General features: G+C 46.7%; 5 protein-coding genes across 5 annotated transcripts; 2 read left to right on the forward strand and 3 right to left on the reverse strand.

Moving 5' to 3' along the window:
- The first annotated feature begins 9,156 nt into the window (after positions 1 to 9,156).
- LOC119287763 (anthocyanidin 5,3-O-glucosyltransferase-like) lies at positions 9,157 to 10,696 on the forward strand. Its single transcript, XM_037567375.1, has one exon. The coding sequence runs from the start codon at positions 9,182 to 9,184 to the stop codon at positions 10,610 to 10,612; it is 1,431 nt and encodes a 476-aa protein (XP_037423272.1). The 5' UTR covers positions 9,157 to 9,181; the 3' UTR covers positions 10,613 to 10,696.
- Positions 10,697 to 10,882: 186 nt separating this feature from the next.
- On the reverse strand, positions 10,883 to 19,507 carry LOC119287753 (respiratory burst oxidase homolog protein A-like). The gene is made up of 14 exons (XM_037567363.1): positions 18,598 to 19,507; positions 18,353 to 18,512; positions 18,212 to 18,260; positions 17,397 to 17,510; positions 15,073 to 15,495; positions 13,614 to 13,997; positions 13,444 to 13,539; positions 13,253 to 13,368; positions 12,940 to 13,107; positions 12,703 to 12,862; positions 12,296 to 12,493; positions 12,085 to 12,213; positions 11,834 to 11,912; positions 10,883 to 11,635 (listed from the first exon to the last, which is right to left on the reverse strand). The coding sequence occupies exons 1-14, from the start codon at positions 19,295 to 19,297 to the stop codon at positions 11,526 to 11,528; spliced, it is 2,886 nt and encodes a 961-aa protein (XP_037423260.1). The 5' UTR covers positions 19,298 to 19,507; the 3' UTR covers positions 10,883 to 11,525.
- A 5,759-nt stretch (positions 19,508 to 25,266) lies between these two features.
- LOC119287777 (serine-aspartate repeat-containing protein I-like) lies at positions 25,267 to 26,017 on the reverse strand. Its single transcript, XM_037567394.1, has one exon. The coding sequence runs from the start codon at positions 25,982 to 25,984 to the stop codon at positions 25,520 to 25,522; it is 465 nt and encodes a 154-aa protein (XP_037423291.1). The 5' UTR covers positions 25,985 to 26,017; the 3' UTR covers positions 25,267 to 25,519.
- A 127-nt stretch (positions 26,018 to 26,144) lies between these two features.
- LOC119287770 (probable DNA replication complex GINS protein PSF3) lies at positions 26,145 to 31,220 on the forward strand. The gene is made up of 7 exons (XM_037567384.1): positions 26,145 to 26,251; positions 26,949 to 27,034; positions 27,109 to 27,180; positions 27,540 to 27,643; positions 27,772 to 27,864; positions 30,580 to 30,719; positions 30,826 to 31,220. Exons 2-7 carry the CDS (start codon positions 26,990 to 26,992, stop codon positions 30,957 to 30,959), a joined length of 588 nt encoding a protein of 195 aa, XP_037423281.1. The 5' UTR covers positions 26,145 to 26,251; positions 26,949 to 26,989; the 3' UTR covers positions 30,960 to 31,220.
- A 698-nt stretch (positions 31,221 to 31,918) lies between these two features.
- On the reverse strand, positions 31,919 to 32,946 carry LOC119323994 (early nodulin-like protein 1). The gene is made up of 2 exons (XM_037597742.1): positions 32,655 to 32,946; positions 31,919 to 32,533 (listed from the first exon to the last, which is right to left on the reverse strand). Exons 1-2 carry the CDS (start codon positions 32,836 to 32,838, stop codon positions 32,127 to 32,129), a joined length of 591 nt encoding a protein of 196 aa, XP_037453639.1. The 5' UTR covers positions 32,839 to 32,946; the 3' UTR covers positions 31,919 to 32,126.
- Between the last annotated feature and the right edge of the window lie 38,377 nt (positions 32,947 to 71,323).

Below are 71,323 nucleotides of genomic sequence, written 5' to 3' on the forward strand. Positions count from 1 at the left end.
TCCAAATACCATCGTCCTATATATCAATCTTTACCTATCGACCATTTCGAGACTCCTCGTCATGTCTGTGATCTAATTCGGGACTCCAAACAACATTCGGTCACCAAAACATATAACTCATATAACACTATATCGTCAACGAACGTTAAGCATGCGGACCCTATGGGTTCGAGAACTATGTAGACATGACCGAGACACCTCTCCGGTTAATAACCAATAGCGGAACCTGGATTCCCATATTGGCTCCTACATATTCTACGAAGATCTTTATTGGTCGAACCGTTATGACAACATACGCAATTCCCTTTGTCCATTGGTATGTTACTTGCCCGAGATTCGATCGTCGGTATCTTCATACCTAGTTCAATCTCGTTCAGGCAAGTCTCTTGACTCGTTCCGTGATACATCATCCTGTAACTAACTCATTAGTCACTTTGCTTGCAAGGCTTCTTATGATGTGTATTACCTAGAGGGCCTAGAGATACCTCTCCGATACTCGGAGTGAAAAATCCTAATCTCAATCTATGCCAACTCAACAAACACCTTCGGATATACCTGTAGAGCATATTTATAATCATCCAGTTATGTTGTAACGTTTGATGGCACACAAGGTATTCCTCCGGTATCCGGGAGTTGCATAATCTCATAGTCGAAGGAATATGTATTTGGCATTAAGAAACCAATAGCAATAAACTGAACGGTCAATATGCTAAGCTAACGGATGGGTCTTGTCCATCACATCATTCTCCTAATGATGTGATCCCATTATCAAATGACAACACATGTCTATGGTTAGGAAACCTTAATCATCTTTGATCAACGAGCTAGTCTAGTAGAGGCTTACTAGGGACACGGTATTTGTTTATGTATTTCACACATGTATTTTATTTTCCGATCAATACAATTATAGCATGAATAATAAACCTTTATCATGAAAGGGGAATACAAAATAACAACTTTATTATTTCCTCTAGAGCATATTTCCTTCAGTCTCCCACTTGCACTAGAGTCAATTAGTTCACATCGCCATGTGATTAACACCCATAGTTCCATCGCCATGTGACTAACACCCAAAGAGTTTACTAGAGTCAATAATCTAGTTCACACCGCCATGTGATTAACACCCAAAGAGTACTAAGGTATGATCATGTTTTGCTTGTGAGAGAGGTTTAGTCAACGGGTCTGCCACATTCAGATCCATATGTATTTTGCAAGTTTCTACGTCTACAATGCTCTACATGGAGCTTCTCTAGCTAATTGCTCACACTTTTAATACGTATCCAGATTGAGACTCAGAGTCATCTGGATCGGTGTCAAAACTTGCATCGACGTAACCCTTTACGACGAACTCTTTATCACCTCCATAACCGAGAAATATTTTCTTACTCCTCTTAGGAAACTAAGGATAATTTTGTCCGCGTCTAGTGATCTACTCCTGGATCACCATTGTATCCCCTTGCCAAACTCATGGAAAGGTACACAATAGGTCTGGTACACAACATAGCATACTTTATATAACCTATGGCTGAGGCATAGGGAATGACTTTCATTCTCTCTCTATCTTCTACCTTGGTCGGGTTTTCTGTCTTACTCAACTTCACACCTTACAATACAGGCTAGAAGTCCTTCTTTGACTGATCCATTTTGAACTCCTTCAAAATGTTGTCAATGTATGTACTCATTGAAAATCTTATCAAGCGTCTTGATCTATCTCTATAGATCTTGATGCCTAATATGTAAGCAGCATCACGGAGGTCTTTCATTGAAAAATTCTTATTCAAGTATCTTTTATGCTATCCAGAAATTCTATATCATTTCCAATCAACAATATGTCATCCACATATTATATCAGAAATGCTACAGAGCTCCCACTCACTTTCTTGTAAATACAGACTTCACTGTAAGTCTGTATAAAACCATATGCTTTGATCACCTCATCAAATTGTATATTCCAATTCCGAGATGCTTGCACCAGTCCATAGATGGATCATTGGAGCTTGCACACTTTGTTAGCACCTTTAGGATCAACAAAATCTTTTGGTTGCATCATATACAACTCTTCTTTGAGAAATCCATTAAGGAATGCAGTTTTGACGTCCATTTGCCAGATTTCTTTATTACTCGGGTTTTTTGTGGGGGTATTTTTTGGACGTTGGATAAATGTAAAATATATACAAACAAATACTGAAAAATATATGTGAAAATTATACTATTATATGATTACTTTTTGCATACTACAAAAAAGTGCAATTTTTGTGCAAACTTATGTGCAAGTTCTCCTTTCTTTCTTTTTCAAGTGTAATACCAATGCCACTAATTAATTGTTTCATATAAGAATTATACTATTATTTTTTCTTATTAGGTGAAAGAAATTGAAAGGTTCAATTGAATATTCAATACACTATCTCATCTCCAAATAGTAGTAGCTACTTTGCATACAAATTAATAGTGTTGAGAATGTCTCAAAATCAAAGTCATATATCTGTAACCATTAAAGTATACTCTAACTCAGTGTTCTTATCAAGCTAATGACTGCCCCAAAATGCAAGCCTTGAAGTCAAGAACTAAACCAACGATAATAAACCCAAGATATAACATTAAACACACGTGCAACCAAGTCCATCACTTTTCAACAAGATAAAAGTGGAGCACAAAAGATTATAACAATTACACCCCACTTCTAATACTCTAACAGATTTACATGAAGCACAACAAAGAGTAATCAACCAAGCCAACCAATCTCTCTCCAAAATGGTTCTAATGACCAGAGGTGATGGTTATATTTATTCAAAAGCCAAAAACTACGGATTGGAATTTTGAAAGGAGAACTAAGGATTGGAATGTTGCCCCTCGGCACCACCAAGCCCCACCACGTTGGCGACCGGAAGTCAAGGACGAGGCGACGAGGGGAAGGGTGTGCATTTAGGGCCTTTTTGATTCGTAGGATTTTGAAAACATAGGAATAGGAAAAAAATATAGGATTGGAGTGGCATGCCCACTTGAATCTTATAGGATTAGCAATGAGTGTTTGATGCCACAGAAAAATGCAAAGAGAATGTAAAAGAAGGTTGGAGTGGATGTTAGATTTCCTATAAAATGTAGACCAACATAGGAAAAAATCCCAAGTACTTCAATCCTGCAGAAATCCTATCAAATTCCTTTGAATCAAAGGAGCCCTTAACAATCATGCTATGGAATCGCAGCAACTCCTCGCGTCACGCCAGGATGTGGTAACGAGAGGCAGACGAGAATTGCGTGGGGAGGAAGAAGGAGCACAGAGGAAGGATTGTATTCCAGAGAATAATGTTTACAATTGCCAGTTGTCTTTCCTCCCTCCACACGCTAGCTATATAACAGATCTATTACAGGCCACATCGGGCCGGCCCAACGGCCACTCACACACTTAGGGTACGGCAAGGCCCAGGTCGTTGCATACCCCTCCCCTTAAGCAATAGGACGCCCTCGGACTATTCACTATCACACTTGTGTCGTCCTTGCCACATCCGACGCCCATTCCCAAGTTGCCATGGACAAAGGAAGACCTCTCCATGTAATCTTCAGTTGCTGTCGTGTGTGTCCACTGACCTGCACCAAACGGGATTGTAATACCTGCATCGGCGTCAGAGATGTTAACAGGAGCAGTGTATCAAGTGTCTATGTCTGTACTGCAGTTTGGTTTGGAGGCTTGGCCGGCTTCAGCAGTGACACGTGAACTACAGGATGGATTTTGCTTGATGCTGGAAGATCCAGTCGGTAGGCCACAACTCCAATCTTTTCCACGATCCGGTAGGGTCCAAAGTATTTGAACCCGAGCTTTTGGTTGGAGTGTCTCACCACTGATTGCTGGACATAGGGTTGCAGTTTCAGATAAACCCAATATCCCGCTGCAAACTGTCGGTCAGACCTGTGTTTATCCTCTTGCGCTTTCATCCGATGTTGTGCTCGAAGGAGGTGTTCCCGAATCAACCCTTGCATCATTGTACGTTCAGCCAACCAGCTGGAGAGATCTGAAGATAGGGAGCTCTGCAGATTGGAAATGCCCAAATGTCGGGGTTATATCCATATAACACCTGGAATGGTGTATGTCCCAGAGCTGAGTGGTAGTTTGTGTTATACCAGTACTCGGCTTGAGGCAGCCAGTACACCCATTTCTTGGGGGCCGAGTGTACCATACACCTCAGGAATGTTTCCAGGCACTGATTGAGCTTCTTCGATTGGCCATCAGTTTCTGGGTGACTAGCAGAACTCATGTTCATCTTCGTATCAGAAAGCTTGCATAACTCTTGCCACAGCGTGCTAGTAAAGATAGGATCTCTGTCCGTTACCACTACTTGAGGAAGGCCGTGTAGTTTATACACATGATCCATATATAGTTGAGCTACTTGGAGAGCAGTGAATGGATGGGACAATGGAATGAAGTGAGCATACTTGCTGAATTTATCAATGACAACTAGTACAGTGTCAAAGTTTTTGCTCTTGGGAAGACCACCAATGAAGTCCATGGTGACCATGTTCCAAGCTTCTTTGGGGACTGGCAAAGGGCTGAGCAGTCCAGGTTTTTTTACATGCTCAGCTTTGGCTTGTTGACATACAGTGCAGTCCTTAACATACTTCTGAATATCTCGTTTCATAGCTGGCCAAGCAAACAGTGCCTTAATTCTCCGATATGTTCCTTGAAATCCAGAATGACCCCCCACTCCACTAGAGTGGAGAGACAACAGAATAGCCTGATGAGCTTCAGTATTGTGACCAAGCCATACTCTGTCTTTGTATATGATGATCCCTTGGTATAGCACATAGCCTTTCTCATTGGAGCCAGTCAGGGCCAATTCTTGTAACAATTTCTTATCTTCTTGATGTTGATGATACCCTTCAGCTACCACACTCAACCATTTAGGTGTGCAGAATGATATGGTGTGTAGTTCAACAGGAGCAGGTGATCTGGACAATGCATCCGCAGCTGTATTATCCTGACCTTTTTTGTATGTGATGGTGTATCTTAGTCCAAGCAGTTTTAAAAGAGCCTTTTGCTGCATGGGACTAGTGATTTTCTGATCTTGTAAGTGTGTCAGACTCCTGTGATCGGTTGACAGTGTAAAGGGGGCATGTTGTAAGTAGCTTCTCCACTTGTCCACTGCAAGGATGACAGCCAAGCATTCCTTCTCATATGTGGAAAGAGCCTGATCTTTAGGGCCCAATGCCTTGCTCAAGTAGGAGATAGGGTGTCCTTCCTGCATGAGGACTGCTCCAATGCCATTGTTACTAGCGTCTGTCTCAATCACGAATGTTTTCTTGAAATCAGGTAGAGCTAGAACAGGGGCTTGAGCTAGAGCAGTTTTAAGGCTTTGAAATGCAGCTTCTGCAGTAGGTGTCCACTGGAATATCACATCCTTTTTCAATAAGTCAGAGAGAGTTCTACTGATAATTCCATAGTTTTTTATGAACTTCCTATAATAACCTGTGAGTCCAAAAAATCCTCGCACTTGCTTGACATTGGTTGGTACAGGCCAGTTCTGGACTGCTGCAATTTTAGCCGGGTCAGTCTGAACTCCAGCTCCACTTATGATATGTCCCAAGTACTCTAGTTCTTGTTGGAAAAAAGAACACTTGCTGAGCTTCACATACAGTTGATTTTCTTGCAGAATTGTAAAGACTTGCTCCAGATGTTGGAGGTGCTCCTCTAGGGTTTTGTTGTAAATGAGTATGTCATCCATAAAGACTAATACACACCTCCTTAGTAACCCTGCAAACAGGATGTTCATTGCAGCTTGGAATGTTGCAGGTGCATTAGTTAGCCCAAAGGGCATAACCTTGAACTCATATAGGCCATGGTGAGTTTTAAATGTTGTCTTGTGCTCCTCACTTGCTACTAGTCTGATCTGGTGGTATCCTGATCTCAAATCCAGCTTTGTAAAGTATTTAGCTCATGTTAATTCATCCAATAGTTCTTCTACTATAGGCATGGGATATTTGTGCTGGACTGTGGCAGAATTTAACATCCTATAGTCCACACAGAACCTCCATGTTCCATCCTTCTTTCTGACCAACAGAACAAGGGAGGCAAAAGAGCTGCAGCTATGCTGAACAACTCCTTGTTGAAGCATAGTAGCTACTTGCTCTTCAATCTCTTGTTTCTGCATGGGATTGTATCTGTAAGGTTTTACATTCACAGCTTTTGTTCCAGGTATGAGAGGTATCTGGTGGTCAAATTCTCTGTGAGGAGGCAGGGTAGTAGGGTATTGAACAGTTGTTTGTGTTGGTTGGTCAGAGGTTGCACTGTCGGTGGTATGTCAGTTTCTGACATAGGTCTTTCTGCCATGTGGCAGAGATGAATAACTTGCTCAACTGCTCCAGTGTTCAGCAGTCCTTGCAAGTGTTTCCCAGAGATGGCCTTACACACATTGAGTTGATCTTTAACACCTCGAAGTGTAATTCTTGTTCCTTGATATTTGAACCTCGTGATTTTTTCCTCCAATCCACCCACATGGGGCTCATAGTTTCAAGCCACTGTATTCCTAGTATGATGTCATAAGTGCCTAGTGGTAAAACCTTAAGCTGAGTGTTGAATGTTTGACCCTGACAGAACCACTGTAAATTGGGCACTTGGGTAGTGCAGGGCAGAGTGCCCCCATTGGCAACAGTAACAGTTGCTGCAGGAATATCTTCTGTTGAACATTTTAGTTCCTTGGTCAAATCTGCTCTAATAAAATTAGTGGAACTCCCAGAATCTACCTTGATCAGCAGTTGGCGTTTCCCCACCATGCCCTGCAATTTGATACTTTCCTTAGAAGATGTTCCAGTAGCTGCTTGCACAGATAGTTTCATACAATCATCACTCTCCTTGTCAGTTGGTTCAGTTGGTTGATGTTCACTGTCAGAGTCACTAACAGCAGAATCTTGTGACTGCAGGGCATCCCATAGCTCTTCCATTACATGTAGCTGCACTTTACTGGGACATTTGTGACCTGGTCCATATTTTTCTCCACACTTGAAGCATTCTCCTCTTGCTCTGCGCTGCGCCCTGAGATTGTCCACTTTATCTGATACCCTTGGTTGCTCTTGAGGTCTGTTGTCAGCTGGTGACGACCCCATTAAACCCTGATGTATATATGGCTTGGAACTGAACCGTGGTTCCCATTTCTTGCTGTACTTTGAGGTGTCCTCTGCAAGTAGTGCCTCTTGTGTTTGTGCTAATGAGTAAGCTATATCGACTGAAGTTGGTTGCTGTAACTTGACACGTGCTCGAATGGATGGTTTTAGCCCTTGTACAAAGCGATGGATGAAAAATGTTTCATCGTAGGCGTGATTGTACACCGGCAGCTTGTGCATCTGTTCCTCAAACACATGGGCATATTCATCCACAGTTTTTGTCTGCTTCAAGGCGAAGAACACATCAATGGCCCTCGTGTATTTGTTTCTGTTAAACTTTGCAAACAGTGCTACACATAACGCTGCCCAACTATCGATCGTGTGCATGGCTTCGTATGTCTGAAGCCAGAGAGCTGCATTGCCTACGAAGTGCATTGTGGCAAAGTCGACCCATAGTTCCTGTTGGACCTTATACATGCGAAAATACTTTTCACACTGCTGCTTCCACCATTTGTGGTCCTCCCCATCAAACTTGGGAAAATCAGAGTGAGGAATCCGTGGTTTGTACTGACTGTGATGTGCGCGGTGAGTATGAACTGGTGACAATTCTGAATCCTCATTAGAGAAAACTTCAGCAGTATGGAACATGGACTGATTTTGCTCACCCCGTATTGCTGACTGTCGATTCTAACGAAGCCCTCTGTGCTCTGCAGTCGGAGGTACCTGGAGACTGCTCTGCCCTTCCGCACGAAGTGGAGGGGGGCGCTGCTGCGGCTGTGGCTGCTCTGGTCCTGATGGAGGTGCGTGCTCGAGTTGATCCACACGGCGCACGACACCGTCCAGTGCCTGCTTCATCTCGGCCATCGCTGTATCCAGCGAGGTGTTGGCGATGAGAACACGGCCGAGAGTCGCCTCCGTGCGCCCCAGCGAAGCGGTGGTCGTCTGCGCCAGCGCATCGAAGGCTTTGGCGGACGAGGCGACGTACTTGTCAAGCGAGTCCTGGAGCTCGCGTTCCGCCGTGGCCTTCCCGGCATCGGAGACCGCCTTGCTCTGCTGGATCGTGGCCTGCACCAGCTGATGCAGATCCGCCAGGGAGAGCTCTGTTGCCGCCATGCGAGCGGAGATCGTCGGTTTGTTGGATCGCGCCGTGGGATCCGATCGAGTTACTCAACCAAACGCAGGTACACTGAGGTGTTTTGCGCGGAATCACCCGAGGGGATCCGCACCCTTGCCTGGAATTAGGAGCTGATCGATGGATTGATCGCGAGATCTGGATGAAAATTTTGGGGAAGAACAGGGGAAGCGGATCGATACAAGGCTCTGAATACCAGATGCTACAGAATCACAGCAACTCCTCGCGTCACGACAGGATGTGGTAACGAGAGGCAGACGAGAATTGTGTGGGGAGGAAGAAGGAGCACAGAGAAAGGATTGTATTCCAGAGAATAATGTTTACAATTGCCAGTTGTCTTTCCTCCCTCCACACGCTAGCTATATAACGGATCTATTACAGACCACATCGGGCCGGCCCAACGGCCACTCACACACTTAGGGTACGGCAAGGCCCAGCTCGTTGCAAATCAACACCACTTGTATTGACTTTTAGTGCCACATCAACGCTTACAAGCGGGTCCAACCACTCAGGATCGCGTTTAAAATGAACCGACCGTCCGTCCCACTAGTGTTTTTTGATAAAATTTACGCCCACCTCGGTGATGATCTGTAACCATCACTCAATGTGACGGTATTTGAAAGCCTTTGTTTTTAGGATCGATATTTGAATTTTGAAAGCCCTAACCCTAAATGTTGTGGGGTCCAACTAAAAAAAAAAGTTGTGGTTTTACTCTGCTCACTCCAAAATATCCCGTCTCGTCTCTTGGAAATTTGCAGCCACCGGAATACAAGTTTCAGACCGCGTGCCGCCCGCCGCAACACTCTGTTAGTTAGTTTAGTACAATCGGCGAACCTATTCTCGGTTCAAAAACACAATCTTGGATGGTGAAGATTTAAAGAGGGTTTACTGTTAGTATCTCACCGCGAATACCGATCGTGTCATCTGGCATACATGGAATCTGCACGGCGGCGTCCGGCCATGGGGGACACGGTGGTGCTCAACCCCGGGCTCGGCGTGGGCCACCTGGTGCCCATGGTGGAGCTGGCCAGGCCCTTCCTGCGCGGCGGCCTCGCCGTCACCGTCATCGTCAACGTCCCGCCGGGCAAGGCCACGGACACCTCGGCCGCCGTCGCGCGCGCCGCGGCGGCCAACCCGTCCGTCCGCTTCCACGTGCTGCCCACGCCGCCGGACGCCGACGCCGACGCGGTGGCCCCGGACGCCGCCGAGGCGCCCAACCCCTTCGTCCTCCTGCGCCGCATGAACGCGCCGCTCCGTGACTACCTCCGCTCGGTGCTGCCCTCCGTGCGCGCCCTCGTCCTCGACATGTTCTGCTTCTGCGCGGACGCCGTCGACGTCGCCGCCGACCTCGGCGTGCCGGTCTACGTCTTCTACACCGGCAGCGCCAGCAGCCTCGCGGTCAACCTCTACCTCCCGCGCATGCAGGCCCAGATCGGCGACGCCAGCCTCGGCGAGATCGGCGACGCGCCGCTCTCCTTCCCCGGGAACCGCCCCTTCAAGCCCACCGACCTCCCCGGGCTCGCGCTCGACCGCCACAACGAGGTGTACAAGAGCTTCCTGCACGCGTTCCAGCGGATCCCGGAGTCCCGGGGCATCGTCATCAACACGTTCGAGTGGCTGGAGGGCAGGGCGCTGCGCGCGCTCCGGGACGGCGCGTGCGTCCCCGGCCGCGCCACGCCGCCGGTGTACTGCGTCGGGCCCATGATCTCAGCCGGCGGCGGTGGCGGTGGCGGTGAAGAGAAGAAGCACGAGTGCCTGGCGTGGCTGGACGCGCAGCCGGAGAAGAGCGTCGTGTTCCTCTGCTTCGGGAGCATGGGCACCTTCCCCAAGACGCAGCTGGAGGAGATCGCCGTCGGGATGGAGCTGTCCGGGCAGAGATTCCTGTGGGTGGTGCAGAGCCCGCGCAGCGCGGACGGCGGGCCGGACCTGCTCGCGGACGCGCTCGCCGAGCCGGACCTCGCCGCGCTGCTGCCGGAGGGGTTCCTGGAGCGGACCGGCGGCCGCGGCCTGGTCGTCAAGTCGTGGGCGCCGCAGGCGGACGTGCTGCGCCACCGCGCGACGGGCGCCTTCGTGACGCACTGCGGGTGGAACTCGACGCTGGAGGCGATCGTGGCGGGCCAGCCGCTCATCTGCTGGCCGCTGTACGCGGAGCAGAGGGAGAACAAGGTGTTCGTGGTGGAGGAGATGGGCGCCGGCGTGGAGATGGCCGGGTACGACGGGGAGGTGGTGGCGGCGGCGGAGGTGGAGGCCAAGGTGCGGTGGGTGATGGAGTCCAAGGGCGGGGAGGCGCTGCGGGAGCGAGCCATGGCGGCCAAGGAGAAGGCGCTCGAGGCGCTGCAGGAAGGTGGAGCATCCCGGACGGCGTTTGCTGAGTTTCTTAGAGATCTTTAGAGCCTGTTTAGAACATAGATTATCGTCGTGTTACAGTTTTGTCGAATCATGTCACGTGAAATGAAAAAACCAGAACTTAGATTATCATCGTCGATGAATTCTGACGGCGAGGTGATCGCCGTCGAACTGCGACGACGGCGATGCCATTGTCGTGGCGGAGGAAGAACTTGACCCCTTCTCAATTATGATCATATTCCACACATCAACAGCAACATATACACACAAAGTCCAAACAAAAACGAGCAACGGTCTCAACATCACACAGCCCCATGAAAAAGAATGCATGTTATCCTATGGTGGCACAAGAAACAACACAAGCTCGAATGTAGTCCATTCATGTCCTCAATCCGGACCCAATCACTACCAGCCTAAACTTTACATACAAAGAGAAGAAAAGAATCAAACTGTACTGTACTCTCCCTGCCTGTGTTTCCGTCTGTGTATAATTACAATGTGAGAACAAACAAACTTGTGGCCTGACAACTCAGCTACAAGCAAATATACACAGTTACTTAGCCTTGTGCCTCTGGTGGCCTTCCCTATTGTCCTACATCACATCACCCAGCATGTAGTCAAAACCATAAACCATATTCAGGAGATCAGCGTCTTTGTGTCGACTCCGCATCCGCATATAGGAGATTTTACAGAGGGGCTGCCCTGGCCGGCGCGACCGTAATATATACTTCTGAATCCATGATTGATGTGTAATGTATGTACTACCAGCTGATCCCCAGCTTCCTTTCTCGAGTATCTTAAGCAAAGCAGTGTGCATTGCCTAACTGGCGACCGGTGCACCGAGAAAGCACTAGGTGATTCTTTCCCTTGCTCTCCAAAGTCAGGCGCGCAACAAGCAAAGACGACATACATACAACACAATCCTGTGCTAATTTCCTATTGTGCGGTTTACCTGGTTTCAGAAATGTTCCTTGTGGAATTCGAATTTTGTCGTGCATTTGCCATTGAACTCATGGCAAAGGTTGCTTAGTTCCTGCGCCAGAACTGGAGCTCCGCAATAGAACACTCCTGCAAGCAACAGTAGCAGTTACCTTCTTTGCAATGATCGGATTATATAAGTTCATACCCAAATTACTTGGACAGCCAGAACTGTGCTATTTATGTTGTTGTATTGCATCTTGCCTGAAGTATAACTAAAACGTGGTGATGGGTAGGAGTATTTCGCAGCTAAAAGCATGAAAAGGCAAGCTTTAATTAGTATCTTACCTATCTTGGCATAAGGATGTTTGGAGGCTACCTTAGACAGCACCCTCTTAAAATTTGGTCTTGCAAAATGTGTCCGCACCTGCGAAATCAGTATATCAGTAAATAGCGAGCACATAAAATTAACTCAACAGGCATGCTAACATGTTTCTTTTCCACATCTCACTCTAATAATATAGCAAAATTCAAACATTAATACTGCTAATACTAAGACTGGCATGAGGCCAATTGGTATGTCATAACTTGCAACTTACTCGAGTTCCAGACACTACATCGACGCCGTTTTTGGCATGGTTGAGAGCTTGCAGCATTGTGATGAGTGCTGACCGGGCATCCCCTTCCTCATAAACACTTGTGAGATAGTTGTGCATCTCAATGATATTCTAGTATTGAAGAAAGACAGTTGTAAGAACTAAATTGCGAGCAAACAGTGTGTCACTTGAAAAAAGTGTAGCTGATAGTTACCCTTTGATCTAGTTCAGCAATCTCATTCATGATTCCTTTAAACCAATCAAAAGAGCCTTGTTCGCGTGTAACCCAATAAAAGTAAGCATTTGTTGTCTTAAAAACCCTCTTTGGTTTTGACGTAATCCTCATAAGGGTGTCAAGGTCAACAGATGCCTTACTGGGTCCAATTGGTGGGTAAAGATCAGTTGAGGCTTCCTGCAAATATAGGTTGATGAGTTAATTAATTAGACTAGTTTTTCATAGTTTTGGCAAAATGTAGCACAAATAGATGGATAAATAAATCACTGAATATTGTAGTTCTTCATGCGGTTAGGGCATAAGGAATATGATATAGATTGCAGTCTAGTCTGTCAAGAATCAATAGTAGTTCTAATTGTAGTAGGGTACATGGAAAATTCGCTTACATCCTCTTCCTCCATTTTGATGATGTTGTTAATCAGATCTTTCAATATGCTGATGAAAGGAGTTGCACCAATTCCTAACCCAACAAGTAGTAAAACATCATACTTGCTATAGTCTTGCGCAGGAGAACCATACGGTCCATCAATCAAAAGTTTTGGGAAACTGCATTTTGAAAATAATTATCAAGATCCCGATTGCACAAACATATTATTGCCTCTGAATAAGAAGGATAGCCATACGTTTTTTTGGTGTTCTCGTCTGCTCTAAGGAGGCCACTTTTCCCATTCATAGGTGGCTCACAGGCTGCGGAGAATACACGCTTGAGCTCTCGTGTCCAGTCACCAAGTTGTCGGACATGGATACTGAGAAACTCATCCCCGGGTGCTGAAGTTATCGAGAAGGGATGCCTGAAAAGGGTAAGAGTATTTGAGATTGAATGAAGTGCAATGCATACTTATTCTACAAATAAACTGTACATAAACATACTAAATAGTGTAAAAGCGGGTTTTTTTTGCTCCAATTGTAGTTTATTTACAATTAAGAGGCATGTACCATTCAAATGGTGAAACATCTGGACATTGAACAAACATATACTGCCCACTCTTGTAACGGAATGTCGGTGGCTTAGACATTTGCAATGTCAAAACATTACCAGGATATATGGCCACCTGCAAAGCAAGTGTATGTGTCAGCGTACCAGACATGGAAATAGAACTCAAATTTCAAATTTTATGTGGGTTGACCTTCAATATCCGGACAGAGTAACTGCCAGACCTGAAGAACCTCAGAGTCCTCTCCCCTACATATAACCCAACAGGGACTGCAAGATACATCCATGTCTGCAAAAGAGATTAGGCGCTTACAAAATTATTCAGGTAAAGAGAGTAAAGGAGAAGGAAAGATATAAACTAACCGTTCTTTTGTACCAATCCAGGATAAGGTATAGACGCTCTCCATGAATAACAAGTGATATGTATACAATGATGAACAGATGATGAGAGTACCAGAAGGCATTGAAGCCAGTTAGCTTGTCAAATGGCTTGGGAAGCTTCACCAGGCTACGACGGAACCACCTGGTTGCTAGAGTAAAAGCAATGAGCATGCAGACAACCATAATAACTCCTGTTACACCCTCCACTCCTCTGACTAACGCCAAATATGTTGGCTTGGTCTCCCCGAAGTACTTGCGCAGTGGACCATACGTCTCATCTGAGGAATCTATAAGCCGTGGAAAATCACATGCAAGATGGTTTCCTGCATGAAGGATAACACCAACCACAATTGCCGCCGCAATAGTCTGCCATGGCAACACAAAATGTTCAGTGTTAGCTGTAACCATTATAACATTATGTGTAAAATTAGCCTAGAGTGCGAATTGTAAGTTGATAACAGACACATTAGGCACAACTAATGATCACATTATATACCTGGATTGTTTCTGTTTATTAAATTATTTTCATTTTGTGCGTTCAAATGAAAATGAGTTGGACCACAGCTTGTCCTTGTATTAGTTAGCTGATGAGAAGAGCTTCGGATGAGCCGGCTTTACAGACCAACTATTACTGTCAGCTGACAGCTGCATTCTAATCATGGCCCATCCGACTTCTGTATGGTACCAGGTTTCAGCTTCTCTCATCCTCTTAATTTAGGTGGGTACATAGCTTATATACTACTCCTTCCGTTCCAAAATAAGTGTCATGGTATTGCTTCAATTTTGAACTAAAACCACAACAATTATTTTGGAACGGAGGGAGTATATGTGACCAAAGGTTGTTTCTTTAACACTCATATAAAAGCATGCCTTCAGGATCTGAGCTTGCATGACTAGCTTGTGTAAGTCAAATACTGCTGATGGAAAACAATGACTATCACATAGCTTAATTTAAAAACAAAACATAAGATAACAGGAGCCAATAAAAAGATTTTAAACAGCAACCAGGCAAAATATGATTGTTACTTCAAGTTCACAACCCATTTTCTAACTGCGCCAATTATCGGGACGTCAGAGAAAGCTTTCAGACAGAAAGTATGGGGGAGTCGTCTATTAACTGAGCTCTATTATGTCCCCTCCATAGTGTTGGGCACATGTGATGTCAGACCCACATGTAGGAACCATCAACCATGCGAAGGACCATGTATTTAACCAAATTTTGTTGCATCACATGTATTCAGATCAATCACTGCGGTCTACAGAAACTAGGTACAGATAACGAAAGTGTGGAGAGATATCTTTTCCAACACATACAAAAATATATCCTGGGCCTGTTCAGAACACAGGAATTCTGCAGGAAATTTATTGGACGGTTGGACATGGATTAATTTCGCAGAAATCAACAAACAATAACAAAAGCAATGAGGGTCTAATGTCTAACCTTATGGAAGTTGATGTTGTCATCGAACGGTAATGCCCGTGCAGCTCTTGTATTACGCAGCCAAGTAATGGTGTTGCGGCATACAGGTAGGAGGATGAGTGCCATGTTCAGCTTAAGGGTCTCAGCAGCCCCCTTTGCAATTGTTACACAGTAGCCCATCACACTAAATACGTACCGGTTGCGGTACTGGATAAATTTCCAAATGAACAATCCAACCATTATCCCAATCCACAGTGCAAGTACCCAGAGGCGTTTCCAATTGTCCTCCAGATAATAGCTTAATTTGCTGCTCATTTTTCGGATTGGGCTCTTATGCCTTAGGCCAGCAAGGTTCTGGCTCAGTGCCTGGCTTGTGTAGCTCAACGCCTGGCTATAGTTCACGTATGTATCCTTCTGCAATAGCAACGTCTCCAACTGCCAAAGCTGCAACGACAATCACAAACAGTGTTTTTAACGTGTCCCAACATTAAGTAGAATATGGCCTCAAGAAACACTGGCACATTTTTCTACAATATTTGCTGGTAATATGTCCCATCAATTTGGCCTATCCACAAACCAAACAATTATAAAAATTATAAAAATTTAAAGTATAACCAAATGATCTTATGATATATCACTTCAATGTGTGAACATTTCAATTTTAAAAGCACAGAACACACTTTTATCCAACTACCATAATTTTATCAGTTAATTAACTGTAGTGGAGTTAACAATGAAAGGCCATTGTGTTGTCTAACTAAAACAGCATATGACACAATCAACAGTCGGAAAATAAAATCCATAGTTATACTGATCACGAAATACACGGCAGGTTAACGGTGCACATCAGTCTGAGAACCGAAGTCAAACAGCCCACCAAACTGTAGAAGGCCCCACAAGATTATGATTGTATCTGGTGGCACACATGGCTCCCATATGAGTGCACCATACCTGCTAAATCTTGGGGAACATGCATGCAATAACTCCATCCTAAGAAAGAGGGGCATCGTATTGAATATCCACCTGTACAAGTGCTACACTTCGACAGTCTCCCAAACAAACACAGCCTAGCAAAGACTCGTACACACATAAGAAATAAAAATGGAACTAAAGCATTGCATATAGGGTATAGCACAGAAGTGAGGCTGCTGCAGTATTTGATGTGGATATAATTACTTTGTCCACTAAATAAGACAAATAAGACTTGGTGCCTAATGAAAGGTCAAAAGTAATTGTAACCCTGGCGATACCAGAACAACAATTCTACAACATATGATACTGGGCACTGAGCCCTGTATTTGATTAGGGTAATGTGCCGTCGCTGTCTCACAATTGCAACATCAGGCGGGACGGTGGATATAATTTGACTATGAAAAGTTCTACCCAAATATAACTTGCTTGAGAGGAGAAAATGAGGCAGCAAAGGCTCCTGCAAGCAACAGCCTCTATTCTTGATAGGATTAAAAAAAAATCTGTAAGATTTCAGTGTGGATGGCAAAGATAAACTACATCTTTCTTGCTAGAATTCAGCAACATACAGTCAGATGTGCAATGTGGAAAATCTCATTTGAAGAAGGCAAATTATGAGAAGATTCAGACTGAACTACACTTGATATTCTGCTATACAGGTGCTCACCAGCTTGAAGCACAGGTGGTCGTCAAGGGAAGCATGCTCAGAATTCTTTGTTAATATTCTATTTTGGTTGTGTCAATTTTCAGCATAAACATGTCAATCACCACAACATTTTTACTGCATCTACTAGGTTGATGTTGCTTAAAGAGGAAGCTCCTTCTTCAGCGAACCAACATATATGACTTGCAAGTACAGTTATTAATGATGTCTCTTTTCTGAAGACCTAAGGGCTCCAAGCCCATGGTTTCCTTTATTACGAATAACTGCAATTTTGCATATGTTTGGAATGTAGCTAGAGCTCCAGAAAGTGAACCGATAGCAAAGCATTGACCATTGAGAGACACACGACGGGAACTTGTATCCCAGACTGGCCAACAAGTAAGATGATTATTGGTTCAACCTTTGGGTATGTTAAAACAGATATGTGGAGGACAGAAGTAGAAACAAAAATAGAATGGTAGTATCTAGGATATTTGCTGGAGGAGATCAGTGGCAGGCTGGCAGCATTTGACTCACAGGAAGAAAAATAAACGGACCTTTGTTTTTCAGTAGTACACCCAAGATTTGGAGGAAACCAGAGGATAGTGATGGAATAGACGGAACTTTGTTTTTCAGTAGCAATATAGTAATAGTGTTGTTGTCTTGAGAAGCAAAATTTCAAGGAAACCAGAGGATAGCGACGGGAAGCCAGAAGGAATCTATAGTTTTATACCTCAATGTAGCCGAGGCCTTCGGGGTCTAGCTCCTCCATGATCAGCGCGGCGTATTCCTCTGCTTGCTCCTTAAGCCTCGCCAGCTTATTCGCGGACGCGCTTAGCATGATGATCTGGAAACACAAAGCAAATTGCCACCTTTAATCATCAGGATTCAGGAACCATCCTTTTCACAGCTTGGAAAAAGGCACGATGAACAAACAACACAACCTGGCTGGGCCCTTTACACAATGTCACGATCACAACAACGGAGACAATAGATTAGATCAAATCTGTAATTAAAAAGTCCCCCCTGTTGAACGGATTACAATAGCTGGCCAGCCTGACGGGAACGCCCCCCCACCAACTACTGTTGCGTTCGATCTGGCCTTCCCTTCACGACTGACTTCCATCGCCATCCGTGGTAAATTTACGTAACCTCTTCCTCCCGTCCCGTGTTTCTAGAACGAAAAAAGCTCATGTGGAAAGAGATTGGTGCGTGGGCGCCGGCCACTGCCAGGGATGATGGTTTCTTCCCCCGCCGGTCTCGCTGGGGGTGGGGGGCCTTGATTAGTCGGCAATGTTTCCCAATCCACACATACGGTTCTCATGCGTGAATCCTGGAGCGCAAGCTTGCAGACAACCAGCAGACAAGGACATGGCGAGAATGGACGGCCCAATCATGAAAATATACTGGTCCGAATATTCTACCACTACCAAAATGGAAGAATTTGTACTGTCGCAGCGGCAGAAATGCCGAGCGCGACCGGGGTGAAAAGGGAAGGAAATACTACGTATGAAGAACAGCAGCAGTGGTAAGTAGTAGTGGTGGTACCTCTTTCACCTCCGCCTCCGTGATGTGGCCGTCGGCGTCCTTGTCCACCCTGCGATTGGATTGAACCGTACCACGTTAACGGAGCAAAAATGGTGCGCAGAATGATTTAGCTGTTGGTTGGGGATTGTGGGGGGTCGTTACATGTCGAAGAAGATCTGGAGGCGCGAGTCAAAGCTGTTGTCGGTGATCTGCGACCAGATCTCGCGCAGCTCCTCCCTGTTGATGTGGTCCGACTGCATCTGCCGCCGCCGGCACAGCGTGTCGAAGAGCTCCATGGCGAACTCCTTGGACTCCATCATCCCTGCAACCAAATGCGGCTAGGGATTAGGGGAGCGATTGTTCGGTTGTTGGGTGGAGTGAGATTGGAGGTGGGCAACCAAGCTGACCTATGCATTGCGGGAAGTCGGCGCGGGAGAGGCGGCCGTCGAGGGCGAGGCGGTCGAAGTTGCGCTGGACCTCGATCCAGGCATTGTTGCTGGCCTTGGCGTTGCCGCTGATGAAGCGGAGGCCCTTGATGGCGCGCTGCGCGGTGGACTTGGTGCGGTCGAGCTGCGCGCGCTGGCGGCGCTCGGCGCGGGCGGCGAGGGCGGACTCGATGCCCGACGGCGGGTGCGCCGGGGGCTCGGCGAGGGCGGCGCGGCTCTGGGTGCGCGTGAAGCGCTTGGTGAGGTCCTGCGAGATTTGCTTGGCGCGGGACACCCCGGCCTTGAGCTCCTGCGAGAACTGCAGCAGCCGGTGCGACGAGGTCCGCCGGATCGCCGGCGACCGCGACCGCGACGGCCCCGCCCCGGCCCCCGGCGGCGGCGTCGGCTCCGCGCCCCACCCCATCACCGACGGCGACGCCCCCGACGAGGCGTTGGCGCTGGCGTTTGCGGCGGCGGCCGGCTCGACGCTGCGCAGCACAATGGTGTCGTCCTCCTGCAGGTCGAGCGTGACCTCGACGAGCTCCTCGCCGTCGTCGGAGCTGCGGTCGGAGCCGCGCGGCGAGGAGCCGGTGCTGAGCGAGCGCGGCGTGGTGGCGCCTGACCCGCCCCACCGCGCCCGGCCCGGGGCCCCCAGGCCCCCGCCGCCGCCGACCCCCCGCATCTTCCCTTGGGCAGAGCAGTCCGTCCAGCCGACACGGCCGCGCTGCGACCCACCAAACTGGGTTGACGATTTTGGGGAAGGGGTGGGAGAGAGGCGAGGGGTGATATAGCTCACGCAACAGTCCAACCAAGGCGACCTAATGCTACGCGCTCCAGTACTACTCACTGGCTGCGGCGTAGCCTAAAGCTTCGCTAAGCGTAGCCTAAAGCTTCGTGCTCACCAGCCACGGCGTGTGGACGGGGGCTGCGGCGAGTCCGGGCCGGGGAAAAGGAGCAGACATGAATATCCCGGCCGTAAAAGATCGGTTAACGACACAGCCAGGCTAGCCGCGCCGATCTCCAGGAAATACGGGAGCGCGACCCGACTCCCGGCGCTGCTGACCAGCACCACGCAGCGGTAACGAGTCGTAGTAGCAGCTGAGGTTTCACTTTCACGCCGTGGTAAGTAAAGCTGGTCAAGGCGGAGACCCGACGGTGCGACGTGGCCATGCATTGCGTGTCCCCGCGCGCGCCGTCACGGCGCGTATCGTCGAGCGGCACCTCTCGTTTCATGGACACAAAACACGTCCAGACTACGCGGTTGCGGACGGTTTGAGAGTTGGCGTTAAAGATGCACGGGCTAGTTCCAAGCTTGACAGACATTATTTGATTTGGTTGACGAGGACAAACAGAACAAAGTGGTTCCACCGGAGAGAATATTCACGTGATATCGTTGCTACTTGCTAGTGTAAGGTTGTGCATCAACCGTTGATGTCATATCTTTTGCCATGATTATGAATGGAAACTTGGGTGATGTCATATCTTTTGCCATGATTATGAATGGAAAATACGAATTGTGGGTAATGAAAGTACAAATAAAATGTTGAACATTACTCATATAATTGCTGCTGAGAATGTGTTTCTTTTGCGGGGAAATGCTGAAAGTACAACTCAATGTTGTTGAAAAAGCAAATGAGTTGTTGGAGGTACGAGCAACTTTACCATGAAGCCGTAGTGGTCCAGTCGCCATACAAACTGACAATGTGATGATTTTGATCCAAAATGACACTCTAACAGAGTGATCATATGCCTTCAGAGTCGGCATAGTTTATGGAGCTCGCTTCAAAACAGAGCTCATAGACTCCATATTTGGAGGTTGTGGAGGTCCCGTTTGGAGCTCGCTTAAATCAACAGTCAGTGTGGGAATCAAGTTTCAGCTTCTTTCTCATCACGCCATGTGCAAGATTTGAAGCAGTCCGGCCTTTCACGCACCAACGGGGACGAGCATGACGGTGCCATAACCTCGAGGTATAGATATGGAGGACAGAAGAAGCCTAACGACAATAGGGCGCTTGTGGTGACGACGCCATGGTATCCTGGAGAATAAAAGAGTAACTCCAGCGCGGACCGCCAAATCTCTTGCAAATGTTCGAACCTGCAGGTCTCGACACTTTTAGCAATTCAACACGGAGCATAGAAAATGTTCGGACCTGTCCGAACATCCGAATGGATCCTCCAAAGCCCTTGGAGAGGTTCATGGCCCCTCCAGACCCGGATCCTCCTATGCGATTGGTCGTGGCCGTGGGATGGCAAGGCCGATGAATGAAGGTGAGGGAGAAGAAAAAGGCGGAGACGGAGAAAGTCCTACAAAGAAGGTGACCGCATCACCCAAGCAATAGTCGTCTCATCCTGTCCCATGACATCACGCCCCTCCGATATTGAACATGTGCGGAGTTTGGGACGTGGCGCGAGTGGCGGGGTTGGTTTCTTGGACGCCACACCGATTCAATGTTGTCCAGTGATGGGTCACATCCGCTCTAACCGGCATGAATGTGCTGCTCTGGACCGGCATAAATGCAGTGCAAAAAGCAGAGGAGCGTTCACGCGAGAGAGGACGTGCGCACGGGCAATGTTTTTGGGTGAGACCAAGGTATCAGACGCGTATGTGGCGGCTGCCCGAACACCCGCAAAGCTCCCCTGGTTTGCGAGATTTTGGACAATCGAACGCGTACACGAACAGATGAGTATCGTGTTGGATGGTAAAATGGATGCGAACAGCTTGGTCCGACGTTTACGAGTAATTTGAGGGAGAGTGTGAACACTGAACCACTTGAAACGAGTGGTTAGAAAAACAATCAACAACATAGTACAAGAACACTGAAACAACACGGGAGCAAAGAAAAACCATGCATGTGTGTGTGTTCTTTTTTTGAGGGAACCATGCATGTGTTTTTTGTTTTCTCTGTCCACGGCTCTTGCTGTCCATTTGTGCGGGAAAATAGATGGCGATTGGATTGAAACAAATGAGACTTTTCCTACTGTTTTTTCCTTTCAAAAATAAATATAAATACATGATCACAGGAGCCAGAAGAGCCTAATCACAGGCGTACTTTCTCTGGCTCTTGATCCTTCTGCCCGTGCGGAGTGACTGCGACGGAGAAAAAAAGCGAGGAGATTTGTGTGCCAAGACACGGGAAATCTGAGTTGTTAGCACCTTGTGATCTGCCGATTCGACGAGGAAATGTTCAACCAGCTCCCCATGATTAGGCTCTGCCAGCTCATGAACCATATACGTGCGTCAAAATAAAGATGGTGTTCGTACGCCACCAGCATCGCTCAAGATTCTCCAGAAAAATAAACATGGCAGTTGGGCATTGACATTTCGACAAGCACGGTCAATGCATCGCCATGTCAAATCCTCTCTGCTTTATCAAAGCTAGGAGGACAAATTCTAGCTAGCTAACAGAGACGCACGTTGGCGGATCGCCATGTCAAATCCTCTTCGCGTCTCTTTGCAATAAAGTTCTACCCCTTTGTTCCATAATATAAGACGTTTTCTAAAAACTTGACAGAGGAAGTAATGACCTGGCTCTTGCGACTGAAAAGATAGTAAAGCCAGGGTGGATGTTTTCAGAGGAGCAAACTAGTACTCCCTGATTTAAACGATCTTATATTTCTTTATTTACAGAGGGAGTAAGTAATACTTCTTCTGTCTCAAAGTAAAGTAAGTGTCTCAATTTTAATACAAAGTTAAGATAGTTATTAGTATTTTGGGACGTAGAAAGTATCAAACTGCATGGATCTAGGCCATGTAGAAGAACAGGAGATGATGTACGGGGGGCATAATAACACAAAGTAGAGTTTCTAGTTGACCTGGGTATCACTAGCAAGCAGAGTAGCACGCATGTTCCATGTCTGACTTTGCAACGGGGAGACCTTGGATCAAGTCATGTGCGAGTGCATCACCATGAGAAGGGGAATCCTGGATCCCACTACCCCTTCATCACCCAACAGCACGCACATTCCATCATTCACGACAGATTTGTTCATCGTAAGTAGGCTCAAGTGCTCTTTATATCCTCAGATGAAGAGGCCTGAACCTGCACAAACTAGCAAACACCTTGTGCATATTTCCCCCGCGGCTCACCTTGGACGCATCAGCTTACGTTTGGGCATTTGGGTGGGTTTATTATGATAATGCCGTCCGCAAGACAATCTTTTGTCTGTATCACGGTTTGGCAACCAACCTTTAGCATGTCTCTACACCTACCATCTCATCGCAGATTATACAATGCCGGGCCTAACAAAGTTTGTCGACGCTCGACTTTCCAGTCGCCCGCTGCCACCAAGCTCGACCGGCTTGTTCGACGACGCGCATCAACCAAATCTAGAAGCACAACCAAGTCCATCATCAGGTGCCCCTCTTAGAGAGGCAAATTTTCGTGTTTTGACCATTTTTTGAAATCTATTCGAGATTTGACCCTTGTTTAAATTTTTTTCGAGATCTGATCCTTTTGCTACCGTCAGACTCCATGGCGATAGGGTCAAACAGCCTACCGCCAAGGACTTTGGCGGTAGGAAACATCGCTACCGCCAACCGGACTGGCGATAGCCTGTACAACCCTACCGCCAAGGTGCTTGGCGGTAGACACAAACACGCTCTGTGTTTAATACTTAGGAGGTTTTTGGCGGTAGGGCATGCAACCCTACCGCCAGGGACCTTGCCGGTAGGCTGTTATACCCTATCGCCATGATCCCTAACGGTAGCAAAAGAGTCAGATCTTGATTTTTTTTTAAATTAAGATCAAATCTCAAATAGGTTTCAGAAAAAGGTCAAAACATGAAATTTAGCCACCAAATCTAGAAGCCGTCATCAGGTGCCCCTCCTAGAGACGCTTCTCATCAGCAACAACCTGAGACGTCCGTCCGTCCGTCGGAGGGTCCAACTCAGGCAGCCGAGGTTACGTACGCATGCTTTACACGATACTAGTACACGATACAGTATACCACACTGCACCGGCCTACTACCGGCTAGGCGTGTGATCAGTCTGAGCACTCAACGGCCGGCCTAGCTAAGTTTCTTTGCATGTAGCAGCGCACTGCATCCCGTGTGACAACGATCAAGCAACAGATCGGCCATGCTGGGGAGAAAACGACGGTCACAAGCCGTGTCCGGAGGAGATCGCTTTCAGAAACCTAACCCGGTGAGAGTGCTTCCGAGGTGGTGATGGATAAAGCAACGGCAACCAAGGATGACGCCCTCTGCCAACTGCTGAAAGATGTTAGTGCTTCGGGTTTAGGGTTGGCAGAAGGAAGATCATGCACGATTAGCTATGCGTTTTTCAGTTAAATTAAATTGGAACAAGACCATGCATAATTTGATAGATCGAAAGGATGAACTCACTGTGTGTATTGGCTGATTCATTGAATCCATGTTGTCTGACTGCAGTTTCTTTTATTATTAGAAAACAAAATTTATCTTCTTTTAATAATTATAATGTGAACCTGATCTGAGGGCTCCTTCGATTCAAAGGAATTCTTCGAAAATTATTTTTTTTGGAATTCTATAGGATATAGAATTTTGGAGGATTAAAATCCTTCGAAAATTTTCCTACGTTGGCCCTTTGACTCATAGACTGTATACCATAGGAATTTTTCCTATGGAATATTTTGCACTACATTTTGTAGAAAATCTAACATCCACTCCAATATCTTTCTACAGTTTGAATTTTTCCTATGGAATATTTTGTACTACATTTTATAGGAAATCTAACATCCACTCCAACATCTTTCTACAGTTTGAATTTTTCCTACGGAACATTTTGTACTACATTTTATAGAAAATCTAACATCCACTCCAATATTTTTCTACAGTTCCTTTGGTTTTTCTATGGCGTAAAACGCTCCTTTTGTAATCCTATAGGATTTAAGTGGATATGCTATTTGAACCCTATCCTTTTCCTATTCCTGTATTTTCAGAATCCTGCGAATCAAAGAGACCCTAAGCATGAAAAGAAGAACCCAATCTTTTGGCCTCACCTTCCTATGTAATATGTGTCCCCGTTTGCACATTCTTTTCTCTGTTTATACATGGCATGATTTTTTTTATTTGCGAATAATATACATGCCATGATTGTCTGAATTTTATGCAGGTCTTAGGGTTTTGTTTTGCTTGGTGATGTTGTGTTGCAGCAAACAATATAATCATTTGTCCTATAGGTTGGTTTCCCTTCTATTTACTTGCCTGTCTTGATCAATTAGCAGTAGAGCTAGTCCATTCGCCGGTCAGCAAAAAAGAAGCACGAGCTTGGTCCTGGGATAGCATAGAGCTAAGTTTAATTTCTAGCTCGGCGTTTACATCGGGCGTTGCCTGTCGTGTAGGCGTGGCGATCTGCCTATCATTGATTGTGTTCGAAAGAGTGCTGTTTTGCGATGATGCGGATCTGTGCTTGAATCTGTACTTGTTTCCATGAATACCAATGAGTTGATCACTTCCTCTGCACTTGTTGCCGTGGATACCAATTACATGATCACTTTTTGTACTACTCCTCTGGAGTACATGGCAATGAGATGTTCAGAGTCTGTTCCATACTCTAGCAAACAAGGGCACAAACAAATAAAGCGTTTGCTGATTCATACAACTGAAAATTTCACAAGCCTTTTGATCGCATTTATGCCCACGGAGAGCAGCAGCAACAGCATTCGGATTCCTCCACAATCAAGAAGACAAGCACGCTCTGAAAAATAAGACGAAACCGCCATAAAATCCATACACAAGAACAGCATCCAGTGTCGATCACTGAGACCTCATCGGCGATGATCTGCACACGAATTGAATTTCCGAAGCAGCGAGAGGCAATCCTACTGGATCTATGGCGACAGAGGAATGTTCATCCGTACAAAGGCAGATCACAAGCTCTCACAACTCACAGTGATTTGTGGGTCGAGAACTCATCTGCTCTGTCTAGTCGCGGCCGCCGCGGAGGGAGCGGAGGCGCTCGAGCCACTGCTCGTCGGGGACGGCGCCGGCCCACGGCGGCGGCGCGCCGGGGAACGCCACGCCGCGCATCGCGTCCACGATCCGGGCCGCGGCGCCCGCGGGCAGCTGGGCGCGCCGCCGGCGCTCGTCGTCCAAGGCCGCCGCGGCCTCCGTCGCGCCCGCGCCTTCTTCCTCGTCGCTTTCTTCGTCGTCGGAGGCGAGATCCAGCTCGGAGACGCCGTTGTCGACCGCGTCGAGGCGGTGCCGAGATGCGAGATCGGGGTCGGGGTCGGCGTCGCTGTCGCTGTCCGACGCGGCGCCGGAGATGGGGAGGTAGTCGGCGTCTCCCTCGACCTCGACCTCAACCTCAGAGTCTGAGGAGGCGGAGGAGTGGTCCGGTGGGCCGGTGGAGGCGGCGGCGGGGAGGTGGCCGTTCCCGGAGATGGACATTGTGGGGAGGAGAAAACAGAAAACAATTCCAGAGGTGCGCTACTCGCTTGGGGAAGAATACGGGTGGGTGGGTACCCGAAGCCCGGATGTTTGGTGATGCCTTTGGGCCTTTTGGGCCGAATTCGCAGTGCCAGCCTCCACATTTTTTTTAGAAGATCCTCCACATATTTGGCGATCCCCTTCGCCCGCGCTCCCGGAAAACAGAAGCGAAAAGCGCGGGAGGAGACGGGTAGCGGCGGCGGGAAGCAGGCCTCGACGGCGGCGCAGGTCAGCCTCCTCCTCCTCCTCTCATCTCTCCGCCCGTCCCCCGCCTTTCTCCCTCCCTGCGGCGTTACGCGTTGCCCCATCTGTTCCTCGGGACGGCGGCCTCCATCTCGGATGCGGCTTGTCCACCACGGCCAGAAGCCCATGCCGGCCGCTGCCTCGTGCCGACCGCCGCGTCGCCCCCTCACCCACCACGGCCGGGACCCCATGGGAGCCGCTTGTCCTGCTCCCCTTACCCGGTTGCCCCCCGTGGCCGGCACCCCGTGGCGGCTGCGATTGTACAAGTGCTGTTGTTTTTGTATATGTGCTGCTGCTGTTGTGTTCTTGATATGTAATCCTTCACAACTATATTCACATGTTGCATACTTGCATACAAGTTAGTTTTAAACATTACATCATAGTACAATGTTCATCCTATTAAAAATGAGCAATTCCAATCTGGACAAGAAAAATCCAAACAACATTCAGAATTGAGTCTTTCATGTGAGTTCCAAGTGTCAATTCTTGAACATCCAAACAACATAATTCAGGTTCATTTTCAATATCAATGCCCGGGAGATTTGGTATTGGGACCAATTCAATTCCATGGCCCTCGATATCATCCAGACGGGGCATTAGAGTATTTACCCCATATATGAGACCAAATTTGGTGAGTGAGTTGGACTTCCTCTGACCGGCATAGTGCAAATTGTTCATGCAGGGGTTGAGAGTAAGCAACAGCGACCTGTCCCACTTGGCGAAATGCCTTGTTACTACAACGTTGATGACATCCTCATGGAGGAGGAGGTAACCATGCTCGTGTTATCCTCTGCCCCATTTATGATTGTACAAATGACATGAATACTCTACTGTGACTGCAGCTTATTTCGGTTGTTTTCCAAGTAACTGCAAATGGCGTTGGTATGCTAGATCCTGGCGCCGAGAGAAACAGTGTAAGCATCTATCCAATGGCATTTGTGCATATATGTTTAACTGCTGTTGATGGGCAACTGCTGCCAATTCTTTCTCTGATCTGTTTGTTCTTGAGCAAATTACTTATGAAATACACACACTAGTTAAATGATATTTGCCTGAGATAGACGCATCGTACATTCTTGCTCATTTTAGTTTGCAAAACCGATATGGACTAGGTGTTTTCTTTATTTCCCTACGTGCCATGTTTCTTGGTGAACACTAACTGGGAGTTAGATGCTTTGTTTTTTAGCACCTTTTCTTGCTACCATGGAAAGTGAAATGGCGTATTTTACCTGGTTCCAACAAAAAGAGAAATGATCTTATTCTTTATGTTCAGGTTGAAAAGGGTGCTAAGGTAGACCTTCCATTTTGGCTTGCTCATGGGATGCTGTCTCTGGAACAAGCGGTGTCGATAAATGTACCTCCTTGCTTCACCCAGAAGTAGGTTTCTTTGTATTCTGTTTTGCATCTTTAGAAATTCTTAAGAGGGACATCAAAATATACTGTATGCAGTAGTATATGTAGTTGTCGTTCTCATTTCAACATATTTACACATACTTTGCTTGCAGAACTCGGAAGGAGATCCAAGCTGATGCAGCCTGTGTTGATTTGAGGGTTCGGTGCCCTTACTTTTATGAGCTAGGATGCAAGATTGTTCCTCTGTAAGTTCTGAACGACCTCAGTTACACGTACTATTTTATTTCCTTTTTCTTCCATCTCATTACCTTTCTCTATGCAATCTTAAATTTGTAACTTCTTATGAAGATGCTTCTATATCATCTTTGGTAGAAATACATTACCCACTCCATTGCTTTGCAGAACTTTGATGAGCCTTAGACATGTTATAATCTCAGTTACAATAACCGGGCAATTGTGTAGGCATACATCACCATAGTACATTATCCTTTCTGCATGTATTCTGTTTTTGTAAAACTTGGAATGCTTCCATCTCCACGAGCAAGATAGTTTCAGTCATCAGTCATATATGAAGTTAAAATAGGAGGAACTTCTGTAAGTTCAAGTAGCTGTAATCTTGGGGAGAAGATGCAGTTGATACTATGAATTGTGTATAGGCAAGTTGATTTCTTGCGAACAGAAATGCAATCATATGGTTTTCTTTTCTGAGGGCCCAGACTAAAACATGCTTTTAACCACACTCGCAGTGTATCTCCCATCTCAGTTTAGCCAAACTATGTTCAAACTGGTGTTCTACTGTCCTAATTTCGGCATTTCGCATTTTAGAAAGCTCCCCTCTGTCCACTCCAACAAATGATTTAATAAGTCATAAGGAGACATGCCTTCTTGCTTTAGTTTTTTAACTAGTAAATGTGTACGTGCAATGCACGTTGATATTAGGTAATATATTAATTACACGTAAATATTAGGTAGGATATTATTTGCCTATTAATTATGTGATTAGCATTGGCATTAATATTTGGCATGATATTAACTGCACACTAAACGTGTTGAGCGCTCACCATTGGAGCAGCCTGAGTCATTGGATTGACCTGATTTGGCGGCCAGGATTTGTTGGATCTGCCCCTTTGGGTCTTTTTATATTGTTATAGATTATAGATAAAGAGTCAGTTTTGATTCTAACAAGATTCAAATGAACCACACCTTCTTAAAATCCAATTGATTGCTGTTGGTCCTCTTCTTTCATTTTAAGAAGGTATTATATGGCCGCCTTGAAATGATCAAATATATTCCCTGCTGATTCTACCATTGTTGCCAAGACCAAACTAGTATCATTCTAGGAAATTTAATCATACACCTAACAAATGACCTCTGATGCCACCAGGTCAATTTGTGCTTGTGACACATGTTGATTCTGTGTTGACATATGGTGATATGAACAGAATACACCATAACTAAGTCTTCCTGAATAAATAAGTTATGATTATTTGAGGTCTGTCCCTTTTCAAAGGCATACTCTGGACTCTGCACTTAATGAGGACAAGAGCTGGCTGCAATCATCATAATCTGAACAATTCAGACTTAGATCTCAATGGTCTTTTGCCTTTAATTTTAGTGCCCACTACATCAGAAATAGGGAAATGTTTATCAGCCACCTGTAGCAAATATTGTGAGCAACCGTGTGAACTTGTAGAGGTACCACTTGATAATGAATTGGTTATACTCTTGAGTGATCCTAATTGGGATTTGAGTTCCTTATGATGGTTCATGGGATTTGGTTGAAAAGGTGTAACTATTCTCAGATTAGATATGATCTATGTCAGTTACAGTGCCAATGTGTCATTCCATGGCATGCATTATGTGACACATTCTTTTGTGGTCGGTTTAGAGGTCTGAATATCCTTGTCAAATTGGCCCAACCTGGTTACTGTACATAATCAGTTCGAAGACCCCTGCAGTCACTGCTGTAGTCACAGTTTTGTCAGTTCTGTGAAATATTGTTATGTGTTGCCTTTGTAGTCTATATACTGAAGTTAGGGATCCCATGAAGTTATTATGTAGTGATGTCTGGGCACCATATATATGACTCCCTCCATTTCGAATACATTTCACTATAGCATTTTTGCTCCTTAATGCATATCATTTAACTATTTTGAGGCAACTTTACACCATTTCCCCCTTTTGTCTATTTTCAAAGCCATTTATTAGTATGGACTAGACTGTGTGACTAGCACAAAACCCCGAAAGGTAATAAGTGGTGTAATAGAGGGGGGATTCAATCTTTAACCCCACTTTTGCTGGTACTATGATAATTCGTTCTTACATCGTAATGGATTATTCCCCACCTTTCGTTTGCATTTGATCTTTTGCCCTCTAGCAGCCTGCACTCACACTCAGCAGTGAACTAGGAGTAGGACTGGAGAGCATTTCTGTGTATCAGATTTAGAATTCAGCCCTCTAGCAGCCTGCACCCACAGTCAGCAGTGAACTAGGAGTAGGACTGGAGAACATTTCTGCATATCAGATTTCAGATTTCAGAACAGACCACATCCGACATTGACTAGGAGTAGTAATTCAGAATTCAGGACATGGTTCCATCAATATTTAATGCTGTTAGCCTGATAAGTCGAGTTGAAGATGTCTGGCTGAGAACCAAGTGTTGACTCGTAAACTAGTCGAGTCTCTTAATCATTGGGATGAGACATGGTGCATGTGTACAGGAATGGATCCAGTAATGAGTAGGAATGTCCGAACAGGGGCGAATGCACCTTAGGTGTCTAGACGCTTAACCAGAATATTGGCACACATAGTTGATGTATTGGAACATTTCAGATAACCGAATGACTAATAAAAATTTGAGGTTGAATCACGACTGCTGCACAATTTTTTATTTGAGTTACTATCTATAATGGTCAGTCTAAATTATACCGCTCACTGATTTATTATGTTTGAATTGACAGGGTGGGTGACAAGAGCATCGGCCAGTTCTTGCGCTACGCGTTCACCAGTAGGTACAAGGAGGTACTAAGCAAGGCACACAGCTCTTCGACGATGACAGTGCCCAAGTTTGCAACACGCCTTACAAAAGAAGAGGCTCAAGGTACAGACACATCTCCTCTGCACTTACTCATTCCCCCCTTTGTTTCCCCCTACCATATCAACTACTCTAACTTGGGTTAACTTTTTTCTTTTTCTGCCGTGTTAAGTGTTTGAATCTGCTAGGGAATCGATGTCCGCCTTCAGGAAGTGGCGCGTCGGGGGTGCGAGGCTGCAGAAGGCGTCCATTCTTGGAAGGAAGAGGAGCTGCCCGACGATCCTTCGACGCCCTGAACCGTCTTGACCGTGAAGCGGAGTACTCCGGCAGGAGAGCTGATGTATGCGCACTGATTGATCCGGTGCTGTAACTGTAAGGAACGAAAAAGGCAATTCTGATCCGTGATCAGACATTCATGTATTTCAATCTGGTGCACCTGATGTGTTTCACTCTTGCTGTTAGATGCTTATTGACTGCAATTTTCGAGGAGGTTTTGCTTGCTACCAATCAATGCAAAACATTTTAGATGCACTCATATTGAACTACTTGTGGTATCTCTTTTAATAACGGGTTGTGCCTTCTCTGCAAACAAACTTTCTGCGTAGATAAGCAAGAGGATAGGAAAAGCAAAAGCATATTTGAAAAACCCTTGTTTGGGTGCAATGCCATTTGGTGGTGAAATTGTCAGCTTCATTGTGAGTTAGGTATACTTACGGGGTGCTCGTAAATTGAAACCGAAAAGTCCCTTTTTAGCATGATGCTGCTACAGTCGGAAGGAAGGAAACATGATATATGTACTCCCAGTGTGAATATAACTGCATCATCAGACAATTAAAAGTCCACCCAAAAGCTACCTTTCCTTTTTCTTTTCCTGGTAGGGAAATGCTAACCAGAACAACTTTTGTATTAAAAGTACAAAAAGTGTGTGGTAAAAGTTCTTGAAATTGGAGCAGGATATCTCTGAACTCTGATTAAATTCGGTTGTTTCTGCAATTACGTTTGGGATGTTTCTGCAAATAAATCTTTGGGTGATAAAATTGCCAACTGGATGGAATGGTGGAGTACTCAAATTTGTACCACACCGGCGACCCTCTTCTCCATCACTGCTGCTGCTGGTGCTCTGTGGTAGCGCCAGCGTGTCTGCGTCGTTTACTTGTATCAATTGATCAGTTACAGACTTGTACAGTACAGGTGCAGCCAAATAACTTGCTGGATCCATACTCGCGATCACCTTATTTATCACGAAAATAAACAGCACGCCCAAGTTAAGAAATCTTGAAATCTCAAAGATTGCTTTATCAGATCGAAGATATTGCCATTTATGATCGATGATTTTGCGCCAGAAAGAAATCATCTTCTCTTCTTCTACAGACAGAAGAAGCACATCTGTCCACTAATCTTAACAATGCCCATAATAACTTGAGCCTAATCAAATAATCCTCCCTAAGATCGATCCTAAGCAACGACAGGAACTCAGAACCCAACGACGAGCAGCGCTCCGAGGAGAGCGCCGAGGACCACGGAGCCGCTGCCGGACGCCGTCCTCCACGCGGCGCCAGTGGCCGGCGCGGGCGCGGGCGCGTGGGCGGGCGCCTCCACGAGCCCCGCGGAGGAGGAGGGGGAGTGCGCGGGGGCCGGCGCGGCAGGCGGGACCCGGCTGCCGTGCTTCTCCGACATGACGAGGACGATGACGCGCTCGCCCTTCTGGCAGTTCCCGGGGGCGCCGCTGATGAAGTAGCGGAAGCGGGCGCCCTTGGGCGGCAGCGGCACGACCGCGCCGCTGGCCTTGTAGGTGGCGATGGGGCTGGCCGTGTTGCACCGGTCGTAGTCCGCCCGCGTCACCTCCAGCACCGAGTCCGTCGCCGCGTCGAACTTGAACACTGCGCTCGCGCGCGGGGATCCAAAGAAAGCGTAAGAAATCAAGGAACAGATCGATCGAGGAAGGCGATAATTACACACAAACTGAAAGGATATGTATACGAAGTCGGAGCGGTTTGTTACCGAGGTTGTCACCGACGTGGAAGCGGGCCTTCCCGGCCCAGTCGTTGAGCGCGTCGGGCTGCGCCGGGGGCGGCACCCTCCACGCGCCGTCCTTGCCGCCGCCGACGACGTGGTCCCTGGCGTCGGAGCCGGCCGCGAGGGCGAGGGCGACGAGGGAGCAGAGGAGGAGCGCGCTGGACGCCATCGGAAGAGACGGGACGAGCTCGGGATGGATCGACGGGTTGAGGAGGCGAGGAGAGGGGAGCTGGGAGGTGCCGTGCGGGGTTGTGGGGAGGATGGGTGAGGCGGAGGGGCGGGGCTTAAGTAGGCGGCGGGTGGGTGGTCAAAGTAGCCGTTGGATTCGAACGTTCGGGAGAGCCGCGGCGGGCGGCGGCAGCAGCTGGCGAAGCGATCTTCTGTTTTGGAGTGTACCGTTGCCCTCCCCTCGCCCCGAGAAAGAGTCGACGGGAAGCAAGCAACGGATGGACGCCTGGGCCGGGACGCGTCGTGGGGCCCACGGGCATTCAGAGCCCAGAGCCCAAACGCCAGCAAGAACAGCCGCTGGCTCGTCAAGTGCCGAGTGAGCCATCCATGCAACACCATTGAATCCTTCTCAATAAAAAAATGTAGCACCACTGAAACCATTGAAAGTCCGAGGATTCAAGTTCAAACAAAAATGGCCACTACTAGGCGCCGATCGACTGGCCCAAACTGAACCATATCTCACGCCGACCCTCTCGGTCAACGCACAGGGAAAACAAAATCCCCAACTGCGCATGCATCTCTCGCCTCCCCTGCTGCAACGCACGACTAGATCGCCGCCAGCCATGGATGTAGCATGGAAGGCCGAAGTCCCCATCGGCGCTGGATGATGCATCCACCCCCGCCACCGGTTGCAGTCTCGCTCGTCGCCGTCCCCTAGCACGGGTGCTCGTCGCTGGTTGCAGCAAGGGCGTCGGTTGCAACTCTCGCATGCTCATGCTTGCAGCCTCGCCGGCGTCGAGTCGGTTGCAGCACCGACATACATGGTTGTAACATCGCCGAAACGGTTGCAGCTCCGGCGAACGTGGATGTGGCTTTTGCAGTGTACGTTTGTAGCATTCGCCGATGATGGCGCCGCTGGTTTCGGCTTGGCGAACATGGATGAAGCTTCTGTAGTGTGCGGTTATAGCATTCGCGACGATTGCGTCCCCGGTTGCAGCTCCTGTGTGAAGGGTTGCAGCTCTGCGCGAATGTAGCTTCTACGGGGTATGGTTACAAGAAACAGACGATGATCGGATCGCCGATTGCAGCTCCGGTGGCAGCAAAATTCCAAAATTCGTCGCCGGATGCAATATCTTCCACCGTGGTTCCAACATACATTGTAGTTGGTTCCAACCATCTGCACCCTCGTCGGGTCCAGGAAACAAAAACCATTGTCGGAAGCAGTGAAAGAGCGACTGTGGTTGCAGCACGCTGGTCGCCGTCGTCAACACCGGTGGCATGCCGGCGTGCAACAACCGTGTCGTCGTTTAGCAGGGGAGATTGGAGTTGAGCCGACATGTGGAGAGAGGAAAGGTAGAAAACGAGGCCGGGCAGGAGCTCCATGGTTGTCACTGAGAGCATAGGCGGCGCCCCCCCAAGCCCAATCCGAATTGGACTAGGGTTGCCCCCCCTTTCCTTCTCTTCTCCTCCTCCTTCCCTCCTTCTCCTAGTGGGAATAGGAGGGGGGGGGGCGAATCCTACTTGGACCGGGAGTCCAAGTAGGACTCCCCCATGGCGCCCCCCTTGGGACGGCCACCTCTCCTTCCCCCTTTATATACGTGGGAGGGGGGCACCCCAAAGGCACATCAAGTCTTCTCTTAGCCGTGTGCAGTGCCCCCCTCCATAGTTACACACCTCGGTCATATCATCGTAGTGCTTAGGTGAAGCCCTGCGCCGGTAACTTCATCATCACCGTCGCCACGCCGTCGTGTCGACGGAACTCTCCCCCGGCCTCAACTGGATCAAGAGTTCGAGGGACGTCATCGAGTTGAACGTGTGCTGAACGCGGAGGTGCTGTACGTTCGGTGCTTGCATCGGTTGGATCGCGAAGACGTTCGACTACATCAACCGTGTTACTAAACGCTTCCGCTTTCGGTCTACGAGGGTACGTGGACACACTCTCCCCGCTCGTTGCTATGCATCTCCCAGATAGATCTTGCGTGATCGTAGGTAATTTTTTTGAAATACTACTACCTCTTGAGCACTGCGTTGGTTTTCCCTTGAAGAGGAAAGGGTGATGTAGCAAAGTAGCGTAAGTATTTCCCTCGGTTTTTCAGAACCAAGGTATCAATCCAGTAGGAGACTACACCCAAGTTACCTCGCACCTGCACAAACAAATAAGAACATCGCAACCAACGTGATAAAGGGGTTGTCAATCCCTTCACGGTCACTTATGAGAGTGAGATCTGATAGAGATAATTGATGACCCACAAGTATAGGGGATCTATCATAGTCCTTTCGATAAGTAAGAGTGTCGAACCCAACGAGGAGCAGAAGAAAATGATAAGCGGTTTTCAGCAAGGTATTCTCTGCAAGCACTGAAATTGTAGGTAACAGATAGTTTTGTGATAAGATAATTGGTAACGAGCAACAAGTAACAAAAGTAAATAAAGTGCAGCAAGATGGCCCAATCCCTTTTGTAGCAAAGGACAAGCCTGGACAAATTCTTATATAGAGAAAAGCGCTCCCGAGGACACATGGGAATTATCGTCAAGCTAGGTTTCATCACGATCATATGATTCGCGTTCGGTACTTTGATAATCTGATATGTGGGTGGACCGGTGCTTGGGTGCTATCCTTACTTGGACAAGCATCCCACTTATGATTAACCTCTATTGCAAGCATTCGCAACTACAACAAAAGTATTAAGGTAAACCTAACCATAGCATGAAACATATGGATCCAAATCAGCCCCTTGCGAAGCAACGCATAAACTAGGGTTTAAGCTTCTGTCACTCTAGCAACCCATCATCTACTTATTACTTCCCAATGCCTTCCTCTAGGCCCAAATAATGGTGAAGTGTCATGTAGTCGATGTTCACATAACGCCACTAGAGGAGAGACAACATACGTCTCATCAAAATATCAAACGAATACCAAATTCACATGACTACTAATAGCAAGACTTCTCCCATGTCCTCAGGAACAAACGTAACTACTCACAAAGCATATTCATGTTCATAATCAGAGGGGTATTAATATGCATATAAGATCTGAACATATGATCTTCCACCAAATAAACCAACTAGCATCAACTACAAGGAGTAATTAACACAACTAGCAACCCACAGGCACCAATCCCAAACTTGGAGACAAGAATTGGATACAAGAGATGAACTAGGGTTTTAGAGGAGATGGTGTTGGTGAAGATGTTGATGGAGATTGACCCCCTCCCGATGAGAGGATCGTTGGTGATGATGATGGCGATGATTTCCCCCTCCCGGAGGGAAGTTTCCCCGACAGAACAGCTCCGCCGGAGCCCTAGATTGATTCTGCCAAGGTTCCTCCTCGTGGCGGCGGAGTCTCGTCCCGAAAGTTTGCTTATGATTTTTTCCTCATCGAAAGACCCATTATAGCAGAAGATGGGCATCGGAGGGCCACCAGGGGGTCCACGAGGCAGGGGAGGCGCGCCCCCACCCTCGTGGGCAGGGTGTGCCCCCCTCCGGAACTTCTTGCGCTCAGTATTTTATATATATATTCTAAAAATGACTTCCGTGAAGTTTCAGGACTTTTGGAGTTGTGCAGAATAGGTCTCTAATATTTGCTCCTTTTCCAGCCCAGAATCCCAGCTGCCGTCATTCTCCCTCTTTATGTAAACCTTGTAAAATAAGAGAGAATAGGCATAAGTATTGTGACATAATGTGTAATAACAGCTCATAATGCAATAAATATCGATATAAAAGCATGATGCAAAATGGACGTATCAATAATAAGATAAATATTTTTGGTATTTTTATGATATAGATTGAAAGTAAAGGTTGCAAAGTAAAATAGATTGGAAACTTATATGATAAAAGATAGACCCCGGGGCCGTAGGTTTCACTAGTGGCTTCTCTCAAGATAGCATAAGTATTACGGTGGGTGAACAAATTACTGTCGAGCAATTGATAGAAAAGTGCATAATTATGAGAATATCTAGGCATGATCATGTATATAGGCATCATGTCCGTGACAAGTAGTCCGAAACGATTCTGCATCTACTACTATTACTCCACACATTGACCGCTATCCAGCATGCATCTAGAGTATTAAGTTCATAAGAACAGAGTAATGCATTAGGTAAGATGACATGATGTAGAGGGATAAGCTCAAGCAATATGATATAAACCCCATCTTTTTATCCTCTATGGCAACAATACAATACGTGCCTTGCTGCCCCTGCTGTCACTGGGAAAGGACACCGCAAGATTGAACCCAAAGCTAAGCACTTCTCCCATTGCAAGAAAGATCAATCTAGTAGGCCAAACCAAACTGATAATTCGAAGAGACTTGCAAAGATAAAAAATCATACATAAAAGATTTCAGAGAAGAATCAAATATTGTTCATATATAATCTTGATCATAAACCCACAATTCATTGGATCTCGACAAACACACGGCAAAAAGAATTACATCGAATAGATCTCCAGAAGATCGAGGAGAACTTTGTATTGAGATCCAAAGAGAGAAAAGAAGCCATCTAACTAATAACTATGGACCCGAAGGTCTGTGGTAAACTACTCACACATCATCGGAGAGGCTATGGTGTTGATGTAGAAGCCCTCCGTGATCGATTCCCCCTCCGGCGGAGCGTCAGAAAAGGCCCTAAGAAGGGATCTCACAGGTACAGAAGGTTGCGGCGGTGGAAATAGGGTTTCGTGGTGCTCCTTGATGTTTTCGGGGTATATGGGTATATATAGGAGGAAGAAGTACGTCGGTGGAGCTGCGAGGGCCCCATGAGGGTGGGGGCGGGCCCTCCTGCCTCGTGGCCTCCTCGCTTCTTTCTTGACATAGACTCCAAGTCTCCTGGATCACTTTTGTTCCAAAAATAACTCTCCCGAAGGTTTCATTCTGTTTGATATTCCTTTTCTGCAAAACACTGGAATGGGCAAAAAAACACCAATTTGCATTGGGCCTTTGGTTAGTAGGTTAGTCCCAAAAATAATAATAAAGGTATATTAAAGCCCATTAAACATCCAAAACAGATAATGTAATAGCATGGAACAATAAAAAATTATAGATACGTTGGAGACGTATCAAGCATCCCCAAGCTTAATTCCTGCTCGTCCTCGAGTAGGTAAATGATAAAAACAAATTTTTTAATGTGGAATGCTACCTAGCGTAATTCTCAATGTAATTTTCTTTATTGTGGCATGAATGTTCAGATCTGAAAGATTCAAGACAAAAGTTTAATATTGACATAAAGATGCAACGATACTTCCCTAGGGGAGGTTTTTCTCCCCGGCCAGATCTTCGTATTCGGCGGCTTTGCACTGCGGGCCAACTCGCTTGGCCATCTGGAGCAGATCGACAGCTACGCCCCAGGTCACCAGATTAGTTTTGGAAACCTGGATTATGTCACCGACATCCGAGGAGACTTGATCTTCCAAGGATTCACGACCCCAACCTCCGCTCTGGCCTTAGATCCGGAGCCCCTCGCCAGTACCGAAAACGGGATTTCTAAACCCGCCGGACTATCTGTGGCCACTAAGCCTAGTACGGGAGAGCCGAAGGAAGCAGTGTCGTAGGCATACATCACCAAGCCGGACTCTTCCTCGGACGCTGGCTCCGAACCCTTGGAGTCTGCATCGTGTGAGCTCGGCCGAGGAATTCCCTTCCCGCCATACTCCACGGATTCTTTCCTCCCTCAACAAACCTTGCCTTTAAGCGAGGCTCTCGACTTGATGCATCTCTCGTGATTATGGAGGAGCAACGTCCGAACTATGCCCAGCCTGGACTAGGGGCTGAGAGTAGGGAATTTTACGTCCCACCCACAACCCACTTCATCGCCACAGTAGAGGACTTAACTGACATGCTTGATTACGGCTCCGAAGACATCGACGGTATGGACGAGATGCCAGAGAGGAGCAAGCCGAAAACCCGCCGTTTACCGGACGCTGGACGACCACCTCTTCGTACGATGTGTACATAGTGGATACACCCAAGGAGGGTGACAGCGATAATGGGAAAATACAGTAGGGGATAAACCTCCCGAGATACAACCAAAGCACCGACGACACTGCTCTAAATCATGTCGTAGCAAAGATGGCAATACTGGCACGAGAGACAACAACACTCCGGATGATGCCGAAGACCAAGAAAACCCCGTCGAGCAAAACTCTGAACAAGACGATCAGGAGGATGGGCAAGTTAGCCCTGACGAATAGGCTCCAAACGAAGACTCGGAGGACAGTAATTACCTTCCACCCTCCGAGGATGAGGTGAGCCTCGGCGACAAAGACTTTATCATGCCTGAGGAACCTCTCGAGCAGGAGCGCTTTAAGCAATGGCTAATAGCCACTGCAAGGAGCCTGAAAAAGAAGCAACAGCAGCTTGCTACCTCTTGAGCACTGTGTTGGTTTTCCCTTGAAGAGGAAAGGGTGGAGCAGTAAAGCAGCGTAAGTATTTCCCTCAGTTTTTGAGAACCAAGGTATCAATCCAGTAGGAGACCACGCACGAGTCACCTTGTACCTACACAAACAAATAAGAACCTCACAACCAACGTGATAAAGGGGTTGTCAATCCCTTCAAGGCCACTTGCAAGAGTGAGATCTGATAGAGATGATAATAATAAGATAAATATTTTTGGTATTTTTATGATATAGATTGTAAGTAAATAAAGCAAAATAAACGGCGCCAGAAATAGCTTGTTGACGGGAGATTAATATGATGGATAATAGACTCGGGGGCCATAGGTTTCACTAGTGGCTTCTCTCAAGATAGCATAAGTATTACGGTGGGTGAACAAATTACTGTCGAGCAATTGATAGAAAAGCGAATAATTATGAGAATATCTAGGTATGATCATGTATATAGGCATCACGTCCGAGACAAGTAGACCGAAATGATTCTGCATCTATTACTATTACTCCACACATCGACCGCTATCCAGCATGCATCTAGAGTATTAATTTCATAAGAATAGAGTAACGCCTTAGGCAAGATGACATGATGTAGAGGGATAAACTCATGCAATATGATATAAACCCCATCTTTTTATCCTCGATGGGAACAATACAATACGTGTCGTTTCCCTTTCTGTCACTGGGATCAAGCACCGCAAGATTGAACCCAAAGCTAAGCACTTCTCCCATTGCAAGAAAGATCAATCTAGTAGGCCAAACTAAACTGATAATTTGAAGAGACTTGCAAAGATAAACCAATTATACATAAAATAATTTAGAGAAGATTCAAATATTGTTCATAGATAAACTTGATCATAAACCCACAATTCATCGGATCTCGACAAACACACCGCAAAAGAAGATTACATCGAATAGATCTCCAAGAGAATCGAGGAGAACTTTGTATTGAGATCCAAAGAGAGAAAAGAAGCCATCTATCTACTAGCTATGGACCTGAAGGTCTGAAGTAAACTACTCACACATCATCGGAGAGGCCATGGAGTTGATGTAGAGGCTCTCCGTGATCAATGCCCCCTCCGGTGGAGCTCCGGAAAAGGCCCAAAGATGAGATCTCTTGGGTACAGAAGGTTGCGGCGGTGGAAATTGGGTTTCGTGGTAGTCCTGGATGTTTTCGGGGTATATGGATATATATAGGAGGAAGAAGTAGGTCGGTGGAGCTACGAGGGGGCCACGAGGGTGGGGGCGCGCCCAGGGGGGCAGGCGCGCCTCCCTGCCTCGTGGCTCCCTCGTTTCTTTCTTGACATCCACTCCAAGTCCCCTGGATCACGTTTGTTCCAAAAATAACTCTCCCGAAGGTTTCATTCCTTTTGGATTCCGGTTGATATTTCTTTTCTGCAAAACACTGAAATAGGCAAAAGAACAACAATTTGGGCTGGGCCTCCGGTTAATAGGTTAGTCCCAAAAATAATATAAAAGTGTAAAAATAAGCCCAATAACATCCAAAATAGATAATATAATAGCATGGAGCAATCAAAAATTATAGATACGTTGGTGATGTATCACAGCTTCAAGCTGATCAAGATCTGCTCAACGATAGATGGACTAATGTCCTGGCAGCAAAGGAATACGGCTTCGAGCGCCCAACCAAAAGCTACCCGAAGCGTAAACTGCTACCTCAATTCGATGACGAGGCACTTGAGCCTGTAACATCAGCGCTTAATGCGGCTGATTGACCACCACGTGGCCGGGACAAAACGACAACTCAAGCCGAACAACGGCCCGTCCTACCTCACCGTAAAGGCAGAGACAAAACAGCTCAGGGATACACGTATGACCTGCGGCAGGACCTGAAAAATAAAGCAGGTCCGGCCAGATCGATCTACGGATCGCGGGGGCGTGCCCCGACGCGCGACGACGGCTATCAAGCCGAACATGGCAAGCACAATCACGGCCGGGCCGAAAGCCGCAGACGGACTCCATCCGAACTACGTCATGATCTGGCCCGATATAGAGGCGCCGCACACCCCCTCCGCTTCACGGATGAAGGAATGGAACATGAATTCCCAGAAGGGTTCAAACTCGTGAATATCGAATCATATGATGGAACCACATATCCCGCGGTATGGATTGAAGACTTTATTCTCCATATTCATATGGCCCGCGACGATGATCTTCATGCCATCAAATACCTCCCCCTAAAAATCAAAGGGCCAGCCCGGCACTGGCTGAACAGCCTGCCTAAAAACTCTATTGGCAGCTGGGAAGACCTGGAAGGCGCCTTTCACGACAACTTCCAAGGCACATACGTCAGACCTCCGGATGTCAATGACTTAAGTCACATAGTCCAACAGCCCGGAGAGTCAGCAAGGAAATTCTGGACTAGGCTCTTAACTAAAAAGAACCAAATCATCGATTGTCCAGATGCCGAAGCCCTAGCGGCCTTCAAACATAGCATCTGCGACGAATGGCTCGCCCGACACCTCGGCCAAGAAAAGCTGAAGTCCATGGCGGCCCTTACGACACTCATGACCCGCTTTTGCGCGGGCGAAGATAGCTGGCTAGCCCGTAGCAATAACAATGCAAGCGAACCTGACACCTTGGAAGCCAGAAATAGCAACGGCAAGCCCCGATGCAACAGGCACAAGCGTCGAAACAATGGTGACAATACTGATGACACGACGGTCAACACCGGATTCAGTGGCTCCAAGTCTGGTCAGCGGAAAAAGCCATATAAAAGGAATAATCAGGGCCCTTCCAGCCTGGACCGCATACTCGATCGTCCATGTCAGATCCATGGCACCCCTGATAAACCAGCCAATCATACCCACCGGAGTTGTTGGGTCTTCAAACAGGCTGACAAGTTAAATGCCAAAGACAAGGAGAAGGGGTCGCAAAGCGAGAATGACGATGAGGAGCCCCGTCCACCGAACATAGGGGGACATAAGAAGTTTCCCCCTCAGGTCAAAACGGTGAACATGATATATGCTACCCATATCGAGTGCAAGCATGCGCTCAGGGACGTCTATGCGATAGAGCCAGTCGCCCCAAAATTCAACCCATGGTCGTCATGCCCGATCACCTTTGATCGCAGGGAACATCTGACCAGTATTCGGCATGGCGGTTCTGCCGCACTGGTTCTCGACCCAATAATTGATGGATTCCACCTCACACGAGTCCTCATGGACGGTGGCAGCAGCCTCAACCTGCTCTATCAGGATACAGTGCGCAAAATGGGCATCGATCCATCAAGGATCAAGCCCACCAAAACTACCTTTAAAGGAGTTATACCAGGTGTAGAGGCCCATTGCTCGGGCTCAATCACATTGGAGGTCGCCTTCGGATCTCCGGACAACTTCCGAAGCGAAGAGTTAATCTTTGATATCATCCCCTTCCGCAACGGCTATCACGCACTGCTCAAACGAACCGTGTTTGCTCGATTCAATGCGGTGCCACACTATGCTTATCTCAAGCTCAAGATGCCCGATCCACGCGGTGTCATAGCAGTCAATGGAAACACAGAGCGCTCCCTCCATACCGAGGAACACACCGCAGCCTTAGCAGCGGAAGTACAGAGCGGCCTTTTAAGGTAGAACTTTAATTCAGCGGCCAAGCTCCCGGACAGTGTCAAACGAGTCCGGACTACTCCACTACATGACAGTCCGGCTCGTCAGGAGTTAGACTAACAATTCGACCTCCGTCTCAGCCCCGACCAAGTGGCGGCATACGTACCGCGCGTACATAACTACGCACTAAAAATACCATGAGCAGAGACAGAGGCATAACCATACTGTGGTCCACAATACGGCTCGACCTTCCCGGGACACACATACTTTTACTTTTCTTTTTCAGGTTTCTTTTCGCAGGTCCCTCTCGACAGCCTGATAATCGGTCCTTTCGAAGGACGGACATACCAAGGTGGCAAGTAGCACAGACGCATGGGGGAATCTCTAGATGTTCTTCTTAACGATCATTCTACCTGTTTTCAGGAACAGTACGCAGCTCCCCCTTGGTCGTGGCATGTGATACGTCTCCAACGTATCTATAATTTTTTATTGTTCCATGCTATTATATTATATGTTTTGGATGTTAATGGGCTTATTTATACACTTTTATATTATTTTTGGGACTAACCTACTAACCCAAGGCCCAGTGCAAATTGCTGTTTTTTTTTGCCTATTTTAGTGTTTCGCAGAAAAGGAATATCAAACGGAATCCAAACGGAATGAAACCTTTGGGAGAGTTATTTTTTGGAACAAACGTGATCCAGGGGACTTGGAGTGGACGTCAAGAAAGAAACAAGGGAGCCACGAGGCAGGGAGGCGCGCCTGCCCCCCTGGGCGCGCCCCCACCCTCGTGGGCCCCTCGTAGCTCCACCGACCTACTTCTTCCTCCTATATATATCCATATACCCCGAAAACATCCAGGAGCACCACGAAACCCTATTTCCACCGCCGCAACCTTCTGTACCCAAGAGATCCCATCTTGGGGCCTTTTCCGGAGCTCCGCCGGAGGGGGAATCAATTACGGAGGGCTTCTACATCAACACCATAGCCTCTCCGATGATGTGTGAGTAGTTTACCTCAGACCTTCGGGTCCATAGTTATTAGCTAGATGGCTTCTTCTCTCTCTTTGGCTCTCAATACAAAGTTCTCCTCGATCTTCTTGGAGATCTATTCGATGTAACTCTTTTTGCGGTCTGTTTGTCAAGATCCGATGAATTGTGGGTTTATGATCAAGATTATCTATGAACAATATTTAGTTCTTCTTTGAATTATTATATGTATGATTTAATTATCTTTGCAAGTCTCTTCAAATTATTAGTTTGGTTTGGCCTACTAGATTGATCTTTCTTGCAATGGGAGAAGTGCTTAGCTTTGGGTTCAAACTTGTGGTGTCCTTTCCTAATGACAGCAGGGGCAGCAAGGCACGTATTGTATTGTTGCCATCGAGGATAAAAAGATGGGGTTTATATCATATTGCTTGAGTTTATCCCTCTACATCATGTCATCTTGCTTAATGCGTTACTCCGTTCTTATGAACTTAATAATCTAGATGCATGCTGGATAGCGGTCAATGTGTGGAGTAATAGTAGTAGATGCAGAATCATTTCGGTCTACTTGTCTCGGATGTGATGCCTATATACATGATGATGCCTAGATATTCTCATAATTATGCACTTTTCTATCAATTGCTCGACAGTAATTTGTTCACCCACCGTAATACTTATGCTATCTTGAGAGAAGCCACTAGTGAAACCTATGGCCCACGGGTCTATCTTTTATCATATAAGTTTCCAATCTATTTTGTTTCGCAATCTTTACTTTCAATCTATATCATAAAAATACCAAAAATATTTATCTTATTATTATTATCTCTATCAGATCTCACTCTCGTAAGTGACCGCAAAGGGATTGACAACCCCTTCATCGCGTTGGTTGCGAGGTTCTTATTTGTTTGTGTAGGTATGAGGGACTTGCGTGTAGTATCCTACTGGATTGATACCTTGGTTCTCAAAAACTGAGGTAAATACTTACGCTACTTTGCTGCATCACCCTTTCCCCTTCAAGGGAAAACCAATGCAGTGCTCAAGAGGTAGCAGCATGTTAAATAGCCACTGTTGCTTATCACACTATTTGTACAAATATGCTTTGACGTATTAATCAAAATTATAATGGAAACAGTTTGCGACCCAACTTATGCGGCACTAGCTTACTACTTCATTTTTGTTTCGCAATTCTTATTCGCACCTGTACACTTTGGTACGCCATAATTCGCCAGGGGCTTTATTGCGCCCCATACTATGGCAACAAGTCTGAATACTTTTACAGTATAGTTTGGCCCCCGAATTTAGCATTATATGCATTGGCTCCGAATCATGTCTTTGGTCAATAGTTGGGTTGCCCGGCTCCTGTGCTTACTACCTTACATTTCGCTCTATCGGCTAGGGTAGTAAAGGGAGAACTATTGCGATTGTGTCATGGTTTATCCGGATGAGCACCTTAGTAGAGAAAGCCGAAAACTGACTGTCATGATGTGGCGTGAGCCGGTCAGCTCTTCGAAGGTTAAAATCTCTTGCGATTTTTCCGCATTATGCGACGGGTCGGCCTTCACCCGATCAGGTGTCTACAACACCCTAGTTTGGACTAACGAATACTAGGGGCTGCACCTACATTTCTATTGTCAAACTCCTATGGCTAAGTGGGGGTGATAAAGCCACATAGTCCGATTGCCTGGTTCGTTGTGCTAAACACCTCCTTCAAGGACCAATTTCTTGGATCAAGATTGTTTAGATTCCATCCCGAACACTCCCGTACTACCTACGTGGGGGCTGAAGCCGACGACTGGCCAAATCTCAGATTTAATAAAAACGGCCGCACATGAGGTAAAATTTCAAAATAAACAACAAGCACTATATTACACATTAGTCTTATTTTTATCATACAGGGCGGGATAACATGTAGGTACTCATTCAAAGATAATGTATTTTGAGCACTGGCCCTCTACAATGCGGGATCCCTTGAGGACATCATCAAAACACCGCTCCGGAGTGCGGTGCTCCTTGCCAGTGGGTGGTCCCTCGGTTGCGAGCTTGATGGCGTCCATCTTCGCCCACTGTATTTTGACACGGGCAAAGGCCATCTGCACACCTTCGATGTAGACCGACCACTTGATGACGTCAAGCTGGGGGCAGGCATTGACCAGCCGCTTCACGAGTCCGAAGTAGCTGCTAGGTATGACTTTGGCAGGCCATAGCCAGATTATTAAATCCTTCATGGCTAGTTCAGCCACCCTATGCAGCTCGACCAGCTGTTTTAGCTGATCGCTAAAGGGCACCGGATGTTCTGGCGCAAGGTACTGCGACCAGAACAGCTTCTTCGTCGAGCTCCCCTCTTTGGCTCGGAAGAACTCTGCAGCATCGGCAACACTGCACGGCAGATCCATAAACGCTCCTGGAAAACTCCAAATCTGGGTTAGTAAGAGATACCTCTTCTTCACATATTTGCTCTGCATAATGAAGGCCTTACCAGCCGCTATTTTTCTGGCCTCTTGGATCTCCTTGGGCTTTGGCCCGGGCATCTTGTGCTCTTTGGCGGGCCTTGGCGAGTTCAGAATCTTGATCCGCAACGTGGCGCTCCAAGGACTCGTATTTCTTCACGACGTCCTGGAGCTCCTGCTGGACCTCACCGACCCTGGCCTCATGCTTTTCACGGGCGGCTTGTTCCCTTGCCGCTCTCTCCTCTGGTTCGGCCAACGCCTCCTTGAGGGCCTCCACTTCGGTCACCGCCTCTAACATATATCATGGCACTATGGTCAGCTAAATCATTCATTCTTTCTGGATATATATAAGGTCACTACATACCTTGATTGTCTTCTAGCTGTGTTTTTACACGGCCGAGTTCTTCGTCGGCCCGCACCAGACTCTGCTTTAGTCCGGAGACCTCAGCAGCATGAGAGGTTGCGACCAGCAACGACGCCTGCTTATTCACATAAAACATATTTAGTTAGTCTCATGCGAAAATTACTTGATCCTCTGTCCGACTTTTCTTTTCTAACACCGGACAGTGTCTCAGGGGCTACCGTCTATACTATGACATTCTTTTTATACAATTGCATCCCTTACCTCAAAACCTCTTAGAAGGCTTGTGCAGGCTTCAGTTAGTCTGCTCTTTGCGGATTGAATCCTCTCAATCACCATACCCATGAGGGTACGGTGTTCCTCAACAATGGAAGCACTTCGCAACGCTTCCATTAGAGTATCCGGTGCCTCTGGATGGACAGAGGTCACCGGTGGAATTGGCGCACCTCCTTCCTTCGAAGGAGGCTACCTGCCGGATTCCGGAGCCGTATAGGTCTCCGGGATCGTATTCGGCTGGGGGACGAATTGGAGATGGCCCCCATCGTCAGTCTCCATGGGATCTGCTCCCCCTTGTGTCCGGCGGCCGAGGTGTTATCCTTTGGTGCCACCGTGACGGCCTCCTGTGCCTCCCCCTGAGATGGAGATGTCCTTCGGGACAACACTTCAGCGTCTTCCACCATCTTGGGAGAAGAGGCCGCCGGAAGGGACCCGCTGTCCATCACCTTCGAATCCAGCGACTTTCCCGAAGATGAGGATCGCTCGAGGTCGGAACGAGCCGGACTGCAAGTGCGTGATTCAACATGTTAAAACTATAAAGTAAAGGAGCTGGATATTTGAGTGTGTCTTTGAGTACTTACGATTCGGCCAGGGGCTTATCCTGGGGCTCCACTCGAAGCTGCTGTCAATATCCCACGTGGGGTTGTCCGCGGCGGAGGCCTTCCCCTTCTTGGACGCCTCTGCCTCCAGATGCGTGGAGGCCGCCCTTTTCTTCCATGCCCCCTCAGGGGAAGAATTGCTTTCCTTCTCTTCCTCGTCATCGGTGGCGGGAGGGGAGTGGGTGTCGGCTTCTTCGGACGTCACGTCCGAAGTGCCCTTATGGCGGAGACCACCCCTGGTCCCTTTGGACTTCTTCTTGGCCTTCTTCTCCGACACTTGATAGAGCGCCGAAACCAGCATCTTCGTCAGACGCGGGATAGCTAGTTCTTCGGGCAGCGCAGCAGGACATTGAATCCGCTCCGCCTTCTTTGTCCAGCCCTGAAAAACAAATAGGGAACTTTAGACATCTTTCTTGACTATGCAAGTAAAGGGTCACTACAAAAAAATATACTTCCGTGATGATACGTGTTTTTCACAGTAGGTCGCTTTTTTGTCATGCATGTACATCCATGACAAATTTATGACAGAATCAAGATAGTCATACCTGTGCTGTCGTAGAAGTGTTCCATGACATTACCAAAATTATCATCACGGAAGTGTCCACTTCCATGATGATAAATCGCCCGTCACAGAAGTGCTTTCATCAAGGGTGACCGACACATGGCATCCACCGTAACGGAACGCAGTTAAGCTATCGGGTCGGGTTTTGGATCCGATAACCCGTTAACAGCCCCGACCAATGGGAAATTTCCACGTGTAAAATTCTTATTGGCCGGACGAAACACGTGTTAGCTCGTCAGTGGGTCAGATAGGCGCCTATGATACGTCGACACGTGGCACGGCCCAACAGAGGCCCATTCCTGTGTAAAGGCTGGCCCGTTTGACTTGGTCAAAAGCTGGCGGGCCGGCCCATGGAAAGCCTGTTAACGACCTGTTCGAATATAGCCCATTTACAGCCCGCTAACCCAAGGCCCGTTACGCCCTATCCGAATTAGGCCCAGTAGCGTCATCTGGGCCATCCAATATGATTCCAGCCCGTTTTCACTTCTGGCCCATGTATGGCCCATGATGTCTTTCGGCCCATATGAGGCCCTATGTAACTCTTGGCCTATTAACGGCCCGTGGTGAAACTGGCCCATAATGAACAATGTATCACTTTACACCCGCTAACGGCCCGTGGTGAAACTGGCCCGTGATGAACAGTGTATCACTTTATACCCATTAACGACCCGTTATACCGTTGGGCTGTTTCCAGCCCATGTTATCTTCCGGCCTTCTTTAGAGCCCATTTATTCTTGGGCTCATTTCCAGCATTCGTTTACTTACGGCCCGTTACTGTCATTTTCTGCTTGTGGGCCAAATTCAGCCTGTGGTTACAGTCGGCCCGTTTGTGGTCCGTTAATACGTTGGGCCGTTTTCATAGCGTCATCAAATACGGCCTATTAACAATGGCCCGTTATGGTCGGCCCATGAACGGACGATTCCAACTCTAGCCCATTTACGGCCAGAATGCGGTCTGTTCGGCCCATGTTTGGCCAATCGATCATATGACCCGTATAAGGCCCATTGATGATACGGTCCGTAGAAGGCCCATTGATGATACGTCCCGTAGAAGGCCCATTGTTTCTACGGCCCGTAGAAGGCCCACTGTTTATACGGCCCGTAGAAGGCCCACTGTTTCTACGACCCGTAGGAGGCCCAGTGTCACTACAGTAAATATTAGCCCATGGTTATTGTGGCCTAGTTTTAAAAAATAGGTTATTGCAGCCACTAGCAAACCGCAGAAAAAGAACTGCACTGACTACAAGCAAACAAATAAACAAGACAACAAGGAAATAAATAAGCAAGCAACTTACACTAGGCTATGACGGCTATTACACACATTACATCCACTGGGCATCAAAGTTCGCCACCAGTGCAAACATAGGGAACACAGCAGCATATAAACGCCGCAGCAAAACAAGTCCAGAACTGAAACCACTTCAGAAGAGCTCAAGAAACAATATCCTGGGTACCCATAATGCTGGCAAGATGCTTAGCAAGCTTATTAACTTTCTCTTGTTTGGCGCTTAAGTCCTCCAGCGCTTGCTGTTGCACCAGAAAGTATGCATCTGAATTTTGCAGGGACTTCCTCAGTCCTTCGGCTTCCTGTCGCATAACATCTGATCGATGTCTTTCAACTTGAAGTTGAGACTCAAGAAGCCGAACTGATTCAGGCAACGAGTTCGAAGAGCTGGTGCCAGCAGTGGTAGCCAGTAACTCGAACACTACATCAAGACAGGACTTTGGGGTTGTCTCAGTGTCTTCAATATAGTTTTTATCAGCTTTCTTGGAGACCAACAGGGATGTCTCACTATCTTGAACCTTATCTGCATTACTTCCTTTACCATTGCATAACAGGGTACTCTTCTCCAATATTTTATCCGCGTTCTAAAAGAGAAACAAACAAACACATCTCAGGTTTACCAATTCAGTAGTAAGGTGGACAGGATAACAACATGAAACAAACATATATCTATGTAGTATGGTCACTGTATGGTCTATATCATTCTAGTTTATGTTGCCAAATCAAGATAGATACAGTTCGAATCATATCTATTTAAGACAAAGCAACATAGACAGAATATAAGTGTGGGAAACTACACAACAATAACAACACTTGTAATGTGCATGGCATGAGAACATAACTGTTTATTCAATTGAAACTTAAATCAACATAGAGCAAGTTACAACAGCAAATAGCCAAACACGTTGAAGAAACAGGTTTAAAACATACCTGTTGCGCCATTGGAGTTTCAATTGCATCCTTCAAATTTGAAATTAGTTGGTATCAGTAAATACAGTGATGCAAGAGCAAAGTAGTATGAACCATAGCTATGGAACCTGACCTGAGAACAATTCTTCTTCTGCTTTAAGCATTGACTTCGGGTTCGGAGTGGTGGTCCTCGTGATTTGGGCACTGCAGTTGCCTTACTAACTGCTCGTGTTTGGGTGCTTTGTGGTGGAGACGGTGCTGTGACAACGGGAACTGGGTGTCTATCTACTGGGCTTGGGGTTAGAAGGGGTGTAGCTGGTTCTCTGTCCAACTGGGTAGGGGTACAATCTGCATGAGTGTGGGTTATGTGTGGTGGGGCTGGTTCTTGGGCAAGTACAACCATGGTTCTACCTACATCGACATGTAGCATGATCTTTTCTGAAGACCGTGTTTTTACTCCCACAGATACTGCCATCACTCCCTCCAATTGAAATGGCTGATAAACAAGAAAAGTAATTGAATGTACAGACATTGTAAGATAGACAGGTGCAATGGATAGTAGGGAAGAAAACATGGCATGAAATAATTCACATTTATGTTGTCTAAGCAAACAGAATAGCAGGACATAATTTCACATATATGATGGCTAATTAAACAGGATGGCATGACACAATTTCACATGTATGATGGCTAACTAAACATGATAGAATGACATACTTCAAAATATGATGACTATGTAAACATGATGACATGATATAACTATACGATGTGTCTATTAAAGTGGTTGGCATGCCATAAATCACAAACATGCCGTCGATGGAAACATGATGGCATGATATAATTCACGGATAGAATGACATAATTTAAATATAATGACTATGTAAACAGGATGAGATGATATAACTATATTATGTCTTTAGAAAATGGGTTGGCATGCTATAATTCAGATACATGCTGTCTATGTAAACATCATAGCATGACATAATTCAAATATATGATTTATATACTAAGGAAGTGAGCAGAGGGCAATCGCATATATGATGTGTCAACTAAGGAGATGGCATTCAATATTGTGTATATGATGTAAAAACTAAGCATTGCAATACAACATATGCATTATATGAGTAATATAACCCTGCCAAGTTTGAGCATACACCTCAGGGGGATAATAGGACTGGTCATCTGCCTCTGAATCCTCCTCTGAAGAGCTATCTATAACCAGCAAGATATCTGCTTCAGCAGGTAGCATTGTCTGCTCTGAAGACCTTGTTTTCACTCCAGATTTCTCCATCACCAATTCAAATGGCTGATGCACAGGAAGAGCAGTTGAATATACAAACATTGTCGACAAAAGCAATGAGAAATACAAAAAAGGACGGCATGATATAATTCACATATATAACGCTTGCCTAAACAGCATGGCATTGCATAATTCACATACATAATGCCTTGCAACAAGATAACATTGCATAATTCACATATATAATGTCTTGCAACAAGATGTCATTGCATAATTCACATATATGGTAATTAGACATTAAACAGGTGGCATTCACACAAAGCATGTCTAAACTAAGCAAATGACATAGCAATGCAAGATACCATACACACGATATGAGCAACATAACCCTGCCAAGTTAGGGCATGCACCTCGGGGGGGGGGGGGATATGACTGGTCATCTGTCTCTAAATCCTCGTCTGAGGAGCTATCTGTAACCAGCAAGACATGCGCTTCGTCAGATAGCATTGTTTGCTCTGAAGACCTTGTTTCCACTCCATATTTTTCCATGACCGTGCCAAATGGCTAATGCACAGGAAGAGTAATTGAATGTACTAAAATTGTTGACAAATTTAACACGTAATAAAAAATGATGGCATGATATAATTCACATATAAGATGACTAGCTAACCAGGGTGGCATTGCAAAATTCACATATATGATGCCTGGCTAGACAAGATGGCATTGCATGATTCACATATACGATAAAGAAACTAAACAGATGGCATTGACACAAAGCATGTCTAAACTAAGCAGATGACATCTTTAATGTATACAATAAGCAATGCAAGGCACCATATGCATGATATTACCAACATCAGCATGCCAAGTTAGAGCGAAGACCTCATGGGGTAAATAGGAGTGGTCTTGTCCTTCTGAATCCCCCTCATAACAGTTATCTTCCTCTTGATTACGATCCGAAATGGGTGGAGGGGGGCTGCCTTTGCGCCCACCATGGAACGACGTCTGCATGAAATTTTATTGCCACGCAAGGCTCGTCTCTTTTACTCTACATGATCAGTTCCATTGTGTACAATAACTAGCATGCATAGGAATAAAACATAGTGAGATTATGTAAGGAGTGCATGCACAAATCCAGAGTGATGGTAGCAAACTATGGATAGACCCAAAACCAATGATAGCAGACAGATAATAGCTTTAGTTAAAAAATACAGATAATGGCTCCTTTAATGTTTGTTTGCACCCAACATGAAATTCATAGTAGACACCGGAGATTAACCAGATAGTAGACAGATAGTACTGATTGCTGCCCCAATATGTACCCCACAACCATTTAAAAACTCAAGTTTCAGCATTAGTTTGGAACTGACTCAGAGTCTAATAGGTGAACATGACGATAATGTAGCATGTCATCATATTAAGTGACGCATAACATAAGCAAACACGAAAGAGTGCGACCTCTCTTGCGGACCCGTGTAGTCCTCAAGGTCATCTGCTCAGTTGATGATGGTAATGTAGTTGCCGTGGCTGTCGGCGGCGGGGAAGAAGATCTGAGGCGGCGAAAGACAGTCTGGAGAGTGGATCCCTGCTGTGGTGAACCCTTCCGTCATTGGAGCAGCTGAGCTGGGGTGGAACACAGTGCCGCAGGAGCAGGACAATCCACACAAGGTTTTCTTTGACACATATCTGTAACAGAAGTAATTGAGTAAGGGCTTGTTTGAATTTGAGGATTCTAACAATGCAGGGATAGAAAATAGACATGAATAGGATAGGAATGCACGTGCAAAACAGAGAATTTAAAAACACAGGATTTTTGCCAATCTGGGTGTTTGATTCACAACAATTGGAAGATCACGGGATGCAAAAAAGCATGGTGAGGTTAAGTCAAACCACAAGAAAATGTACGATTATAATGCTATTATGCTACTATCTCTTAGTCTTGTGCTTGATGAATAGGAATATGAAAAGGAGGAGAAGTGGAAATTAGAATTCCTACGATTTTTCTTTCAAGGAGACACTAAAGGAACAAATCCTACAGTTTTCCTTTGCTCCATTCCTTTGCACCAAATTCATGAAAAGTAGTACCATAGGAAACTTTCCAATTCTGATGTTTTTCATTCACTTTTCCTTTCAAGCACTGGCGATTCTAGTAGGCAGGCTTGAGCAAGGAAAATCCTACACTAAAAAAATGTTTTTGTGCTACTTCTATTACTTTGGACCCAGGCCACTGCCATACTAGCTCAACTCCCAGGCCCATCGACAAATGCACAGCTGAAACGCGCAGAGATAAATAATGATGGCGTTCAAGAGAGTCCATCACGGATAGCTAAGTTGCCTGGTACCTCACTGCTTGTCATATAGTAGGATAAAATAATCGTATTTCCCCTTACTACGAGTGCTCAGTGGACAATATATATAACATGTAGAGTAAAAAAGAGATGCAACAAGCGTAGAACCTCTTTGGCGAAGCCATGTCGATCTCAGCATGATTGGGTTGGCCGGTGAGGATGCTCCGGCTGACTTGGCTGTCGGAGGAGGGGAAGAAGATCTTAGGCATCTGGAGATGGAGCCTGAGGTACTGCTCCGCTGTGATGGAGGGTTTCATCGTTGGAGCAGCTCCGGTGAGTTGTACGACGCCGAGGCTGAAGCAGGACAAGAGAGACAACGAACAACGTTAACCTGAGTGGAATTCTAATAGCATCTCCAATACATGACGTAAAATACATAACCACAAAGTGCTAGATGTAAAATACATCAGCCGCTCATCTCTGAACTTAACTGTCGAAACTGAACTTTACTGTCGAAACTGAACTTAACTGTCGAAACTGAACTTTACTGTCGAAACTGAACTTAACTGTCGAAACTGAACTTAAGTGTTGAAACTGAATTTTGCTGTCGAAACCGAATTTTGCCGTCGAAACTGAACGCACTAGCAAGGTGAGGCTACACGTCGGTCGACTGACTTTTTCATCTCTGGTCAGTCGATTTTGCAGCCGTTGGATACGAAACCAAGGGCCTGCGGTTCAGCTTCAACCTCCACCCCCCTGAGCCGGCCAAACAACAGCCCCCCGCCGCCCGCCCCGAAAACACTCCCCACCGCCGGTCCGCCGCCGCCCCGGCCATCCCTCTAGGCCACCCTGTGTCGAGCTTTTTCTCCGGTGATCCCCACGCCACCGCCCCGCCAATGCCCCGCCACCGCCGGCGACCACCATCCCCATCCTGAACCCTAAGATAGATAGTGGGGTATCTCTCCGGCGAGCCCCCTTCCCCGCTGCGGCTGGTTCTTCCTTCAGCCCGGCGAGCCCCCACACCACCTGAAAATCGACTAACCCAAAAGTCGATTCAGTCGACTGAAGTGTAGCTAAATTGGAGTAGCATCGCAAGCAAGAGCAAGAGCGAGAGCAACAGCGCGAGCAAGAGCAATAGCAAGAGCAGACCAAGCAGGGAACCAAGAGCAAGAGCAGAGCAGCAGCGCAAGCGAGAGCTAAAGCAACAGAGCTCCTACTGATGTGGACGTCACCATCGAGGGAGCGACGCCGTGGAGGAAGTGGCCGGCAACGCCGCCGTGGATGGAGCCGCGCCGTGTTGGCTCGGGACCGGGCGCCGGCAGCACCGTGAGATTGAATCAAGAAGAAAATGTGGCGATTAGTGTACAACCTCTTTGGTGGCGCCGATTAGGCCGCAGCTTCATCCGAGGAAACGGTGATGATGATGCTCTTCTGGTGGTGCAGGTGAAGACGATGATGTGGGAATGGAGGTGGCGTGAAAGACGAGGGGAACGTCGGGGCAGCTCCTTGGAGGTGGAGGACGGGGTGGCTGAACTGGCGGGATGATGAGATCGATGACGGATCCTCATCCAGTACGGTGGATGAGGGACGTCGAGGTGTTGCTGTGGACGACGTCGTCGGGGAAGAGGCTCCGGCTGGGTGGCAGACGGAGCAGGGTGTGGGGTTTCGTCGCGGGTTTTCGCGGCCTCGGTGTACGAATGGGTGGGCGGATGGGATGGCAGTGGGGAACCATGGCTTAGAGACGCGCTTGTCCGAAATGTGGGGTAAGTTACGAAAGTACCCCCACCGATTTGAGGCGGTTCTTTTGGTTCAGGGGTACCACGGGCATTTCGCGTGTCTGGATTTCATAGAAGGTGGGAGTTTTCGCGCGCGTTGTAATTTCGGAATAGTAAGGCGCGGGTTGAGATGGAGGGAGTTGTCGGAGCACAACGAGACAAAGATACATCTTAAATATTTCAGGCTAACAAGGCGTGGGTTGAAGAGGCAGGAGTTTTGCAGCACGATAGACAGAGACGCTAGCTTGAATTTTCGGCATAACAAGGTGCGGCTTGAAATTTCGAAAGAACAAGCTTAACGTGTACCAAAAAAAAGACAATTTGCACCTCAACACACACAACACACACAAACACCATTTAGACTAGAGTAAGGTACACGTGCATTGCACGCATGAGATTTGGCAACCAAATTATGAATAAATACCACATTATAGCATGCAAGCTTTGAGTCATATATGCATGATGTAGATGTTCGTTTAATTCTTATAGTTCATTTCATTCAAAATCATCTAGTTTTTATAAGAAAGCTAATCTATTTTAAGATTCATGGAATTGTGCGTCGTAAGACATAAAGTAAAAACAAATAATGGCAAATCATGTAGAAAAACATTTGGGCAATTCTGATACAGAAGATTCTAGAACAAATAAGAAGTGCTTGTGTTTTGATGTTTGTGCATTATGCTTAAGTTCAACCATGGAATCTTCTATATTATACATGTGGCGAAATCTGGTGGAATCTAGATGATATCCAACGGCCAGTAGTGCTCAAATTTGCCATCTTTGGACCATTGGATTCACCTCATCCAACGACCATCTTTCAAAGTTAAAGTTACCCGCACACAATATAAAATATATATAGGGGTATAGATATAGATATGTGATGCAAAAGCCGCCCATCATCTCCAATTAGAATAGTGTGTCCATGCACGGATGTGACATGGCCAAATGATGTGTGCCATCGGTATCTCAAATTCAAACCAGTCTGACCTTGTTCAATGTGTATACATTACAACATGCTCGTTTCTAAACCACACCGCGCAAATCTCCGTTATATTCATGCATGCATGGGTTTCAAACATCAGGATCTCTTATTCAAATATTTGAATTCAACTTTACATTGATTGTGACCTCACCTATTCAGCTATTCTTTTACACCCACATAGTAGTCTTCTCTTTATAATTGTACCACTAACTTCCTCTCGTGCATGCATGCACACACACTACCAGTCGTCATTATCCATCACACGCATGCAATCTTTTTCTTCAGGTTGGTCTCCCATGAAGGCACACACCAACACACATCCCCCTCTCCATCATATCGGGCATTCTTTATCTCTCATGCGTGCATGCGCAACAATCGATGTTCCTCTATGTATGTGTGTATATATCTAGGTCTTTCATAGTTTTCCACATAAATCGATCAATCGATATATCCAGTGAGGTCTCACCCTCTTTCCCACGTCCACATCGATCAATCTATATCTCTCTCTATATAGGATTAACATATATAGCTAATACACCCACATTAATTATGTATCCGACGTCCCCCTCTCATCATCCATGCCTTCCTCTTCATCTCCCAGACGCGTGCACAATGGCGAAGACAGGGGGCAGTAAGGGCCCTGCCCCCCTCCACCCCTAACATCACTATATATCAAGGCTAATATGAATGTGATCATTAGACAATTGCTGCTAAAAATGGTTTAAGTTCATGAATTGACCCTCCTGGTAAAGGATTAGCAATGCTTGGCCCCCTAGCTCATTTATTTTTCATGGCTCCGCCACTGCGCGCATCAGCGCACGTGTTCGCCCCCTCTCTCTAAATATCGATCTCCACTTATGCATTCCTTCATAGTCTCCCTCCACTCGGCCCCTCGCACCATCTTCTAGCCCACCCACCGGATTTTGCCACATGTACAATCTAGCAGACTCCATGGTTGAACTTAAGCATAATGCACAAACCTCAAAACAATAGTGGTTCTCTTTTGTTCTAGATTCTTCCGTATCATAACTGCCCAAACTTTTTTTCTAGTTGAATTGCCATTATTTATTCTTACTTTATGCTTTACAATGCACAATTCCATGAATCATAAAATATATTAAGGGCTTCTTTGATTCAAAGGATTCTCAAAGGAATTTTGGAGGATTCTAATCATTAGGATTTTTTCCTATCTTGGTTGTTTGATTCGTAGGATTGTAAACCATAGGAATTTTTCCATATGATTCATTTGCACTAGATTTCATAGGAAACATCCCATCCACTCAAACCTCTTTGAAAGAATTCTGCGTTTTTTCTATGCACAATCAAACACTCGGACAATCCTATAGGATTCAAGACGACATTCCACTATAATCCCATGTTTTTCCTATTCCCGCGTTCTTAGCTTTTTTTATAAAAACTAATTGATTTTGAATGAGATGAACTATAAGAATTAAACGAAGGGCTACATCAGGCATATATGACTTAGAGCTTACATGCTATAGTGTGGTATTTATTCATAATTTGGTTGCAAAATCTGATGCGTGCAATGCACGTGTACCTTACTAGTATTTCGAGTTTGTGCAAAACACGTAAACTAGAATACCAATGGCACGCTACACAGTGTCTCTCTTACAGTTCATGAAGCCACGTGGCACATGTGTAGGCATTGTCGCGACCTCCTTGCATGGATTGATCACAGTGACGTGCTGCTGGTTCCAGAAGAATGTACTCGTCCTCCCTGAGCCATACTGGCGGTACATGCACGAAGCGAAGATGTGCACGCATGCCATGCACGCACATGTGGGTACACGGGCGGACGCAATTTTGTACCAAGATCCACCCCATGTGATAATTTGACGCGTGTAAAGTCGTTCACTTCATTGATGGTCGATTAATACAGCGCATGCAAATTGAGTGGACGTGAGGGCGGAAGAAAGACATTATTACTCCACTGCGCGCATGCGAGTAGTTAAATCGTGGGTTGCTAGTAGTACTTCCATTGGTCTCCTTCGTATTTTGTGCCAATTTTTGACAGTAACATACTACTCAATATTTATGCATTTGAGCAGTGTAGTACTTGAAATTTATGTTCCGCTAAACTCATCGGGAGCCGTTTCGGGCCTCGAAACCAAAACCATCAATTAATCTTTACCTTGTTCCCATCACATTCGAAAGCCTGCTCACACCTACTAGTAGTACGTACCAAACCTGAATGTGTTCCCACTATGCAGGTATTAGTACTAGTGCTAGTACTTAGGTTATAAAAAGGGGAACTACCTAACCGAAAATCACTCTACCTTTCCTCCTCATAAGTGCTTATTCTTCGTCCGTCGTTGCCATGGCCGGTGAGCGGAGCTCTAGGTCGAGAACTACTCATAACAAGGGAGCGACAACCAAGGCTGCCGAAAAAAGAGAGGGCTCACTACCACACAGAGACCTCGAAAGATCTCTCACGGGCAGGCAATGGCTCCCAGGAGCGCCCTAGCCGCGGAGGCGAACATGCCGAGCCGGCGGAGCTGGAGTCGTTATCCCTCGACGGTATGCCCGATCAGCTCAATAAGCAGAAGGAGTTCATCTAAGGCTTGATGGAGTTGCTGAAGGAGAGCCTCGGCAACATGCCCGCTGAGCTCAATCAGTAGGGGGAGTTGACCGCCGGCTTGGTGATGCTGCTAAAGAAGAGCATTGCCTCGGAGAAGAAGGCGACCGGCGAAATCCTGTGACTTCGGGAGGACAATGCGAAGCTCTGCCACGAGATCGACCTGTTGAAGGAGAAGAACGCTGGCTGGAAGAAGCTGCATGAGAATAGTAGTTCCTCGATGAAGATGCTGCAGGCCCTCGCCATGGAACAGAAGGAAGAGTTGGTGAAGCTCCGCATCGAGCACCCGGCTGCTGTCAAGGTACGTAATATGGCCGTGGAACAGATGATGAAGGCTCGCATCGAGAAATGTCGCGTCATGGACACAATGATGAAGATGGCGGAGGAGACGCGCAAGGAGATGGAGGTCGTGCAGGCGATGAAGAAGCAGTTACGACTCCGCGGCGAATTAGATCATTTGGGGTGATAATCTTCCTTCTTCTTTTGCTCCTGTGTTTCATCTTTTGCTTCGGGTGTTTCGCCGCACGTGTCACGTTCTCTGCGAGGCATGAATAGAACAATGTTTTTTTGAGGGAATGAATAGAAAAATGCTAACAATGAGATGACTAGCAAATTAGATCATTTTTATCACCATATGACACTGGGCTGCCGTGTTTCGTGCTCCTCTTTCGCAGTACTACTCCAGTGGAAAACTTGAGTATACCGCACGGTTCTTTGCTCCTCCTCGATCAGGTCGTCGACGCATTTATACGAGCAGTCAAATCACAAGGCCCCGCCTTCCATGAGTAATGAGCCATCAAATCACAAAGGCCCTCGCCTCTCGTGAAACCGACCAATCTAGACCGCCCCGCCCTCTAGCCTTTTAAAAAATGTATACTTTTGTACAACAGTAGTATCGATGGATTGCGCCATGGAGCAAAACTTGAAATTAAAAAAAGGTGGTACATATAGAGAGCGCTTGTCGCCAAATTATGCATATAGTACTATTAAAAAGGCTAGTCACAATAATGGTGTCCAACACAACCCACCCCTCAAATAAAACTAAGAGGGTGCTTGGATACGTTTTAGTCCCATGACTAAAAGTAGTGGGACTAAAACATGCTAGCCTCACCAATGCTTGGATCCAAATACTAAAAAGGCTAAAATCAAGTTAATGAGCATTTATTATCCTCCAAACCTTTCAATCCAGAACTCGCCTGTGTTAAAGGAGAGGAGTTAAATGAGTAGAGAGAGGACTAATCCACATTTTAGTAGGGGTACCCCTGACTAAAAAAATTTAGTCTCAAGACTAGTTTTAGCCCCTCTTTAGTCAGGGGTGCTTGGAACTTTAGCCTCTTAAAGAGACTATTTTTAGTCAGACTAAAATAAGTCCCTTGGATCCAAGCACCCTCTAAGCATCCTAGAATTCTTTGACAAAACTAAGCACCTTGAAATTCTTTGACAACTAAACTGCTGGCTATATGATGTTGGCCATATATATTGTACGTATATAATGTGAAGAAACGAGTGGTAGTACTATACCAACTAAAAGATGAAATGTAAGAAATACTAGTATGTATGTACTGAAGAGTTAAAGTAACGAGAAGAAACATAACATAGTTCTGCTGGGGGCTCAGCACAACACACCCCTCAAATTAAATTAAGCACACCTGAAATTAAACTTTGCAACTGTCCCGGTAGACACTGCATTAGAACCACCATGAGCAACAACACTGCCACCTTACTCGGAGTCCTCGTCCACGTCCTCGACTTCTTCCTTGTCCCTCTTCCTCTTGGCCGATACTTCTTTGCTTGAACCGCACACTTGGCTGTTGCTCTTCATCCAACCCTTGTAGATATTGAAGCAAAGGTAGCCATCCATTGCAGCGTACTGGATGTGGTCTATATCTAGTACATTCCGCTGCCATGCATGATGATGAAACATGTATGGAGGTTTCACCAATTTACCGTACGAAGGATGAACCATGGCTCCTGCCAGGGTCAGCATTGAAGGCTGACGAGAGGGCACCAGCCGATTCTTCTGGAGGTCAAAGGGGTTGCCTACAACGAGGCCTATCCGACCCAGGATTTCTTTGTCGTTACCAAAGTCTACAATAATGAATTTGACTAGGTTGCTCCCGAGGAAGTCCTTAAAATCCTGGCACTCAACATCGGCATGTCATATGTGGTAGACCAAGCATAAGTCATGCACGCAAACCTGGATCACGGCAGGCTTCTTCCTCTCTTCGTCCTTTAGATCCTTCTCTCGTCCCAGGACTGTGGTGTACTCAACATCTAGCCCAGCGACCCACTCATCATCTGAGTTTTCAAACATGCGTTTGAAGCGAGAAAGGCATCCTTTCACCGTCGCGGAAGAACGGGTGTAGATGACGTCGAACTCATCGCCGGTGATGGTTCTAACCTTGTACTCACCGCCGATCATGGAGATTTGGGACGCCATGGATTCGGGAGGAGGGTTAGGATTAGTGGAACTGCCGTAATGTGAATGGACGGGACGACTAGGAGCGAACCGCCGTAGTATTAAAGGACGTGCGGGGACGAGTAGGAGCGAGCTGCCAGCGTGCGAACGGCAGGGTAGTGGCTTTCCATTCTCCCATGATACGGGCTTCCGAGAGCCCTTGGATCTGAGATCGAACGGTTGCATGGCGTGATTCTAGACCTATGGGTGAATATCCTATCCTGGAGGGTTATTCTGCAAATTTTCAGCAACTTAGCATGCGACCGTTTGATCTCAGATCCAAGGGCTGCCAGCAGCCCGTATCATGGTCGCGCCTACCATGACCGTCGCGTCGCTCGCGCGGTCGCGCCCTTGGAGATTTAACACGGTGCGTTAGGCTATCTGATGTTGGCATGTCATACATAGTCATCACTTAGTCACTCATACTACAACAAGGTTGGCTATTAGTGTACTTTTTGTTACTCCTCTCTATCTCTTTCTTCGTACTCAAGGAAGAAACGGTGCTAGTAAGCGCGTGTAGTTATTGCATTTGCCAAGGAGTGACCTCTTCCAATGAAATGGTGTTGCTAAGTTTGCTTCATTTAATTAGCTATAGACTCAAAATTGTCTTTTCACCTAGGTACACGTGCTTAGCACCGTTTCTTCCTTGGGTCACCAAACTAGTCTCTCTCTTCTTGAGTAACTTGCCACATCAGACTTTATGCCTATGTGGCAAGCTTAAGCACCTGTAGGAGCAAGTAAAAGTAAGTACAATAGTGCGCTTTACATGGCATTTTTGCATATGTGGAGGAAAGAGAGGCAAGGAAAAAGTGGAGAAGTGGGCTCTCATGCAAGAGCCAGCCTCTACTACATGGTGGAGCATTGGGAGAGGCACCTGTATGGAGGTGGTCAGGAATCTGGGAGACTCACGCCGGTCGTAGCGCCGCAGTTAAAATGATAATGGCAAGTCAAATCACGGGGCCCCACCTGTCCAGCAGTAACTCGCTGTTAAATCACACAACCCTACGTTTGCAGCAGCCTACTCCCTCGTCTTCTCGCGTCTCTGTCGAACCGACTAGGCGGAACTGCCCCGCCGCCTACCGCGCAGGAAAAGCCCCGCCCTCGACTTTTAAATAGTATACAATATACTAATTTTGTATCCATGGATTGCGCCCGCGCCATGGAGCAAAGCGTCTAGAAAACGGAGGAGACACGGTGGTCTTGCAATAGAGAAGAGGGAGAGGCGAGACGGTGGTTTTGGAATGGAGATGATGGAGAGGAGAGGAGGTGGTTTTGCAATGGAGAAGAGGGAGAGGAGCGTGCGGCAGCAATTTAGGATTGGACGAGAGGGCCAGCGCGCTCTGACTGGATCAAAATAAAAATCAATTTACCCTTCAATTAAGAAAGCGACCCCACATTAACTAGTCTCTTTTATTCTGGGTCATAATTGACCATGATTTTTGCACATAAAATATATGTTATACGTTGTATACAAGGCCACTATGAAAATTACAATTTGCAACTATAAAAGGCCACTAACATTAATCGAGGCAAAATTGATGGCGTTTGCCTCGTACTAGCACTCGAGGACATTAATATCCCTTGTGTGCATGCGGGAGTGAGAAGGTTAGCTTGCATTCCCAACATTAATCAACCAATGAGGAGTAAGAGGGTTGGCTTGTTGTGCTTGGGAGAGAAAAACCACATTAATTAACACGACAATCAAGGTGACAAGCTAGCTAGCAACATTGACTTAAACATAACATTGATTTTTACCTTGGTACCTGTAATATGAGTTTGTGGCCTTGTATAAAAAATGGAGGGAGTATAATTTGAAAGTACATTCAGATAAGAACCAAACGGTACAATTTTTGGTGACATGCATTCACATTTTGCTTGTCAAATACAGTACGTGGTCAAACTTTGACCCAAAATACGCGAAACAACAAAAAAATACTTCCAAGACCAGCGCCGCTCTTCCGCTCTTCTCCTCTTAAACCACCACCGCTCCTCTCCTGTTCCAATCTAAATGCAGCGCCGCTCCTCTCCTCTTCCATTTCAAAACCACCGCCCCTCCTCTCCTATTCCAGTCCAAAACCAGCGTCGCTCCTCTTCCATTCTAATCCAAAACCAGCGCTGCTCCTTTCCTCTTCCATTCAAAAACCACCGCCGGCGAGTGAAGGTGTTGTGGAGAAGTAGATCGATGGAGGAGTACAACCGATATGTGAGGATCGCAGACGGCGACCCTGTGAAGCTAGCTAGGATGTTGGAGATACAGTCTTGGTTTGACAACAAGGACCAACTAGCGGCGATGGCGACATCCATGGCCAAATATCTGCAAGAGAGCGAAAAGGCGGCGATACTCCCAGAGGGAGTCGTGCCGGAATACATAGAGCTGCTCCTGTGGGCCATGGAGCAAACAGATTCACCGAATCCGATGGTGAGGGAGCGGTGGTGGGAGTATCGATCCCAGATGGAGCATCCACCAGAGATTGAAGGATTGAGCATCTACAGGGTGCCGTTTGTGAGGGTGTTCTGCCAGAGCGAGCCGGTGGAGTCTTCGTCGACCGAACCCAACTGCAAGAGGAGAAAAGCAGTTGGCCTGGTGATGCTTCCCCACCATCGTCTCCCTCGCCGTTCACATCGTCTCACGGGGCGGCTGTCTGCTGCCGAGGAATAGGAGGGGGCTGCCCCCCCCAGCCCAATAGTCAGGCAGGTTGTGAATTGTCAGGAGGAGCTTAGGGTTGTCAGTATTTGCAGGTTGTGAATTGTGTTTTGTGTTGTGTATTTTGAGAGTACTTTCAGATATGAATGTCTTTTGAATTTCAGATTTGCAGTATTGAGCATATGAAGTATTTTATGAATTTTAGAGATCTATTTTTAGCACTTAAAAATGTAGTTTCATAGGAGTATAAAAGTGCAGACAATGTGATTCTCAGAGAAGAAACTGCAAGTTTCAGTTTCAGATTAGAAACTGCAAGTTCAGTTTCAGATAAGAAACTACAACTTTCAGAGGCAGAGCATTTATATTAACACGACCTTTTCAAACAGGGTTAACATCATGTTGGAAGTTTTATTCATGGTCGAAAATGGAACTACCAGCCAGTTAGCATCATCCTGATCAACATTCATGCATAGCACATCTTCATATGATGCACAGTCAAAATGCCCACACAATGTCGAGTGTGCGAAACACAGAGAAAACGAGGGACGAAGTTTTGGCAAGTGTTGGACGTGGTTTTGGGCTGCCCCGTCTAGGCTTTCATTTTTAACATGCGTAGCCCACGACCTCGGATGGGACGTCCATAGGCCTGTTTGTATTTTCTTAGGGCCGTCATGTATCGACCGGCCTATGGACCTCCCATCCGAGGTTTTATTTTTGGCAGCCCAATTTATGTATTTTTTGAAGAAAACGCAGAGGTATGTTCTAATTTTCTATATAAGAATAGGAACGCCAGGTCCAACTTATGTTTCCCTTCTAACTATATTATATATATTTAAATTATTTTATATGTTGACTATTTAGTTCACATACTCCCTCCTTTTCGGTTTATAGGGCTTATCTCAAAATTTTAGTTTTTCAATTTTATAAGGCTCAATTTGGTTGTTTTCCATCACATGTTCAGATTCCAAGGTGCATTAAATCATTGCATGCAAGTATTAAGAGAAAATTGACCAATGCATGTACTTTATGCATGCATGCATTGCAATTTATGCATTGATAAACATAATTTTTTGAGGAAAACAAGTGCATTAATTAGGTGCTTTTGCAAACTACAAAAAGTATTCCACCATTCATCATCTACCTTGGTTGGTGAGATTTTTGAATTGAGCCCTATAAACTGAAAATGAGGGAGTAATTGGCAAATAGATCTCGCCGCCACCCCCCGCATCCTGACTCCGGGCGCGCCTGCCCCCCTCAGCAAGTCCGTTCGCGCGCCCCATGGAGTCGCCGGCCATATCCACGGGGGAATGGCTGGAAGACAGGAAGATGTACAAGATGCATCTCCCACATGTCTACAAAGCCTTCCCGCGGATGCTCCAGCCGCTCGACTCCATCGCACCGGCGGTGCTGCGGGAGACTCGAGGGAGGAGATGGAGGGAGCGGGCGATGCGGATCCGCGACGATGCTCTCTCCTGGGCCCAGTGCACGTGCGAATGGAGGGAAGCAGAGGAGGAAGCTGCAAGGGAGGAAGCCGAGGAGGGACCGAATCCGTTCTCTCACTCACGCAGGTATGCTCGGATGTGCAAGGATCATGTGGATTGGGAGCTGCTGAATCTAGCCCCGCGGATCTACTTCGAAGGAGATTTCTCGGAGAAGCACATGATGCCCCACCCCAGTGAGCCGCCGATTGCGTTCGTTCGATGGGCGAAAGGAGAAGTGAATTCAGGAGATCCACGCCGTGCTGCGAGATGGGAATGCTTGACTGGACTCCTGCCCACCAGCACGCCACCGGAGCCGGAGCAGGTGGATCCCCTACCTTACCTCTCCCCCAAACCTGCAGAAGATTGAAATTAGGCTTGCAATCTGCTTCAATCGAGCTTTCTGGTGGTTATTTCTGCTTCCTGAGAGACAACATCTGGCTGGAGGATGAGCAGGAACCAGGAACTCCGATGAATTTCCCCTATCACAATGGGGGGGGGGAGCGTCGGTTGGGCAGTGGTACGGCCCACCTCCACCCCAAATGGGGGCACAATATGGGCAGGCTCCTGTAATTGCCCAAGATCAATCTGCTGGTGGTTCTGACTCTCAGATCAGTGGGAAATCTCAAGGCAAAAATCAGCAAAAGAAGAGATAGGACATCCAGAAAACTGCTCCTGCCCCTGCTTCGGGCCTTATGGCATACTCTGAGGTGATCTGCTACAACTGTGGGGAACCAGGGCATCATTTGGATAAATGTGTCAAGCCCAAGAGTTGTTTTATCTGCAAATGGTTACCCATAAAGTTGAGAATTGCCCTATCAGAAGAAAAACCCATAGTTCTGCTAGATATGTTGGAAGTGATAGAAATACTGCTTACTTTCATGCAGTAGCTAACCAAAGGAGGAGGAAAACCCTCATTCACTCCCTTGATGGCCCTAATGGCCCTGTTACTAAGGTAGATGAGATGCTGAAAGTGGCTAGTGACTTCTACAAAGACCTGTTTAAGAAAGAAAACCCTTCTGGGTTCTCTCTACAAAACAATTTTTTCTCTGCTTCTGAAAAAGTCTCTCCTGCTGAAAATGAGCTGCTAGAAGCCCCTTTTTCAGAGACAGAGGTGAAGGAAGCCATTTTTAGCTCTTATCCCGATGGGCTCCTGGTCTTGATGTGATTCCCTTCTTGTTTTACCAGCATTTTTGGGACTTGGTGAAAAATGATCTCTTAGATCTTTTCCAAGCCTTTCATAGAGGAGAGTTGGATCCAACAACTTACTCATGGGGGGTCTGTTGGGGTCAAGTTAAATAACTGTGAAAGTGATTTTTTCCTTGCTAGTAAAGGCCTTAGGCAAGGTGACCCCATCTCCCCGCTTTTGTTTAATTTAGTAGTGGACGTTCTTACTAAAATGCTGAGCAAAGCTGCTGATCATAGTCTGATTGCAGGGCTCTGTTCTGAGGTCTGCCCTGGTGGCATCATCTGCCTTCAATATGCAGATGATACCATCCTTTTCTTAGACAATGACTCCACACATGCTAGCAATCTAAAAACTGTTCTAACCTGGTTTGAACAAGTCTCAGGCATGAGAATCAACTACTCTAAAAGTGAACTCATCCCTATCAACATGGATGATCATGAGTTAGCTGACTTCCTCTCTATTCTAGTCTGTAATAAAGGTAACTTCCCCATTAAGTACCTAGGTATCCCTCTCCACTATGATAAAATGAGGAGAGAGGATATCCAACCCCTTCTGGATAAAATCATTAAAAGGATTGCTGGGTGGAGGGGCAAACTTCTCTCTTACAGAGGTAGATTGATCCTCATACAAGCTTGTTTGGCTAGCATTCCGGTGTATCTCCTCTCCTTCTTCAAGTTCCCTAAATGGGCAGTGAACCTCATCAATTCTCAGATGTCTCATTGCTTGTGGAATGATTTTGAGGGAAATAGGAAGCTACACCTTGCTAATTTGGCCCTAGTCTCTATGAAAAAAGATTTTGGAGGCCTAGGCATACCTAACCTCTAAGAAATTAACATCTGTCTTCTAGGGTCTTGGATTAAAAAATTCTATGAGGAAGACCTGAAACCCTGGAAGCTTCTTATTGCCCATAAATACCTAGGAAATAAACCTAATATTTTTGTCCCTTCCTCCAACCCTAGGACCTCTAGATTCTGGAAAGGATTAAAATCTATTATGCATGCTGTGAAATTTGGCTACAGATGGAACATAGGGGATGGGAGCAGAACCATGTTCTGGGATGATAGTTGGTTTGGCACCCCCCCTAGTAGTCCAATTTTGGCCTATTTACTTTGTCCGCAATGAGCTTAACAAAAGTGTCAATGAAGTTTGGGACGGTCAATGCCTAAAACTCTCTTTAACAAAAGCATTACCTTTACTGCCGAGCCAGATACCCTGATTTGGCAGCTGGACAATAAGGGGAAGTATTCCTCCAGCTCCCTCTATCATGTTATCAACTTTAGAGGGGTTCAACCCGTGTTTATCCCTGCTATCTGGAAATTGAGAATTCCCCCTAAAATTCATGTATTTCTCTGGCTTCTCTCCAAAAACAAATTGATGACTAGGGATAACCTTAGGAAGAGACACATCATCAAACCCCTTGATTGTGTTTACTGCTTAGAACAAGAGTCTTGTTCACACCTATTTTTTGAATGTATAGTTTCTAAACATCTCTGGGCCCATATTGAGGAATATTTCTCTAGTCAGATTGGCTCATCCTTCGAATCTGTCACTAGATTCTGCATTGCTACCAAAAAGTGCTCAGTTTTAAACACTGTTAGCTCAGCTGTCCTTTGGTGCCTCTGGAAATATAGAAATGCTATGATTTTCAGTAACACCTCCTGGATTTCCATTCCGTAGGTCTCGAGGTTGATCAGGAACATGGTGAGGAACTGGGCGATTCTCTCCTCCGGATCGGACAAGGACAAGTTGATGAGCTTCGTGGAAACCCTAACAAGATCCCTCCAAAAACCGTTGGCGATCACTTGTGGCTGAACAAGGCTCGACCTGCTCTGGGGCTGGACCTATGGGCTCGTCTCAAGATCTCTGATGAAGATGATGGGCACCTGGCGCCAAAAAAGAGGGACATCCACCATGCTACGCCTTCCAGCCCGGTCTCTCCGCTTGCTTACTGGTCGCCGCAGGCTAACACAGCCCCTCGGCTGAAGACCATGAAGGCTTCGCTGGACCCTCCTTGTGTCATTTGAGTGTTCTATCCGCTCTGCCTTTGGCACCGCTCGGGTGATTTGTGTTATTCAGAGAACTTGTTCATCCACCCCCTAGTTTGTAGCTTTTCTACCTTTGCTTTCGAACTGCTCTTTAAGCTGCTATATCAGAATATGTTGTGGTTTCGTTCTCAGCAATGGAACCGGGGAGATGGTCCCTGTTTTTCTAAAAAATTATTTCATGTGTTATTATATATTATTTTTATTGTCATCGTATATTTAACAGATACTTACATATGTAAGAAAACAATATCCCACATCTTATTAACTTATAAAAATAATTTCTTAATAAATAAAATCCTGGATTGTTTGGCACGAAAATCCTAGTGATTGTGTACAAAAGCTTGGTAAGATTTAAGGACGAATGTAATAATATCACTTATTATTTAAATATATTTATAACAAAATGCTCAGCCCCTTTTTATTTTTTGATAACATTGCTGGCCCAACCCAACATTATAATTAGAATCAGCCCAGCAAAATCGTGTATTTCGAGAAAGTGCAAATGGCCTGTAATTTTTTAGGAAATAAAATAAACGGGCTGCATGGACGCTACATTATTTGTTCACCCAGCCTAGCTAATGGCTGTAATTCAAAAAAGAAGATCAAATTGACTGTAAATTCTACCGCGCAAAAAAAAGACTGTAAATTCTGAAAAAATGGGTTGAATACGTGCCACATTTTTGGAGGCTGAAATGTGGGCCAATAGGTCGAAGCCAATGCAAGTCGTTGTCAATTTAGTCAACAAATGATTCTGACATGTTAGCCGTTGGATTTACATCGAACGACAGGCATCCATCTTCAATTTCTCATCTTCTTCCTCCAGCGCCACCGGGACCACCTCCCGCCTCCTGCTGCTAGCAGCTCTGCTTAGCATGCTTCGCTATGAAGCGCTACTCCACCGTTGGCCAGGCCATCCCTCCACCCCTCCACACCTCCTGTTCTTCTCCACCAACTGCCGAAACACACCGCACTAGAACCAGTTAACCCTCGTACACCTCCCCGTCTGCGACTCTACTCCCGCATCTTCCCATTTCTGGCTCATTGCTGTCCGGGGCCTCGCCTCGTCCACCACCTTGGATGCGCTCGGCGCGGCGTGGTCAACGTGGTCAATGAATGACACCATTGGAAGTAGACTGTGCATGGAGAGGCTGACAGCTGGGTCCATGGCCGCACATAAGGAAATGCCTCCTTATTACTTGCAAAGTAATGATTCCTCCACCTCACATCTGGGACCCACCGGAAGGGCCTCTGTATTTCGTGAAATAAACTGCCCCCGCTGACATGTCGGACCCACCAGCTATCTTCGCACACAAGGAAGTGCCTCCTTATTACACACAAAAAAATGAATATTCCCCCTGCCAGCTGGAACCCAGCATAGTGGGAGGCTGACTTGTGGGCCTACCAAGTTGATGGGGACGGAGGGCTTTGTCAACTTAGTCAATATGAACGATTCTAGCTCCTGTTACCGTACGATGTTCATACAACGGCCGTAGTGCTTCTTCAACCTCTGGTCTTCTTGCTCCAGCCGCCCAAACCAGCGCCGGTCGTGCTGCGTGCTCCTGCCTCCCGTGGCCGGCTGTGATGCCGCGGAGGCCTCACCGCCCCCTACTACTCCCACCGCTGGCCAGGCCATCCCTCTACTCACCCACACCCCCTGTTAATCTGCGGCGACAGTAGCCTCACACCGCAGCCGAATCAGTGAACCCTCGTACTCCTCTTCGCGTGGGCATCCACTGCTGCGTCTTCCCCGGCTCCGAGTCGTCCCCTTCCTAGTCCTCGCCGTCGTCCATCGCCCTGGTGCTCTCGACGCGGCGTGGTCAACGTGGTCAACGACCGACTTCCATCGGAAGAGTACTGTACGTGCAGAGACTGACAGCTGGGTCCACGGCAGCCGCAAGGAAGTGCCTCCTTATTACGCGGAAAATAATTATTCCTCCACCTGACAGCAAGGACCCACCGGACGGGCTACTAGTATTTTGTGAAAAAAATCGTTTCCCCCTGACTGGTGGGATCCATCGAACGGGCCACCGTATTTTGCGAAAAAATGTTCCCCCCGCTGTCAGCTCGGACCCACCGGAAGTGCCTCCTTATTACGCACAAAAAAATGAATACTCCCCCGGCTAGCTAGGACCCACCTTGCTGGGAGGCTGACTTGTGGGCCTACTAAGTTGACGGGGACGAAGGGCTTTGTCAACTTAGTCAATATGAATGATTCTAGCTCTAGTGACCGTATGATGTCCATCCAACGGCCGTAGTGCTTCTTCAACCTCTGGTCTTCTTGCTCCAGCCGCCCAAAGCAGCGCTGGTCGTGCCGCATGCTCCTGCCTCCCCTGGCCGGCTGTGCTGCCGCAGAGGCCTCACCGCCCCCTACTATTCCCACCGTTGGCCAGGCCCTGCGGCGACGACAGCCTCACACCGCA

The sequence above is a fragment of the Triticum dicoccoides genome, chromosome 1A, assembly GCF_002162155.2.
Source record: "Triticum dicoccoides isolate Atlit2015 ecotype Zavitan chromosome 1A, WEW_v2.0, whole genome shotgun sequence".
Lineage (NCBI taxonomy): Eukaryota > Viridiplantae > Streptophyta > Magnoliopsida > Poales > Poaceae > Triticum > Triticum dicoccoides.

Excerpts from the sequence above, each read along its gene's own strand:
- LOC119323994 (XM_037597742.1), bottom strand. The coding sequence starts at position 32,838 with ATGGCGTCCAGCGCGCTCCTCCTCTGCTCCCTCGTCGCCCTCGCCCTC. Across the intron at positions 32,534-32,654 it reads CCACGTCGGTGACAACCTCG|TGTTCAAGTTCGACGCGGCG; the intron begins GTAACAAACCGC and ends GCGCGAGCGCAG.
- LOC119287753 (XM_037567363.1), bottom strand. The coding sequence starts at position 19,297 with ATGCGGGGGGTCGGCGGCGGCGGGGGCCTGGGGGCCCCGGGCCGGGCG. Across the intron at positions 13,540-13,613 it reads TGGATTGGTACAAAAGAACG|ACATGGATGTATCTTGCAGT; the intron begins GTTAGTTTATAT and ends TCTCTTTTGCAG. Across the intron at positions 12,494-12,702 it reads TCAAAATGGAGGAAGAGGAT|GAAGCCTCAACTGATCTTTA; the intron begins GTAAGCGAATTT and ends CTATATTTGCAG.
- LOC119287770 (XM_037567384.1), top strand. The coding sequence starts at position 26,990 with ATGCCTTGTTACTACAACGTTGATGACATCCTCATGGAGGAGGAG. Across the intron at positions 27,181-27,539 it reads CTGGCGCCGAGAGAAACAGT|GTTGAAAAGGGTGCTAAGGT; the intron begins GTAAGCATCTAT and ends CTTTATGTTCAG. Across the intron at positions 27,644-27,771 it reads CCTCCTTGCTTCACCCAGAA|AACTCGGAAGGAGATCCAAG; the intron begins GTAGGTTTCTTT and ends CTTTGCTTGCAG.
- LOC119287777 (XM_037567394.1), bottom strand. The coding sequence starts at position 25,984 with ATGTCCATCTCCGGGAACGGCCACCTCCCCGCCGCCGCCTCCACCGGC.
- LOC119287763 (XM_037567375.1), top strand. The coding sequence starts at position 9,182 with ATGGGGGACACGGTGGTGCTCAACCCCGGGCTCGGCGTGGGCCACCTG.